The sequence below is a fragment of the Amblyomma americanum genome, chromosome 7 (genome assembly GCF_052857255.1).
Source record: "Amblyomma americanum isolate KBUSLIRL-KWMA chromosome 7, ASM5285725v1, whole genome shotgun sequence".
In the NCBI taxonomy this organism is placed as follows: domain Eukaryota; kingdom Metazoa; phylum Arthropoda; class Arachnida; order Ixodida; family Ixodidae; genus Amblyomma; species Amblyomma americanum.
The window spans coordinates 42,300,560-42,372,648 of record NC_135503.1 but is presented as its reverse complement, the minus strand read 5'-3'; the positions used below and the strand labels follow the sequence as shown (position 1 = coordinate 42,372,648).

General features: G+C 47.6%; 1 pseudogene across 1 annotated transcript; it reads left to right on the top strand.

Annotated features, from left to right (window-relative positions):
• Positions 1-24,486: 24,486 nt before the first annotated feature.
• On the top strand, positions 24,487-47,926 carry LOC144098962 (uncharacterized; annotated as a pseudogene). The gene is made up of 3 exons (XR_013307277.1): positions 24,487-24,650; positions 42,506-43,386; positions 47,470-47,926. The product of XR_013307277.1 is annotated as an uncharacterized LOC144098962 (transcript).
• Positions 47,927-72,089: the final 24,163 nt, after the last annotated feature.

Here is a 72,089-nt window from a genome sequence, read left to right as displayed (position 1 = left end):
TCTTCGCACAGTGACTGTCCATAGACTTCGTCTATAAATTCTGCAGACTCTGGATAGACAAATTTTAAGGCTAGACTTTAGGCAATACAAACCCTATACACAGTCTGCAGATTTATGGCCATACGCTTTTAGTAGACTTTTCTCTATAGACAGCCTATATAAAATAATAGATAAAACAAAATATCTATATGAAGGCAATAGAGTCTATAAGAAGTCTATAGACAGTCTATAGACCGTATTTATAAGGGTTCTTACTTGCCGCGCTGTAGCACAAAGTTTCGAATTAGCATCCAGGACGAGAGAGTTCAGCGCTGATTACGCCTCTGCCCACTCGGGGCGCGGTTGCTGCATGCCGCATTCCCTCTCTCTCGCTCGCCGGCAAAGATAAGCGAATCGGAGGGAATGCCGGGACGTCCGGTGCGCGCCACCCGGCCATCCCCTTTATTTTAGGAGGCCATCTTTCTTTCGCAAAGTGGATGCGGGTGAGCAGGCATACAGGAGGAGAGACTGCACGAGGGAGAGAGTGTGCACTTCCACATTGCAGGAGCGACAGGGTTAAAGTGTAGGCGACCGCGGAGGAGGCCACCACCCGAGAAGCTAGACCGCACGTGCCCCCCCCCCCCCCCCCCCCCGTGTCCTGTCCCGTCAGTCTTTAACAGCTTCCACGTGCCTCGACTTTCCCTCTCTCCACGGGAACGGCATGCGCATGCATAGGGTGGTAGAAGGGTGCGCTTGCAATTCGCGGCTCAGGGCAGGGCAATGCAAGAGAGAGAAAAAAAAATAGATGATAACCAAAAGCACCGCAGATGCAGCGGCGATCAAAGGGAGGATGTGGAAGAGGGAGGTAGGGGTTGATAGAGGGGCCACACCGACGGCACGCGACCAAAATCTTGTTTCAGACCGAAGCGTCGGCGGGCGCCTCCGTCTGGAGAGGAAGGGCAAAAGGATGCGGCAGTGTGGAAGCCCGAGCGGCCCATGCACCGCGGACGCCTCTACCCATCCGCGCCATGCCACGCGGTGCAGGGAGGTATGCCTGCATTGTGCAAACGGAGCGGCAGTGCTCAGCTGAGGTGAATGGAAAGTCATAGAAAACAAATACCATCAAAGTAAATTCTGTGAAGAAAACTAATAAATAAGGATTCCAACTGGTTGCTCTGCGACGAAACTATGAGAACTTGAAAATAGCTTGTCGTGCAGAATAGATTTATTTATTTTAGACATTAATTCCCAACGTCCGAAAATATGTTCCGCAGAGGAGCAAGTACGGTTATATTCGCGTAAAGAAATGTTAAAGGCGATATAGAATTACCTTACCATGTGAAGTTATATAAAAATAAAAGAAGTTAAATAACAATGTGGCATGCAATATAGGAGAAATAAAAAAAAAGATTTTTCACATGAGAGCCAAACAGGCCAATCAACGCCAGCTTGGCTCGCGTGTAAACGATAAACCGTTTAAAGTCGTGCATTTAACTATGCACAGTCAAAGTTATCGCTATCTCGCTCCGTTAATTTTCCGCGCTTATTCTCTTGTGCTTCCGAAAACAAGCTGCGCAGACAACTACCTACGCTATATAGGCGCGTTAAACAAACTGCTTGTGAACAGAATGTTGCAAGGCTTTGAAAGTTCGCCATGTTAAGCGCCGATAAGTGTGAAAATCGGCGCACATCGGCTCTGCATTTGCGATCCGCAGATGGTTCCTCCCGGATAGGCACCAAACCCGGAGGTCATGCCGGAGCAGACGTTTAATCACGATCCCCCCTCAACGAGCACTCCGAAGCAGTGGCCGAAGATATGCGCGTTGAAATTACAGAGAGGGGGATAAAACCCGATAGAGCATGGGCTTCGACTGAGCTATGCGCCGTGGGCAGCGCGCGTGGCTTCTTGGCGAGACCTCCCCCTGGCTGGGTCTTGACAAAGCGGTGCACGGCGATGCTTCATTGGTGCACTCGGCAATGCACGCTCACGCGCACCCTCTTGTGTGTGATTCATGGAGGTCACAGGTCACTGTTGCAGTTCCTGCACTGACCGTTTGTTCTTTCTAGGCCTTTTGCAAGGCGTCAAAGGGGACAAGATCAAGCACTTAAATGCTGCAGTATATCGTACTCATATCTGGCATGTGTAAGAATAATTTTTACAAGTCTGTGTAGGTTCTCCTCTTGTCCCTCATCTTTTTTAGGCTGGTAAAAATTATTCTTCGACATGTCATACCAAATGGCCCACCATTCAGACTTGCTTCATATCTGTCATGTAACAATGCTATGAGGCTTTCATCTGTGGGTGCTGTTATAATATTTGCCAAAGAAAAAAAATACGCAAATCAGGCAAGGGCGAAAAGTGACGATGACCGGGGCACACTTCATGGTCCTCTTATGTGACTTATCACCTGGGCCTTTTTTTTTTCTTTCAGACGTCCTCTATGCGGAAGCAAGACCACCTGTTTAACCTTAAAAATTACTTAGTAAAAATAAAAGTATAGTTTCCAGGTTTTCCAGAGAAAGAAATCAGACATCTTGTGCAGGTACTTCAGGGCAGTCGACGAATTACTGCAGCGTCTCCGTTTTCCCCTAGTGTTTACGCCTTTTGACGTTAAGTCATGCTTTCTTCCTTTCTTTCTCTCGTTCTTTCTTTCTTTCTTTCTTTCTTTCCTTCTTTCTTTCTTTCTTTATTTATTTGTTTGTTTATTTATTTGCCTCCTCTCCTTTCTATTTAACTTTTACGTTAGCGCAGTTCCACGCGGGGGTAATAAGCATAAACTGAAACATGAACATATATGAAGGACGCACTATCATAATTTCCACTGAATATAGCAGCCACGTTATTCGTAACACATGACGTGAATAGTCATCCCTGTATATAGTGGGTACACGGCAAGCAACCTTTCGATCGGCATTATAACCTAAGCACTAAGTCATAAATCGTGTTTCCGTATTACTGTTTTATGCCTTGTGTGCGTGCTTCTCTTTGGGCCGACTATACACAATATAGCTGATTGCATCGCGCGTTGGCAGTCGGGTAATTTCGCGGTTTGTGACTCAGAACGTTCCGCCACAGAAGACTGATCGAAACGGCGATGTCTCTACGGCATCCTGCACCTTACGTCCGAAGTACTGCAGGTTGTATACTAAGCCACAGCTTCGTAAGAATGATGTAGTTCCTGCAAGTCCTACAGTCTGCTCTAACTGCCTTTGCGAGGCTCCTTGTCCGCTGAGCAACAGTGAGTCGTGCGGGGTATGCCAGTTCCACGTATAAAATTATCCACAGTCTATATAGAAGCCTCAAAAAAGAAACACAGAGAGAGGAAGGGAGATGGAATTCAATTCCGAAGTTCTCTTTGAAAACACTGAGACGAGAGTGCACATAAGGTTGTTCCTCAATGACGCTGGTGCATGAATGGGACTCAGAGGAAACGGAAGACGTAAGTACAGTTGTAGTGTACTTATGTCTTACTAAGGAAAACATTAAGTGCAGTCATGTAATTACACAAACATAAGTGCAATCGTGTAATTATGTCTACAGCCAAAAACAATGGAGAATTAAATACTGACATAAATTCATCCGAATACATTAGGTCGCCAGAAACGGGAAACAATAAAAGATGTGTAAAAGTTGTGTACAGAAAACTGGGCGAGTTGGTGGTGATCCGTGTTCATGCAGCACAAAAAAAAGGACAAATGGCAGAGAGAAGCACGCACCAACGCTCTCTTTGCCTCTTGTCTGTGCGTTTTTTTTTTTGCCCTTCGTGAACATAAAAAATACCTCAAGTATTAAGGCGAGCTGTACAAATGAGAGTTAGCTAAAATGGGCTGAACTTAGTTTGTTGCGGCATACTATTAAAAAAAATTAATTGCCATAAACGTCATTATAAACATTTCATCGCTGGTTCGCACTTTAAAGAGGAAAAAATCATGTGTAGCTGAGATTATAGCTTTGTGAGGGTGGTGCTATTGCAAGAAGTTTATGAATTGATGAGGCTGAGGACTGGTAGTGAGATATTTCAGTAGGACAACAACTGAAAGGTTAGGAAGCTGTACGAAAAGTGGAGACATATTAGCATTGTATATTTGCCGAAAAACGCGTAAGGCTTAGTTATGAATGCGCTGTAATGCTGCAATATGCGACTCATAAGTCCCCATGACGCAATCAAATCGTTCAGATGATTGTGAATAAAAGCGTTATGCAGAGTATATATCTGTGAGAATGAGGAAATAAATGATCATGCCCAAAGCAGCCCTCCAATTCCGTATATAAGATGTGGTACTGAGTATGGGTTAAGATGAAGTTGCAATTTTAAACCGCTATGTAGCATTATACCAGGAAATATACATTTATCATCACGAACTGTGTGGAAGACAAGATATTGAGCGGAAGACAAGTATTTTAGAATTAGGTGCGCACTGTATATAGGTAAACACGCAGACAACTCTGCAGGCTATTCAGAGGGAGTTAATTAACCGCTGCAGAATAAAGCATTCCGTTTACTACAGCTACAATCCTTCCACCTTTTAGACTGATTTTTAGAGGGAGTCGATAGTATACAGTTTTTCATGTCCTGCCTTCGCTCCTGATGCTAGCCGTTAAGCGTGAAAGCTTTTTGAGGGGAATGATTTGGAAGATATTGCGAAGATCTGTGTGATGTGAAATGGGTGTATACACATGGCATCGGAAAAGAAAAACAAAGCGTGCCTGTATACGAAAGTTCGACAACGGTATAGCTTCGGGCTCAGCGAACACATTATGAACTTTAATACCACAGATTTTGTCAACAATAACCTTATTTGCTGCCATTACAGAACAGTTAATACGTGTGCAGTACGGCAAACATCGCGTCCCGAATTTGTGTTTCAAGGCCGGTTTTCGACGTAAACGGCCACAGACCTGCTGAAAATGGAAGACAAAAACTGAAAAATGCATTATTTCTCCTTCATGTTATTTAATGCAAATCGATAATATTCGCCCAATCAAGACATCGCCCAAGTGCTTGCGTGGTACGGTATGGTACGGTACGGTATGGTACGGTATGGTACGGTACGGTACGGTACAGTATGGTACGGTACGGTACGGTACGGTATGGTATGGTATGGTACGGTACGGCACGGTACGGTACGGTACGGTATGGTACGGTACGGTACGGTACGGTATGGTATGGTATGGTATGGTATTGTATGGTATGGTATGGTATGGTATGGTATGGTATGGTATGGTATGGTAGGTATGGTGTGGCACGGTATGGTATGGTATGGCATGGTAGGTATGGTATGGTATGGTATGGTATGGTATTGCCGGTTTAACGTCCCTAAGCGACACATGGACAATAAAAGACGCGGTATAGTGGAGGGCTTTGGAAATTTCGCCCCTGGAATTGTATAACGTACAACTGACGTCGCATTGTGTACGGGGCCTCTTGCATTTACCTTCCACCGAAGCACAGGCGCGCCGTGGCCGGGATTAAACCCTCTTACTCGGCTCATGCAGCTAAGTGTCCTGTCCATTTAGGCACGCAGCAAGTATAATTTTGTTCATAGTGTAACGGATCAATGACTGCTGTATAAGCTGGAGAGCAGTCGTCGAACACACACGCACGATTTATAATTTGTTGCACTTTTCTGGAATTGCCTATCCACATCGACAAGTTGTAACTTTTTAGTATAGAATGTTCAGTTTATGCTGTTCAGGCAGCCCGGAATTATTGGCTCATTGCTTTACTTACGTGTTTTCAATTTTTTTACCGGCAGCATTCACCACCGCAAGCAGTATTACGTACATTATGAGCAGGAAGATGTGTCGGTTGCCTTGCTCACTGACTTCAGCGGGGCTACTTGTTTGGTGTTTTGGGCATACTGTGTGCTCAACCTTGCGTAAGGCGATGCTGATGCGACGACCCTAGAATTTTTTTCGAAAGTCAGCTCTCTTGCCAGGAAATCATGTAGCAATCATTGTCTTGACATCTGTTAATATTTAGCAGCTGGTGTTTTCATGCTTGCATACAATGCACTACCTCATTTTCAAGGTTAGGCCATGCATGGAAATCTCGTTCAACTGCTTTTATTCATACTCACGTTAACGTTTGTCAGTTTCTGGCTGCTTTCATCTGCGGCTGCTGCCCTGGCAAGTACACAGTTGCTGCAGTCAGCAGCATTCGCCCATTGCTAAATAGCCATGTCTTTTCCGGATTTGTGCTTTTTGAGAGACATCCATCTCCTTAATTTAAGCAAATAAAATCATGTCTGTTCCAGGTGCTCACGGATGAGGCTACAACGGTTAACACTGCCATATCCGGTGGCATTTTTGTGTACCACAGAACAGTTCCGTATATACTGAATCTATTTTTGGTCTTAGGGAAGTAAGCTATCTTTGGGAACTGGTGAAGTTACCATCATCTTTGAAGTATGCCCTCATGCAGAAGATCAGATCTGCCCATCAAGAGCTAACATTTAACGTGAACATTTTATAAGGCGTATGCACTCCTCAGTAAAATATGCTAAGCATGGCTCTATGGTTTTCGAGAGTTTCATAAACGCACAATTAACCTAAGGTCTATTTTTCACTTTTCCCACCAGGACTGCACAAGATGTTTGTTTTATCGACAATAGCATACTTCTCAACTGAACTACATATACAAAATTCGGCTCAGCACTTTTGCTGGGAATGTGGTCTGCAGTTCTGTACGAAGTCGCTAATCCGTTCTACTTCACTCAACGCTCAGTACAATAACAGCACAATCCAATTTAACAGAACCTTAAAGGTTCTTTTTTTTTTTTTTGATGACACTGAAAATGGATGCTGCCTGACAAAATAATATCCAATGTGTATTTTTGTTCAGAGCCTGCACTTCTGTACATGGTATTTCCGGTTAGATTTTTAGTCTTTTATATATATTTATTTTGGACGAATGAATTGCCAAATTTTTCTGCGATTTAATCTGAGAGTCATGCGTGCTCAAAAGACACTTAAAGCTTATCTCGGCATTCCTGTCAGTATGAACAGTTTGTTTACCACTAGTTAACTTTAACATGACAGTACTTGGAGCAGTGCTTGGAGAAGGAATTGCTAGTCAGTAAAAAGTAGCAAGTTAAATGATTGCCGGAGGAGAGGAACGCACGTGTAGGCTTACTTCTAAGAACTAAATTGACAAGTTATCGCTGGGTTGGCGCACTGGGTTGAGCGAGAGGGCGGGGTATCAATTGAGTGGTCCGGGTGTTGATGACAGCGATGAAACGGCCGCTCAGTCGTCGCGGTATACCCATAACATGAGAATTTCTCGTGACGCCTGTGCAAGGCTTCGTGTCAGTGTCCAGCATGCAGTTGATAAACCTGCTTAACCGACCAGCTGCTGTAAGCGGGTGATGATAGTGAACAAATTAACAGTGCTTTAGCTAACTGGAGGCGAGGAGGTGGTGCTTCTCGGCCTGCCGGAGCGGGTAAGGTAGCGGAGCAATACTTCAAATCGCATGCAGCGCTGCTTAACCAACGATACCACCGTCCCATCAGGCCCCTGGCGTTCCTGATTAATTCACTTTCAGCTTTCACAGAGTCTAACTGGTACTCAACAGTCAGCTTTAGCTGTACTTTGTACGCCAAGAATACTCACCTTTTTCAGACAAAACCGAACTCAGAAATCAAAATTATATATATATATATATATATATATATATATATATATATATATATATATATATATATATATATATATATATATATATATATATATATATATATATATTATCGCTTTTTAGTCATGTCCTTGTCTTGCTACCAGTTTAAAGACAAAGTAGGCCTTCTCCTAAGTTTCTGTTTTAGGGTAACAAAGGAGTAAATATTTTTTTCGGTGAGTTGACAAATGGCATCAATAATGCTTTTAACTAAAAGAATTTATATTATAACAACTGGTAAGCTACATAGACATTGTATTGTATTGTATTGTACTGTATTGTATTGGGTTTTATGGCGTATAAGCAACTCAGGCTATCATGCGCCAAACACGTGGTATAATTTATTTCAAGAATTGGGTGTCCTCAGCGAAAGTCCTTGTCCGGACAAGGACTCCGAGGAGCCCAACAATCGAATGTTGACCTCAGCCTTCTTCTCAGGCCTGAGAAAATGGATGAGGTGTATCATAAAATGCGTCAAAGAACAGGGTAAGAATTTTTGGCAATTAATAGTTATATTATATTAGATTTTGTTTAAGATAGCCGCGTATTTCAGAAAACTAAAAACAAATGAAGTTCTTACAAGTGGATTATCTCCTAAATGTAAGTTGGGGTGGAAGGGAATGCTTTCACTATAATATACAGTAATATATTTTTTCCTTAGCCGTTCGAGTTGTGTACACGAGAATAAGATGTGATTTACTGAGAGCTCATCTCCACATTTCTCACATAAGGGTTTGTCTTGTTTTGTCAGTGGAAAGTTGTGTGTTAGGTGTGTGTCCGATGCGCAGGCGGCATAAAATTACTTCTAGAAAACGTTCCTGATGCCTGCATGATCTCCATTCTCCCAGAATAGGTTTTACTAAATGTAGTTTGTTATTTTCTTCACTATTCCATGTAGACTGCCATTTTTATTTAAGTTTATTTTCCACTAACTTTATGCAAACTGCATAGGGTATATTTGCAGTCCTGACTTCCTTATGGCGAGCTTGAGCAGCGCACGCGTTAGCTCTCTCGTTGCCACTAATTCCAAGATGGCTTGGTATCCAACAGCGCTTAATTTCATATCCTTGTGTTTCAGCAGTTATTATGTTATGTATTATATTTCCTATTAAAGGTTCTCTTATATTTCAGGCATTCAGTGCTGTGATTACACTCAGCGAGTCCGTGTAGATAATGCTGTTTTGAATTTCTTTTTGACTATTTTTGATACAGCCACCGAAATGGCATAACATTCGGATGAGAAAATTGACGCGCTCTGAGGCAACCTAACTACCTTTTCCCATTTATCTTGCACTACAGCACTTCCGACTTAAAGTGCTGTTTTAGAACCGTCTGTATAAATTGCTGTGTATTCTTGTACTTTTCGTCTAGCGCCAAAAATTCTTGCAATATGTGTTCGCGTGGAGTGTGCTTTTTATGAAATTGCGTCAGTGTGTTAGTCGCCTACAGCCGGAAAGGTGTACCAAGGTGGCAGTGGTTCGAGTCTCTGGGCAACACCAGGTAGTGTACCTAATTCCTGGCAAATTTCTTAAAAACGGAGGGTAAGGGGTCTCGTTGCATCTGGTTTGTTAGTAAAAAGCTGCTTAGACGGGCACTTCATAACTATGGAGTAGCAGAGATGTTTTGGTAGTGAACGGGTTTTTAGGACGTATGCACATGTGAGCATGGCTCTTCTATCTGCTATGGCTGGTTCGTTACGTTCTACATATAGAGTGTTTATAGGTGATGTCCTGTATGCCCCGCTTGCAAGGCGCACACCTGAGTTATGTACTGTATCTAATTGCTTCAGGTAGAGCGGTTGAGCTGAATTGTACGCTATGAACCCATAATCTAAGCACTAGCGAACTATGCATGCGGTAGATGTGTAAAAGGCAGGTCCTATCAGACCCCCAGTGTTTACGTGAAAGCACCTTTAAGATATTTAATGATCGAGAAGTTTTCTTCTTCAGGTTCTTTATGTGGGGCAAGAAGGTCAGTTTTTTTGTCAAAAGTTATCCCCAGAAATTTGTGGTCACTCTTTACCGGTAATTCGGTTTCGTTCAGGTGCAGTCTAGGATCTGTCTGTAGGCCGCGTTTGATGGAGAAAAGAATGACCACTGCTTTCTGTGGGGAGAACCGGAAACCATTTGGGTCAGCCCATGTTGAAAGTTTATTTATTGTTAACTGCACTTGTATTTCGCATGTTGATATGTTTGAGGCCATGCAAGCTATCTGAAGATCGTCGACACAGACTGAATTCATAATGGACCTTGGAATTATTTTACTAGTTTAATTCTTCCTTCCTTTCTTTTTTCCCTCCCTCCTTTGTCCCTTCCCTTACGACGCGGTTCAGGTGTCCAACCATATATGAGACAGATACTGCGCCATTTCCTTTCCCCGAAAACCAGTTCATATTATTATTATTATTATTATTATTATTATTATTATTATTATTATTATTATTATTATTATTATTATTATTATTATTATTATTATTATTATTATTATTATTATTATTATTAATTTTAACAACAAAGAGGGTCGTGCTTAAAACACTCCCTTGAGGCACTCCATTTTCCTGAACTAAAATTCTCGAGAGGGTTGAACTGAGGCGTACATGGAATTAACGGTTTGACAGGAAGTCTTTTAGGCAGTTCAACATCCTGCCACGAATGCCAAGTTCAGCCAATTGAGTCACCGTGAAGAATCCCGTACCTCCAGCTTATATCATACGCTTTCTCTAAATCGAAAAAAAAACAGCAAGACATTGTTGTTTGTGTACAAAAGCTTCACGGACAGTATTTTCAAGACGAACTAGGTGGTCTGTTGTGGATCATTCCTTTTTGAAACTGCACTGATGAACACCGAGAAGCTCACGGGCTTCTAGACCGAAGGCTAATCTAATATTCACGATATTTTCAAAAGATTTTGCAAGGCAGCTGGTGAGGACTATGGGCCTATAACTACTTGGAGAGGTTGGTGGTTTTTCAGGTTTTAAAAATGAAACGTTGATGGCCTTCTTCCAGTCTTCGGGTAGTTTACCTGATACCCAAACCTTATTAAAACACTTAAAACTGCCTCTGCGGCAGGCTCAGAGAGGTGGGAGAGCATTTGATAGTGTATTCCGTCAGGGCCGGGCGCAGCCTGTTTACCAGCAGACAAGACTGTGTTGATTTCTTGAACTGTAAAAAAAAAATTATATGGTTCATTTTTATATACACTTGTAGGGAGTCTTTGTTTCTCGGCTGTGTGTTTGAACTTTAGGAAAGATTCTGTGTAATGTGATCAGCTGGAAACTGCTGAAAAATATTCACCTAAACTGTCTGCCTGTTCTTCTATGTTTGTCTGTATACCAGGCGCTGTTAGAAGGGGAAGTGTGAATGGGGAGTATTTACCATTCAGCTTTCGTAGCTTCTCCCACATTTCTTTTGATGTGGTTGAGTTATTTATGGATGTCACGTAACTCTGCCATGAAGTCTTTTCGGCCCTACGGCGAATATATCGGGCTTCTGCTCCTGCCTTTTTAAAGTTTGAGATTTTTCTGCGTGGGGTACCTGCGAAAGTTTCTCATGCTTTGTTCTGTTTCTTTTTTGCTGCTCTACAGTCTTTTGTACACCAGGTTTTGTGGTTTAGTTTCACCACTCCAGAAGTTTGAGGTATAGCCAGGCGCGCAGCGGAAATAATGCAGTTTGTGACAATTCCGTTAAGTTCATCTATACTTAAGTTATGTGGATCTATTTTTTCTAGCCTGGCATTTTCGTGAAACAGCGCCGTCAGCCAAATGGAGATTCCAACGTCGTGGTTTTGTAGGAATGATTTGCGGAGATGTTAGGTTGATAAGAACGTGTAGATGATCGCTACCGTACGGGTTGTCCAATACATCCCATTTAAAAGCAGTAAAAAACAGAGGCAACGTATACAAGAGACAAATCTATGCAGCTCCATTTTCCTGAGCTTGGAGAGCAGTATGTGTGTTTGCTCTTGTTTAGCAGGAATATATTATTGCACAGAATAAAATCTTCTAAAATACCGCCTCTAGTGTCCGTTTGTTGGCTGCCCCACAAATTGGAGTGAGCATTAAAATCACCGACTAACAGACATGGCTCTGGTAACTGTTTTAAAAGGTCTTCTCAGTCATGGAGTGTTACTGTCAGGTGTGGTTGGAGATATACAGAACATATTGTAATTGTTTTAAAATGTACTACAGATACTGCCACGGCTTCAAAAGTAGTCTGGGCCTTGACTTCACGAGTGGCCACACCACTTTGAACTATGGCAGTACCTCCAGAGATCCTATTTGCTTGCTCTCCGTCGTGGCGAAAGACTTTATAATTACTTGAAATATTTTTTTATGTTTTGATCCCAAGTTTGTGTTTTGGAGACACAAAACAACCGGGGCATATAAAGCAAGAATATCTTTTACGTCACTGTGGTTTTTTAATATACCTCGACAGTTCCAATGAATTAGGAACGCCATATCTAATGCCTTTTGGGGATGTATTTAAATCCCTATGCTCCCGGTTTTGTGTTTTGGGGAAAGTTTCTTATTTTCAGGAGGAGTAATTCGTGGCTTTCCATTTTTCTCTAGGGAGTCTCGCGGCCGCAGTAGGGATGGCGAACCAGGAGTTAAATCCATCGCCACTCTCGTGTCGCCGGATTTCCGCGGGGACGCCGCGGATGTGTGATTTTTGAAGCGAAAAGCTTCACTACGCTAGTCAACACCGCGCTTCGCGCGAGCCGGCGTATGTCTGAGCACGAGTGACGTCACGCACGGCGCAGGTGGCCACTGCCGCTCGCTATGCGTCATCGTTTGACGTTCGCCGCAAGCGCGTGTTTATCGCGGAGTCCGACTACATAACCGCTTGCCGGAGAATAGGCGTGCGCATTCAACGTGGAAGGAGAAGAGAGTGATACTAGACCGATGCAGAAGTGCTACCACGGGAGTTGGCTGGAAAGGAGCGAAGAAATGAAAGGCTGAAAGCTCAACGAGCGTCCGAGACACCCGAACAACGAGAAGAACGTCTCGCTAAACGACGCAGCAAAGCATAACCGTAAGCTAAACCATAAGCACCACCGAACCTTTTCGCTTCGAGATATCCAGGCTTAACCTTAGCTAAGCCCGAGCCAATTTTTGGATGATCGGCGCGCTCTCGCTAATATCCACATCCTCCACGGTGGACGTGGAGGATGCTGCTCGGTCGCGATGGCCCGTGGCCTTCGCATTCGTCTTTTTTGTTGGCACCGCTGAACCAGGCTCTGCTCCAGCGGCAGAGTCTCTTGGACCAGCAGGTGCCTTCTTATCGGTGTGGGGCGACAGGTCCAGTTCAGCAGAGTTCTTCTGGGTGTCTGTCGCCTAGGATGCCGCTGCTGAAATTGGGGCCTGAGGGCCTTCGGTGAGGATCGCGTGGTCTTCTCGCTAAGTTTTCAGCCCTGTGGACTGTGGCACCGGCTTCTGGGGTGGGGGCTTGGATGTCGACACCAGGTACGTCGGATCGACCTGTGTGCCGACAGAAACCGAAGGCTGTGGGTGTCCCAGCGTTACCGCTTCGGAGTATGTCCCTTTCTGTTGGAAACAGAGAAGTTTTTTTGCCTCAAGGTAGGACAGGTTTTCTGTGGTCTTCAAAGTTAAAATTTGCTTTACTGTTTTCAAAACTGGGCACGACCTGGATTACGCGCCATGTGCGCCATTGAAGTTGATGCATTTTGGTGTGCGTTCGCATCTCTCCTCGGTATGTGTCTCTTCTCCGCATGTGACACAAGTTGGTTTACCACGGCAAACCAACATGCTGTGTCCAAAGCGCTTGCATATGAAACATCGTCTCCATGGGATTCGGTATGTATGGGCGGACTTTACAATGAAGGTATGCGGCGTGAATGGAATCGGGCAGAGTTGTGCTATTGAAAGTTAGGACTGTGTGTGTGGTCTCGATCTCAGCATTGTTTCTCCGGATGTTGATTCTTCGGGCTGTTCTTACTCCTTGTTCGGCTAGTTCTTCGATTTCCTCATCAGTACTTTGTAGCAGCTCATATTCTGATATTACGCCCTTTGATTGGTTCAGGGTGCGGTGCGGTGCGGAGTTACTAGTACACTCATTTCACCGAGATTTTCCAATGACAGCAGTTTGTTGCTTTGTTCTTTTGTATCGATTTCTACCAGGAGATCTCCGGTTCTCTGCTTTTTTTGCTTTGTAGTTTTTGCCTACTTAGACTTTTGGCTATGACAAATGCGGACAAGTTGGCTACAGGTTCGTCAGTATTATAGTGGATCATGAAAAACTTTGTCAATATTTCTGGCTTTTGTGGCATCAACTTCTTGACATCGGTGCGGCTCCTTTTCGGGGCCCGATCAGGTATTTTTGTAGATTTTTCCATACGGCATGTATAGACTAATGGTTCCTAATATTCTGTCACCTCTGATTCCCCCTTATACACAGAGGAAGGTCCCGGGACACCCCGCCTGGTAGACAGACGAGAAGCCCATCGGCCGAGGCTTGACCACGGCCTCGACCGCCACCGTTTATGGTTTCTTCCCTCCGCCACTAAACCTATCGCCACGGTACGGATGACAGCTTCGGTACGGGGGCTAAGGGTCCGTGGCGGCGCCAAGCACCAACACCTCATTACACAAGGTGCCCCTGCGGGCTGCATAGACGATAAATTAATTTCAGGTGTATATAATGAGAGCAAGCCCAGAAAAAGTGATCTTGTAGTGAACACTTGCTACCGGAATCGGAAATGTCAATGACTTTCACATCTTTGTTCTTTACAGGCATCTTTGAATGCAAGGCTGCATTCCTTATTACACGTTTACGTGGATACACATCACACAAATGTCAGCATGCTGAAGTCACCAGCACGGCCAACTGATTTTAGTTCCAAGACTGAAAACGGCGCGAAAAACGGATAACCTTTTTAGATATTGACCTGCAATAGTATCAATCTTATATCATGGTGTTCTTTTAGTTTTTATGCGTACTTCCTGTATTTATTGCGCTCTCGCACGAAATACACTCAGTTGTAAGTTCGGTGCTGTGTGTGTTGCTTCTATCTATCTTGTCCCGTTTTTCGCGCCGCTTTCAGTCTTGAATCATGAACCAAATGGCCCAACAATCCTCCCTTTTGATTTTAGTTGTTGGGCACTCGCATTCTACCCAGCCTTGACATAAAGTTGGACTGCTTACATGGATGGTTACAAGGAGGATTCCGTGTAATTTCCAAATACTTCCACAATTTGAGATACATTATCAGTTTTACAGATTGCCCGTTTTTTTTTTTTTTTTTTCAGGTTGCCCGCTCTATGAGACATGGAAAGTCGTCGGCAACAAATTACCGTCAGATTTGTACATAAACCGGACAGCATTTTTTGTAGTGTATCTGTAATTATAACGAAGCAACGGTTATATATAAAGAAACTTCCCTTACCTAAAATAGCTGCATGATTGCCTGTTACAACACCCGTCGAAGGAATCACTCTGGGCACCCAATGAGGAAGACTCCCTCCGCCGAGCATAGGTCGCTAAAACGATGAAAAAGCTCCGCGTAATATACGAGTGGATGCAGGTTCTGTTAGAAATCACGAAACGTCCATGGAGCTCAATAGCTTTAGTTGTCTTTAACCGTAGACAGCCTCGACGTTTTCCTTACCGCCTCTTCCCCCATTTTTTTTTCCTCGGGGATATGAACGGCATCGTCGTACGTCTGAACTTAAAAAACTCTCGCGTTCTCCTGCTAACGCGTGAGACTTTTTATCCCTGTAGGCATGAATCGTGTACCTTCACGTGCATGGACCGCAGCTGTTTTGGCAGTGTCTCTTTCAGTGTCTCTCCTTCAAGCGCTTTTCCCTTCTGGCACAACTTCGAAAACCATATGCTGTCAGCACCAAAGAAAACGCGAACAAGGTAACTCAAACTGGAACAGCGGAATGAGAATATTTTAGTTGATGGAGACAATAAGCGATGCCTCTGCAAGTGTCTTGTGCTGGCGTGTTGGGTCCGCGTGGCGTGTAATCAATGCGACCGCTAACAGCTCCAATATCTCTGCAGGGAAGTGTGGATGCGCCCGTGCTGTATTCCTTCTCCAAAAGCTAATACTTTTGTGATAATGCGCTCGAGTTTCAGCGACACAGTTTGCATTGCATTTCAGTTGTCGTTGATGGTACCATATAGAGGTATAGACCAGTGCATCATTGAATTGTAGAAGCTCTTCCCATCTAAGCGGGGCTCCGGAGGGGGAGGAGGGGTCGAGCTGCGTGCTCGCAGCTATCGCTGCCTCTACCTCGCACCGGAAGAGGCCGATAAGTCTGAGTACTCTCATTTATAACTTTACTTCCCTCTCTGCCTGGCAGCGGCACGCGACCCCTCGGCAGGGCGCACGCGTCCAACAAATAAGGGGCAGCGCTGCGCGCCACCCGATCGATGCCCGGTGTACACAAAACCGGGCCCGGCGGAAATAAGCTTCGGGGAGCCCGCGCAGAGATGGATTCGTATCCGGATGAACGGCCTGGATGGAAGAAGCGCAAAGAGGGAGTGCTGCCGGCCATGCAAACAGCCGCCGGGCGAGGCAGCACCAGCACACCTGTCCAGCGCGCAGGGGAGGAAGCGAGGCGGGCGCCGTCCGCTATCGGGCTCTTCATTAAACCGAGGAGGAGGAGGCAGACGGGGAGGGAGAGGCGGTGGTAGTGGGAGGGGCTCCGCGGCGGCGTCCGCCCACCCGACACCCCTCCTCCCCCACTCTTATGCTGGGGGAGAGACGGGCCAGCCTCGTGAAGACAGGACAGCCACGGCGGCGGCCATATTGAAGGGTGTTCCTACTTCATCGGGCCACACGCGCCGAAGCCCGGCAGCGCCTAGCGCCGCGGAGAGATGCGCGCCACCGTGGACTGACAGCCACGTTCCGTGCCATGAAAGACGGGAATGGTTGGGGTAGCTATGCACACCAGGGGTTCGTTGCAGTCAGGGACGACCTGTTCTAAGACTACCCGCTAGTTAGAGAGGTTCATGATTGACCTGAGATCACGATTCATGGTTAGAGGTTCAAGATATAACGCGCAGAAGCGCCTAAGCCAGCAGGTCCTCCGGCAGGTGTCGTCACCCTTGGCTACATGAGTGCTGCACGGTATTAATGTGACAAGAATGTCTCTTCGCTGCTGCACTTATCCTTGCCTTAGCAGAGTCGCGCTTGCCGCATCTCGTATGCACTCCTATATGGGGTGGCAATGGAGTTTCCGGATTAGACCCTACACCTCTAACCCTCCACGCACTCACATTCCTCTCTGTTACCTTCTCCCTGAGATAGAGGCGAGGGTGCAATCAGTGCCATACCTCAATTCGCTCCGCGTCAAAGCCGGCCCACCCACGCGTTTCTCGATTGCGCTTTTGACCTGAGAGTCGCCTGATTTGTATATCCTCCAAGGTAGCCGTCACGCTGGTACTGTGCTTCACTTGCCGTGCAAATAAAGTTGTCCTCTCTCTCTTATGGTGCCCAAGTAATGGATTTAGGTGCATATCACGTCAGTATGCGCTGTGCAAAGCGCAGAAATGGCACGCGAAGGCTCTTCTGCACCCATTATCCTTCTTGGCGTTGAAGAAAAAAAAAACAATTCGTGTCCTTTTCTGTGACGCCTATGAAACAGTCTGTGCATAATGACGGCAGGGCCGTTGACTTGTGTTTCTAGCTTTGCATCTATTACGACACCCATGTGAGACAGCACCAAGTTGGGCCGACCAATAGCAGTCTCCGGATGAAGTGGCATCAGTTCAAAGCGATGTTAGTGAAAGGGTATCAGACTGGTTAACGGTACTGTAAACGTATTACACAGCGTCTTTATTGAACCCGCAGAGAAAAAGGTCATGCCGGAGAAGCTCGTTAAATGGCTGGGGGTTATCGGCAGTCCTGGCCGCAGCCTGCAGGAAGAAACGCTATGCATATTCACCACAAAAAGCAAAGCTCTAAGTAAATGATCAAGTCCTGAAAAATTTGTTCGAGTCTTCGATTCTCTCTGCACATCTGTCACCAACACAGAAGCTAGCAGGTTAAAATATCTAGAAGAGAACCATTCTCCGGAAAAAGAAAGAGCGGCTTTGAATTCTCCCTTCGTGATGCATTGAATAGAGAGACTGCGAACTGCGCCATATGTCAGAGCAGGCGTTTATGCTAACGATGAGTGTTTGCTGGTACGTAATTGGGGTCAGTGAGACAACGCCTTTGCATTTGAAGCGCAAACACTTTCGCACAGTGAAACAAATACAGTGCAGAATTATTCACGCGGAGGAAAGCGCGTATAGCACGAAATACATACAACAAAAACTTGAACTTCAAGGCAAGGCTGAATGGTGGGTTTGTTGTTAATACATGATCAAAATGATGTACTATATGTACCAGGCCCCCCCCCCCCCCCCCCAAAAAAAAAAACGCACACACAACAGAAAATAGCGCAGGGCAGCCTCTGTCATGTTTTCTGTTGCTTGCTATACTCCCTGTTGTGCGTGCGACTTTTTTTTTTCAATCAATCAATCAATCAATACTTTATTCAACATCATCAGGATGTTGGGTGCGCCGGCAAAAAGCCAGTGATGAGGCTTGACGAGGCCGACGCACCCTACAGAGGCAGTTTGGTAGTGACACACATAAACAACAAAAGAAAGAAAGAAACCAAGTTGATACAGAGAAGATCATGGATTAACATTCGAACATTTAGGGCATGAGGTAGTACAGTTATCAATCAGTTGTTCGTCAACTCTGATTCATCATTTAATAAATGTGGGAGAGTGAAGCTATCAGTAACCTTATGTTCATCGCAAGCCGCAGACGGACCTCTGCCATGCGTAGAACTCCTAAGAACTCAAGGGGGGTTTTCTGGCGGGCTAGTTGGTGCTTCTCGTTCATGAGTAAACTGCGCTCTGTGTGTGTACGTGTTTTCTTGTCTTTGTTCCTGTTTCTTTCACGCAGTTTAATCATGAATGCCAAGAACTCTCGATTGCAGAACCTTTAAAACTTCTCCAGGCCCAGCTCTTTCTCTCACATATCGAGGTAACCGCAGTCTATCAACTACGGGTATTTATTGCGCGAAAAAAAAACTAAATCAAAATATCAGCAGGCTCACCGGGGATCAAGGAGAAGCGAATTAAAACGCGTCGAGGTTAAGCAAACGAGCAACGCCCGTTCAGACGGCGGGCATGCACACTGGGAAAGAGAGAAAGCAAGAGAGAGGGGAGAGAAGAAGAAAAAAGCTCACCTCACAGCACTGGAAGGGCTACTAGAGCACACGGCGAGCAACGCCTGCGTGTACCGTATACACCAGCGCTGACGAGCATACTTGCGTTCGTCCCTCTCGCAGCAAGCCCTACTTATCATACAACGTCGAGCCTTTCGTCGGCCGCGGGCAGCCGCTCGTATCGCTTATGAATCGCGAAGCAAGGAACGAACGCTTCGCTGTCCGCGCGCCAAGCACCCCTCGCCGCCGCCGCGTGCATACACTGTGCTCTGCTGGGGCGCTGGAGTCCGTGTCAAGGTCGCATCTCTGCAGTCGCGCCGGCGATCGCGCGGCTAAGCGCAGACAGGCGCGCCAAGCGACTGCTGAACGCGTCTGCCCTCCCACGCACCTGCCTGGCGGCGGCCGATAACGGCGCGAGCACGGCTGCATGAGGCCGCGCGGGTATCCGAGGGTTCGAGCAGCGCCGCGCATTTTGTGAGTGGTGCCTCGCAGCTGATGCATGTGCTGCGTTCATATATCCTCGTCATCGCTCTCATCATAGTCACTGGCCTGCTTGATTGCGTTCAATGTAGGAGAAGTCTCTCTCCAATCGATCTCCAATCAGCCCAGTCCTGAGTGCGTAGCGGCCACCTTATCGCAGCCAAGCTCCTACAATCTCATCTCCTCACCTGATTCTACGGCACCCACGGCTACATTTTCCTTGCCTTGGTTAGTCTACTTTGCTGTACAAGAAATCATCGATTACCTCTGTTCCCACTCTTCCCGCTTTGAGTTATTGATCAATTCGCTCTCGCCCTACCATGAGGTTGCCGTCCCAGTTAGCTCAGTTAGTAGAGCGACTGCTCCGGTGAAGCGTTGGCTTCGAGTTCGAACCCCGGACCAGGACGATTTTTTCTTCAACTACGATCGAAGTTCTTGAGAAAGCTGTATAGCTTTCCTTTGTAGCTATATATGGCTGCTCTTGGGTGGATGCCCATGAGTAATTGCTCCCTTATTACAAATCTACTCCACCTTGGGGGATTCCCCTAAACATTTGACCAACCTTTATGGATTTTATGTCTCACCCAGGTCCATTTACACGGTTTCATTTCCGTCATGTAGGATATCGTTCCCAGGAGTTAGTTCCTCCTTCGTCATATACTTGAGCAGAAAAGTAAATACCTCTTGCCACAGTAATTCAAGAGAGATTTTTCTCAAGCCTCGATAAATTACTTTCATTGCAGGCGCTCCAATTTTTTTTTTATGCACAGACCGGACATTTTGCCGATTTTTCAACGTGCAGATATTGGTCTCCCTTTGCAAATGCCCCAACCTTGCATGCGCCATCTCTGCAGTGCCCAAACCAATCCGGAGCAAATGAAAGCTACATGCTCATATGTTACATCTGAAAACGAACTAAGACGAAAGGCCCTCTCGTCAAGAAGAGTGAATCTGAGCAGCACCAGAGTTGTAGATTTATTTTTTTCCTGACGTCGTTGAAATCTGAATAGAATGCTTTGTCTGGTGACGTTGCTGATCAAACAGATGTGCAGAAATTCGAATGCTCGATTGATATTTTGTGCCGCGGGCAGGCGTCCAACTTGACTCTATGAAGTATCAAATTTGCTTGTGTTATATTGCGCTTCTTCCCTTTAACGATCTAGCGAGGGTTAATAACATCAGTTAAAAAATTGTTTCCTAATATATACATATACACTGAAACTACTACAACGCTGGACACCAGAAAAGACCATCATATCGCCCATTAACGCTTCCATAGGGCAGAGTGCGAGTATACTGGAAATCACATGCAACATGAGAATTGGCTGTTATGCGGAGAACTGAAATAACAACTGTCGTTTGGGAGCCTGAGCAAGCAAAGGCCTTTTTAAGTTACAATAATCTACTCTATTAATAAGGATTGATTAATTAGCTATTAAACTCAGGAAAAGTTGCGGTACCATAAACAAGGGCGTATTCTGAGCTATGTTTGTTCTTTCCTGCATATACGCAAGTAGGGCGCATTTCCAAAAGTCGATAGCAAGTGCGTCAATGGTGCCAATAAAGTGAAGAGGGATAGCGGAATCGTCATGTGCAGAACGCATGCGCGATCCCCATAGAGGACTTGGATCTCAAGCGCCTTTTTCATTTTTTTTTTCAGAACGCTGAAAACTCCTTCTTCAACACAAAAGGTGTTACTGAAATTATATGCGCATTTGTGAATCCCTTTGATACTCTCAATAATTTTTAGGTGAGTATTTTCTCGTATCTTCAAGGTTTAGGAGTTTCTTATTCTGGAGTAGATTATACCTCTAGCCGCTTAGGTGACCGCATAATGCTGCAGTGACAACATTGCAGTCCACACAGTATCGCATATTTTCCAGCGTCTGTTATTTACTTTAAATTATGCATATTGACACAAGTTATATATAGGTGAGATCACCTTCTCCTGTACAACACGCCTTGCATCTGTTTGTAGTCTTCAAGTGCGAAAGTTTGTCTCATTAGTGCTTCTAGCAGCGGTCGCTGAGGCATACATGGGACCCCAGACAATATGGGGCCCCACCCAGTTCCGATATATCCTAAATAAAAGTTTATTCGCCGAATAATCACAAAATTCCGCCAATAGACAGGACACGTCTGCCTCATCGTTTACTCAATTAACTCCTCTATGTACCGCACTGACAATGTAAGTCTTTGGGCCCATGAAATGATATAAAGGGCGTGCAGTACCTTTCCAACGTATTCGATCCACAACAAGCGCCGCAGCCATGCTCAACTCTCAAAGATGCCTTGCAACGCAACACAGGCAGCCGAGGAGTGGTCTGGTCTTTTCAGCAATGCAATGCACTGCAGTAGACAGCATGGCAAACATGTAAACAAGTTTCATTTTTCAAGCAAATTGCTAATAGGGTCGCATAACTGCTGTCACCGTAAGGCTGCTCATTAATTAAATATGGATCGCTAGGCCAAGTCGCTTGGTTTACTATATCGAATACATAGCTCTGACCTCACATCGCGTGGTGCAGGTAACACTGAGCACAACAGTATAAGTGCGAGCGAAAGGTCACTGCCTGTATGTCCGACCTTCCAGCCTGCGCAGGCCTACCGGTCATATATATATAGATATATTCGTATCTGAGGACACCTCCATAAGCATCCTAGATGCGGTTGCGCCATGCACCCATCCCGCGGGCAAGCCGGTACACAGCCACCACAAGGAGGAGGTAAACCCTCCACGACCATACGCGTCCGGCCACTTAGGCGGAGGCGCCGTCTCCCTGCTCATAAAAAAGGACCACCGCTGAGACGCAGCAGCAACAGCGGCAGGCGCCACGGTGCTTTCGAGAGATGGGGCTTCCTTCGTCCGAGTTCTTTATGCGCCTTCAGGGAAGCAGAGCGCGCACATACGCCTCCTCGCGGCCTCTGAAAAGACAGGAAAAACGCGGGGCAAAAACTCAAAAGCCGTGGAACCAAAATAAAATGGGAGGCAAAGGGAGGGAGTGAGGTGAGTGTACAGCAGGAGCACCACCACCACCGCCGCGGTGTGTATATCTGTACGCGATCACTTTACGACGAAGACGCTGAGGCAAGGGCGCGTGCGAGCCAGCGATCCCTCCAGCGAACTGCTGCTGTCCGCGTGGAGCGCATCGGGGGAGGTCTCTCGGCAGGCGCAGGCTCGCCGAAACGTGGCACCGCGAATGCTAATTCAGCCCCACACGACGTACGCGCGCGCGCGAGAAAGTTCGCGAAAGGCACAGGCAACAACTTCCAGGGCAGACGAGCTTGTGTTATCGAGAGGAAGACCCGCGACCCTGGCAGGGCCCCGCCTAGACGGAGGGGCCGGGGACGACCGGCAATGGCATTAAATCTCGGTGTGAAAAGACCGACGCCTTCCTAGCTCACCCCTTTCTTCTCAAGTGCCCCCCCTCTTCGTCTAGTCGTGTCTGCGTTATAGTGTTCCCGGCCTTCGTTCGCTGTTTACATCCAGGGACCGCGGGCGGCCGCAGCTTTTAGTGCCTCGAGGAGGGTCCAACCTTGGCAGCAGCGGCACTAAATGTCGAAGAGGCACGCGGCGACGAACAGATAACGAAAACCAGTTCCTTTTCCCGTCCATAAAGTATATTTTTCGGCGTTTTGGAAAACGTATAACAAAGTGCTCTTCGTTCAATGACAACGGCAAACGGAAAATTGTGGTCGGTCAATGAACGGAAAGCTATTCGCCTTGCTTTTATCTTTTTTGTATGTCTCTTTGAATTCAACATTGACGCCTCTTTCTGCCAAGAAACTAATTAATTTAATTTCTGGAGCACATACCAGTAGCTACGGCGGACCGTGGAAACGATCTCAGAGCGTATGCTATCGTGACTCCTCGAAATATTGCATCGTGACTCATAATGCCATTCAGTTATTCAAAATATTTACGTTCTTCGCAAAACCTTTCCAAAAGTTCACGCTGGGTCACTGGAGTGAAAACAAAATAATTTCTAATTTACTTTAATAACTGGAAGGATCATGCCCCACAGGGAACAAAGAACAGAAAATAGACACATGCGAACCAAACACCTAAAGGTCAGGTGGAAAACAAGCGATTAAGGGGTGTTAAATCTTAAATCACAGGGTGGGCATACTTCGTCGTCTGCGTTTGTTTGCGACCATCACAAGCTAACTCATCAAGTTTTCGCTTCCAGTCTTTTCGCGGCTTTGTGACCTCAGCTTAACCAACCAGGAGGCCATTTGACTCAGTTCTTTAATTAGTCCTCATTTCCCTTCTTGCACGGGAGAAAATCCTCTTGAAGAAAAAAAAAACACCCTCAGAGATAACGACATTATTCCAATTTGCCATCCCTAACTCTTCCAGCCTACGCGCAGGCACCTGTAAGGTCCACTGCACTTCGACGTTCAAGCGCGCGCCTCGGCGCAACAAGCGCTACACAACCAAGAAAAAGAACGGCACAAACATGGCTGCCGCTGCCGTTCTTTCCGCTGGCGGCCCCTGGTGGCAGAAACCGGAACCGAAACGCACGCGTACGCGGCGGCTTCTCTTCCCAAGCGGGGTGAAGGGGCGACGAACAAAACAGCAGCACAAAGAGAAGAGAGAAACAAGAGCAGCGGGCGAGGCAGCAGCAGAAGCACCAGCCGAGAGGAGCCGCCTCCACGAGGCGCAGCCACGTGCCGCTTGGGCCAATGAGCGGCGAGCGGAGGGGGGAACAGCCGGCACCCGTCCCGCATCCGGGAGCGGCCCGTTCCGAGGCTTCTCGCTCTCCGCAACGGCAGCTAGTCGGGAGCTGGCTCCTCACCGCGTCGGAAGTCGTCTGCCGAGCTGCCGCGCTGCCTGCCGCCGCCGTTCGTAGTGCTGCTGCCGCTCCGGCGTGCCCTTCGTGTTCGGTTGCAGCCCCGACGCTGTTGCTGCCGCTGGATGCGAACGTGATCAGCCCTCCTCACCCCCTCCCCCCCACCCACCACCTCTCCTCTGGCAGCGCTGTGCGGGTGGATCAACCGCGGCTCCCCTTTGTGTCCTCTTCGTCGTCCTTCATCTCGCCGCCGGACAGTCAGCCCTCCACTTGGGACAGTGGTTGTTGACTGTGGCGACGCATCTGCCGGCTGTGGCACACCTGCCCTCGTCGTCGCCACTTCGGTGTTCTCGCCGTCGATGAGAGACAGTCTTTCTGACGACGTGGCACCGTGCCGGCCTCTCTCAGCTCGTCGTCTTCGGCGTCCGCAACCATCTCAGCGCTGCTCCCGCCGCCGCCGCCCGGTAGCCGCTAGCCCGGAGACCTCCCCCTGCCACCAGCTATGCTGCTACCGCCTTCGCTCATCACGGAAGGTACGCTCACTCTACTTGCTGCTATATTTCCGCGATGATCTTGCGTCCTGCAGGCGTATGCTTTAGTTCTATGAATGGACCGGTAGGTGTTGTACTCATATGCTGACTCGGAACCACGTCATATGTTTAAGGCATGCAAATTACTTTCGCGGACTAGTCTCTGTGTCGTTGCTGTTTGAAAATGGTTGGGCTTGACAACTACAAAATGCACAGGCCAGAAGAAAGGGTTAACATGTACAGGACTGTACAACTGAGGCGCGAGAGCACGCAGTTTATGAGACGTGGTCTCGTTGTGCATACATTGGCGCATTCAACTTATTGGGCTTCGTTCTTTTCGCGGTAACTTGAGCATCACATCGCACTGCCTTAAGTCGCTAATATCACGAAACTGTCGATAGCGTGCAGTCTTGTGAAGCAGTGGATCGAGCTTGAGATCAGGTTTCTATCGACTGCCAACTGTTCGCGGAGTTTCGAATATGTTGATGAGGTTCTCGGCTGTACGCGGATAAGCTGAACGCGCCCACATGTGACGACTTTTGCCTTATGGGTGCAGTCTAAGGCAGCTTAACTTTGCGCAGCTGTAGCTCACGCTTACCGATTACAACAACTAGAGATGACGAAGTGACCACAAATGTAAAAAGTTAGTACGGCCATATTCAGTTGTAAGTAGCCTCTGCATATCTGTGAACTATGTTTATGATATCCGAAGCCTATCTTCTAGAACACAAGGTGTCTGGCTGAGTGCAAATAGTACTGTTTGCGACTGGGCTTTCTTTAGGCGTCGTAGTTTGGTGTCGCTGGCGTTTCCTTACGTTGCTGCCAGACGCAAGGCGGCATGCAGTCGTTCCCGATATCAGTACCGAGGGATAAGAGTGTTCTTGACTTGGCGGAAATTTGTTCTGCCTACGCATTTCTCGCAGCGACGTCATGACTCCTAATGATCTTATCACTACATCCGCTTAACGTTTCGTCAGCAACGCAGAGCTTGTTTCATTCCTGTGTGCACCGTTATTTCTTTATCACTGAGTCGCACTATTTCTGGAGCTCTTCTAATCACCGTCAAAACGCACTGAGTGCTTTCCTAAAGGTCACAAGTTCGTCCAAGCATCACACATTGTTACGTGCTTTAATGGAAAGAAAACGAAGATCTCCATAACGTTGATAAACGCTGATGATTTTCTTTGGCCTCAGTGCTGCATGAGTTGACACAAAAAGCCATAAAGCGAATAGCATGCAGAAATCGCGTGTACAGCGTACACTGAGCCACCCTCAAGAAAAATGAAGGCGCGGGGGTGACGAAATAATTTAAAAACTTTGAACTATATTGTGTCAACGTTCCATGCAGTGTTCCGATCTTTATTTCCTCTTTTCGTCGCACGAAAAATTATGAGATTGGGACTGCATGGGACACTGGGCAGGAGCGAAGGCAGCTTCAGAATTTTCGATGTTATCAAACAGAGTAGACTGCTTTTCTATTCTCCGTCACATGTACAACTTGGTGAGGTTGGTCTGTTTAATCGAAATAAAACTGAATTACCCTGCACACAGTAAATTTTTTTTTCGTTGGTAGAAAGTAAATTGGCAGCTATTACACTGCGTCCGAGGGCTACAGCCACGGCTGTCGATGCCTTTTTGTGCGAGAATATTGTACATGCAGATTTGCGTGTATATTTCTCTGCCAACTTCAGCTCTCCATGCATGATATAGGTTTTTAGTTTGAATCCCACAGGGGCACGCAGTTTTGAGTTGTGTAGTGAGTCCCTTCAGTTGTGGCAATCGACAGCATAACGGTATACCTACGGGTTGGGACACTTTAGTGCTTCCTCGTGTCTCTCGATGGGCCACACCCACACAGTGCTGCTAACGTTAAAGCGTAATGGCAGCCCACATGCTACAGAGCGGAATCGCTTCATCGTCCAGCTCCGTGTTTCAGGTTTTCCAATGACTTGTTTACAACATTCTCCTTAGTTGTGCACACTTAGATATGTACCTTCATCGAACGATCAACTGTTATCTTTTATATTTGCGAAGTTCGTGGTGACAGTGCAATTTTAGTAGCATATCACCACGAAACAGATCGCGTGATCTAGAGAATACTGATCGGTAATAAGGTGCACGGGAATATGGTGCACGGGAGTGCACACTATATTTGTATGTGGCACAGCGCCTTGCTTTACAATGCTATAGAAGTTTTAAGAGGAGACGTATTCGTTGCTCAAAAGTGATGACTACAACCAGCTTAATTAACACACTTACTATAACCACTTTAATTATCATGCGTAGAAATATATTCCCCAGCAGCGGAAATTATTTTCTTAGCTGCGCACCGTCTTCTACAGCCAGTGCAGTTTAATCCGGCGTACTCAATCCAAGTTCAGTCAAGACATTGCCTTCCCAGCTGTGGAGTAAGGGAGTAATTACTCAATAACAGCCACCCAAGCGTAGCGCAATGCGGTTACAAAGCAATGTTATACAACATCCACTGAAACTTCGCAGTTGAAGAAAGATTCTTTCTGGTACGGGGATCGAACCCGAGTCCACCGCCTGTAAACAGGGCAATCGCTCAACTGAGCTAATAATCAGGGCGGTTAGCAGATGCATGACAGGACAAGGCTGAATTGATCAACAACTCGAAGTGGGAACGGTTTTAGTCCAATGCCTCCTCATTAGACTCACACCGTCTAACAGCGAGACTATAATATAACGTTGCAATTCCCAGCTTTATGGTTTATGGGGGTTTGACGTCCCAAAGCGACTCAGGCCATGAGGGACGCCGTAGTGAAGGACTCCGGAAATTTCGACCACCTGGGGTTCTCGTGCACTGACGTCGCACAGTACACGGGCGTCTAAAATTTCGCCTCCATCGAAGTTCGACCGCCGCGGCCGGGATCGAACCCGCGTCTTTCGGATCAGCAGCCGAGCACCAGAACCAGTGAGTCACCGCGGTGTCAATTGCCAGCTTTTTTTCTTCCATGGAAAATTTCTCCCGTTCATGCGTTAAGGGTGCTGTTTTCTGAGCTGGTTGAAAAGAATGTAAGGAAAAGAAGTTTGGATAGAACACGGTCTTCGATAAGAGGCAATCCTCCATGAGCTCCCCAAGTTAAAGCTTTTAGCATTTGTCGAACCGTTTTATATAACTTTCTACAAAAACAAAATTCGGTTTTTTGTTACGCTTGAACGCCCCAAGCTAGATATTTTGCTTGAAATTAAATTCCCCTTGAAAATGTGTACTTGTAACTGTTGTCGTAGTTGTAGCTGTTCACAGATATCCGTCCTCAACCAGTGCATCACGATATATAATGCGAGCTATATATTTCTCTTTTATATTTATTAACGTACAAATTGTTCTCTTCATATATGGTAACGAAGCTCTCGCAGAAAAAAAACCTTTTTCGCTCCTCTCAACTCTTTGCTTGTGCATTCCGTGCTTCCTGCAGCCAACGCTCATACTGTGCCTCGCACTGTGCTTCACGCAGAGGCGCCCCCTACAAACCAACACCACACATAAGCCGTCCGTCTACCGCCCACGATACCTAAACACACACACACACAGACCTCCTGTATGATGACCCGGGGTCCGTTATACAACCATAGGTCGCTGAAAAAAAGTTTCCACAGTCTTTATAACAAGGACGAAGCTCCCTCAAGGCGCCGCCATGCTTACGTATAAACATAAAGCGCTCGTTGCCAGGCGCCTCGCGCACGAGCTCGCAAAAACGCGTAGCGCACATAACTGCCTCGACGGACGGCAGCGCGCAGCAAAAAGGGGCCCCCCGAGTCAGCCCGTATGTGCGCGTACCGGCAGCTCATCTTATCGGGCGAAGCGGCCGGCTTGCTCGCGCGCGCGTGGGGCCTCGCGCGGTTTTATGATGGGCCGCCCTTTTGAAGAGAACTTATTTACGATACTGGCCCTGTTTGTTCAAGGCCCACAAGGCGGGCTCCTTGTCTCTCTCGAAGACGACGACTTCCGACCTCCCCTCCTTCCTCCTTCCACGCCACATTTCTATCTGGCCGTCTCTGCGCGAGCTCTATTAGTGCGGCGGCGAATATGTGGATATATAGAGACGTTTGGGCGGTCGCCTTCAGAGAGCCGTCGTATCGTTATCCGCAGACAGGCTCATCACCCTCCGGAGGACGCCGCTGACGCATCGGCGGGCAATAAACTTTATTTCCTTTTTCCTTTCCTCCCATGTCCTTTAAGCGGCCAGTATAGATTCTTGGCGATCGAACTGGCGCCTGCGAGAGATAGTGCCCGAACTGTGCGCAGGCGAGGTCCCATTTGGAAACGATTTACAGTGCTGAGCTCTCTCTCTCTCTCTCTGCATGCTGTGCGTATACCGGAGGTCGGAATGCGTTTGGGTTTTCGGTCGGGTCGAGACGGAAGGGTGGGATCCCCTTGGAAGTTTAGCTGGTTCTGCACGAGCGTCCAAGGTACGTAAACTTCTGTTCACTTAGCGCTATTAGAATCGTTCTGCGAGAGACGAGCCATTTTTTAGCATTTCGAGAGGAGTTAAAGCAGCACTGTAGTCTGCATGTTACAGGACGTTGAGATATAACAGCGCTGGCGCCATGACAGCACATTTAGATTAGCTCGTAAAAGCGCGGTTTTCATATCCGCCACATTACTTTAGCTGCCGAGTAGAAACTATAGATGCAGGTGCCTTAGCTCGTGCGTTTGTGATAAGTACTGTCGTAAAGAGTGGAAGTTGCAATGCGTCATCAAGAACAGCGAGCCCAATATAGATATGAATAAGGAACGTCTCTAATGAAAAAAAAGAAGAAAAAAAAAGGAGCGGTGAAACGTGTCGCTGTATACGTATCGTGCCTCATAAAGTCCAGAAGCAAGCGTTGAGCACAAAGCCAGTTGAGATGGACCGTCCAGGAGATCGCGTTAACTCCTCGCTTTACCATTCAAGTAAAAGACTTACAACTATAAGCGACATCGCAGTATATACATCTTTAAGACATTTACGATATAATTGTATTGTGCACGTTTTCTTCAGGGTATCTACTATATGGCAGTGCGATCCGCAGGGCGTGTCACACAACACAACAAGGCGTTGAATTCTCGAATCACAGTGTGCAGCAATAGTATCCGCACTACGATAATTTTACATTTAACCTCATAAAATAATTCGCTACGCAGTTCCTTCTTTTCTGATCGAGATTACCACTCGTGTTGTTGTGTACAATAACTTGCTGCTTCGCCCGGCACTGCGAAGCACCGAATCCAGTGTACTCAAACATGCGCGCTACTAATGACACACTGCGGAGTATTTAACTACCACATGTAGTATACTCCGGCCACATGTCTCGCTTCTGAACCCTATATTGGACAGTCACAGCACCCCTGAAGTACAAAACAGCTTAAAAGGTAACGAAGAGTGTTCTTCGCACCGTGCGGATATTAGAGACGTTTAGAATAACCTCACCCTATTCTAAAATTCCCTACTAACAGCTTCAGGGTTCTCGCCATACTCATCCCCACAACACGCCTGAAAAGGAAACTATGTGGCCTGAAAACTTTTCGCCGATGCTGTACGCAGCATAGCACCAAGCGTATCCTCTTCCGAGAGCTGCACCAGAACCCGCATACAGGAGCAGTGGCCCACACGCACCCCTTGACGCACATCGCGCACAGCTGCAGGCCGTATTAGTGTCGTGTCCAGCACGCACCACAGCTGCATGCAGCTCTGCCTGCATCGTCACAGCCCCCAGCTGAGTGCATTGTGTGTGCTTATCCCTGGCGTAAACGTGGCGCTCATTAAGCCGCCCATTCCTTGGCAGTGCACGCACGCATGCATGCACGGACAGAGTCAATACGAAACCTCGAAGGGCGTTGCAGGCGTTTTTATACGTGAGCCCTTCTTGTGCAGTCCGGCGGGCGACGGCTTTTGCTAACACACGCGCGCTTGCCGCAGCGTCCGCGGCACGGTTGCGCGCGTTGGGTGTCTCCCCATTGCGTGCGTGCATGCATGCGGCGACGCAGTCAGAAAACAATGGCCGACCAACCGGACCGGGCCCCCCTGTCTCGAGGGCCGGGCCGCACGCACGGGGCGTTTCCGCGGAACAGAAAAGCGTTTATGGCGAGAGTCCCGGTGGCGCGTAGAAAGCCGCAGTGGCGGAGGAATGAGGGACAGAAGCCGCGCGTATATTCGCTGCGAGTTTCGTTGGCAATACGCGCGACTGCGGACGGCACAGCGCATATATGCGCGCAGCCTCCGCCCGTACGTACCCCAAGCTTGGCTGGTTTATAAGCACGGGCGTAGTCCCTACGTTTGCGGTATTCTCAACTACCGCGCGCTTTCCTGGTTGTTATAGCGGGAGTGACTGTACTCTCTATGGTGACTGCACAGCGGTGGTTGAGCTTTTAACGACAAAGATGACGTCTTTCTTCATGTCTGACGTAGGGCCCGGTTGCAAAAGTTTTTTTTTTTCCTCTCTGTAAGGCACGCCACTGTATACTAGACCTAGAAAAACGCACGTTGTCCAATAATCGACGCCAGTTATACTGTTTACGATCGCGCTTGCCCGCACATCATTGGATAATTCTGCATCCAGAGCGGATGGAACTTGCGATCGGGTTGCATTAAATTTCTTTCGTTCTTGCAAGCTGGCGCTGCAAATCCCCATGCGCTTTTCTTCCCGTGTGCTTGCTTATAGTGAGTCACGTGACATGCGGAAGCGAATTTCGAATCTGCGCACTGATTACGCATTTTACGCAAGGCTGCATGCAGTGCATTGCATATCTGGTTGAACACTGACCTCGCAATCACCGAAAGGCATTGAGTGTAAGGTACATCGAAAACAACGCGTTCCTTTTTGTGTAGACAATACCATCGAAGCAAAGGTCAGCGGGCACAAAAACATTCCTTACTCCGTCTGTATATAGCGACAACAACCGACACCGTGGAAGAATTCCGCTTCACCACTCGGCTGTATACACACCCGCTCACACCCGGATCGCGCGCTGCCGGGTGGAGGAGATGATGCGTCATCCCCGTGATGCAGCGAGAGAAACAAAAAAATAAGATAAAAAGATGGCAGACCAAAAACAACGGCCGCCGCACTCGTTGGGCAGGGCTCATTCAACGGGCGCGCGCGGAGAAGAAGGAGCCCGGGGAGGAATCCAACACGCAAGACGCCCAGGCGAGACGAGCATCCGGGTGCGCGCGAGGTGCTTCGGTAATGTTCAGGTGGCCGCGGCAGCATCCGCACACAGCCGGCCGGTCTCTCCCCCAGCGCCGCCTCATAGCAACCGCACACACACACACGCACGTAAGGCAACGAGCAAGCACGAACAGGCAGCTAGAGAGCCTCGGCCGAGCCCAAGTGCATTTGGCGCAGATAAATTCGCCTCCTTGAGCTTGCGCGCGCTGCCGTGCCTCATGGCTGCACGCGCACCCGTCGGTGCGCGTGTATGTGCGTACTCGCGTACACTATACATAGGCGTACACTGTACAAGTCGCCCACCCCCCTCCCCCCTGTGTTCGTTACAATCTCCCTCGGACCCACCGCCAATGAACTGCGAATCTACGCCCTCGCCTTCCGCTGCTGTGGCTCGTCTCTCCTCTTGGCGGACGTCTTCTGGTGCTACCTCAACACTGCACACACACACACGGGAGGATATGTGCGTGTTTGCAGCGGCATGCGCTTGGTTCGTTCCTGGACGCGCCGCGTCTCTCGTTTTCTTTCTGATGTATGCCCGCCGCGTTATATGCGCGTGCTTCGTTTTAATCCCCCGCCTCCTCGCCATCTGCCGGCGACGAACGTATGGGGAGGGAAGAGAGGGACTTGATTCCGGTTGGCCCCCGTGGCTGCTGCTGCTGCTGCTGCTTCTGAAGCGTGTGCGCGCTGCTAGTTCCCATATAGGATCCGCTGTGTGCGATGATCAGAGGAGGGAGCTATGCGGGTAAACGTGAAGAAAGCACAGGCACCATGCAGACATTGTGGACGGGCGTGTGCGTTGAGACGGATATACAGTCGAACCTCGTTATAACGAAACGGCTTATAACGAAATGATGGATATAACGAAGGAATGACGATTCCTCATTGGAAGCTGGGGCAAAACGGGCTATAACGAAACTACGGCTGTAACGAAATAATCGCCAGGCCCTTTCAGCTTCGTTGTAACGAGGTTCATTTGCAACTCGTTATAACGAAACGGTTTATAACAAAATGATGGATATAACGAAGGAACGATGATTCCTGTTGGAAGCTCTGTCAACGCGGGCTATAACGAAGCTACGACTACAACTAAGTAATTGTTGGGCCCCTTCAACTTCGTTGTAACGAGGTTGAACACGCAAAGCTTGTTATAAACATGAATATGCAGCATGTGTGGAGTACCACTGCGCTGTGATAATTGTATTACAAGCTTCTCCGTGGTTTCGCAACGCGTGGCGTACGTTACAGTTGGTAATCAGCTTCCGGAGCGAAATGCGTTTGGAAGGGGATTACAGCCGTGAAGTAAAAAAAAAAGGTTTCTGCGGCTTTTTTTTTTTTAAGCATGCTGACGTTTGCCCGGGGGCGAAAGACGCGTTGAGAACCGAGAAAATTGTGATTTAAAAATCTTCCCGCCTGTCGATACAAATTCATGACGTCATTACCAAAAAATGACAGGTTGCCACCGTTTTGGAGTGCGTTTTGGAGTGATTGGAGGTGTATCTTATATCCTCTTGACAGCCGCGACAAAGAAGTGGTGTCGACGCACGCAGTTTAATCGCGAAATCGATCAGCGATGTCGGCACCTGTATTTCTTTTTTTTTTTTCTCTTCTAGCTCATAAAAGCTCCGTTCTCAGAGAGAATGGTATTATTGTGACTATAAGGCGATGCCCTATCGATAAGTCCAAATTCCAATTTGACCTTCTCAATGCCCCCTTTAAGAGAATATACAAGTGGCAGTGCCCAAGTATTCTTCCCTTGCAAGACTTGGCTGTCCAGGCTCGCATCGCATTGCAGGGTGACTCAGTGTTCAGTGTTTCGGTTCATGACGCGCTGCCGACATCCTCGAAATGTAGAAGGTTGTATACCGTCGCGTTGTGTTTTCTTGTACGGGGTCACACTTTCACAACAAAGCTAAAGACAATTAATTCGATTGAACTTGTGTTATTACTAGAATCGATTCTATATCTCTTTCTAGCCGTGTTGATGTTTGTTCGGCAGCGAAAAACTCATTTACTGCTGAAAACATTGCATTTAAATATTATGCCGCCTCTAGATTCAAACTCACGACGTCTACACACGAAAAGGACTCCGTTATCCTCATTTCGAAGTGCATGGTAGTGTGGCCCAGACTCCGGGATTCGCGACAAAAAGAATTTGTCGACGCATTACAGTTTACATTCGAAATTGGCCGGTGATAGCAACCCTTGTATTTAGTTTTTGGCTTTTTCTAGCTTGCGAAACCTCCGTTTTCAATGAAAGTATAGGGTATTTGTAGTTAGCATGCGGTAATCTATCAATAGAGACCAACTTCAATTTCTCCTCAGCGTCCCTTCAATGCTCATCGGCCATAACAGCGCAATTCGCCACCATAAATTTTCTCCAGCCCTATGGGAAAAGTCGAAACAGTTCCCCTAAAATACTTTTGCACACTGAGGCGTCATCTCTTGGACCAGAAGGATTACCGGTATTTCTAAGGTTTCTGCAAACAAAATTCCTGCGCCACTTGAGTGCAGAAAGGCGCGGTATTGTGCACAGTCAAAGCATTGAGTCATTCATGAATTATGCCTGTGGCCCGAAAACCACATTTGTGCCTGACAGCGTATATATAAGTTCCTATCTCTCTTACCACTATGAAAGCTTGTTAATAGAAATAGAGCCTTGCGGCGAGATTTATTGAGTGCTCAAAGCAGTGGATCTGTCGCTGTGTATCCACTCCGTCAACTGGAAAGTGTTGCTTTGAAGATACACTGGATATAAGTTTTATAAACCGTTGAATTTGAATAAAGTAGCAAGTTATACACTGGTCGCACGCTGCTCTTCTGACTGCCTTTTCACCCTGGCGAGGTGATACGACTGCAATACTGTGGCTTATGAGCCGCTGTTCAATATCGTAATATGTCCGGGTGCGTGTGTCTTTGTGAAATTAACGACCGGGTATACATGAGCCACCGTAAGACTCCCGTTATGCAGCGATGAGACAGTGTCAGTTTAGCGATCACTTGAACCAGTCCTGTTAGCAACTGGCCGCCATATATATACATAAAGAACGGAATAGTGAGCGATAAATTATGCAAAGGCACTGCACAGAGCGGGACGAGGGTTCTGGGTAGACAGCTTCAGCGGCACGATACGCTCCCAGCCACGCGTCGGAAAATCAAATGGTGTCGCCTGAGCACCGAGGACATTCGACCAAGCGTATGCATAGTTTGCACGCCTTTGTGCCTATGATTTCATCCACCCCGTGTACCCCGCCCAGCGCACAGTTCTGGGCACATATCTATCCCGGTACGGCCCCCCGATGAAATGCTTCACATTTCTCCGTGAACTGTAGATCGCTGCGTGCCGCTTTATCAAGGGCTTCGATAGCTCGCTTAAGGCGCGTGCGCAAAGGCTAGTAAAGAGCGCGGTCCTTTGGGATAAAAAAAAACGAATAGAAAAAAAAAGTCGGCGGTGCAACCTGGCGTGGCTGCAGCGGCAGCTCGGTCTACCGCCGGCCTCTCCGGAGGCGTGTTCGCGGACCAGACCAACCCCCACCCAGCGGCGGCGGCGGGCGACCCACGCGGCGTGATCGTTGCCGCCGCAGCAAGCTCGTGGCGGTGGTCGCTGTAGGAGCTGGTGCAGCCGCTTGATAAGTAGTAGCACTATGCAACCCATTCCTCCCGCCACCACCCTTCTTGGCTCAGGCCGCAGCCAAAGCGTCCATCGAAGCGAGCATGCACTGATGAGGCACGTGCCTACCTCATGCGAGGGGACGGCGGCAAGTGTAGGTATTTGCCATCGCGTTCGAGATGATTGAACGCCCCGAATGAGCGTTGCTATAAATGCCAGGACGGAGCGAGCCGCCCATTATACCCACAATTATAGTTTTGGACGAGAGGGGTGTTCGGGAATGCATAGGAGAAGGAAGTGGGTGGAAAAAAATACCTATAGTCCGCGGACTGAGGTGTCGATCGGGTTGCGTTCGGTTTATTTAACTGCACAACAGGATGTGTAGAGCCGGCAGCGAAAGTTTACGGGATGCGGGTTTGCGAGAAAAAAAAAAGTGCTGATTTCGGAGTAGTCGCACGAGACATTCGCCTGAAATGCCTGCATTTATGATGGAATGTGCATGCTTCATCCGATGGTAGTATACAAACATCAATACCGGTCAACTAGGTCGCAAAGCAGCGCTACAGTATACTTTTTTTTTTCGTCGAAAGCACACATCCCGTAAACTTTTGCTGATGACAGTTCTACACTGAGTGACCCAACATTCTTCTGTGCCATTTGCCATGTGTTTCTTTTTTTCTTGAACATCCAGCTTGGCCATCGGCAAGCGAAAAAGTCCTGAAGCGGTTGCTCAATAAATATTAAGAAAGTGGGGAGCGCATATCCAACACCCTCTAAATACTTTCTTCAGGCCTCTCCAGGCCCTCCTTTCCACACGCGCTACGTCACGCCAAGTGTCCGGTCAGGCTGCTCACCAAGCGCGGCTCCGCTCCGCTCGGTTGTCTCCCTCGATGTGCTCGCGCTTGCCCGGGCAAGCACAGACACGAACGCAGTCTTGCAGTGAGCGTCTAGCTGCTGCTTGAGTCTTTCAGCCTGGCGTTGGGTGCATTTCCGTTCGCTCCTCGCACGGCTGTGTCTGTTTCGTGTGGCCGTTTCTTGTGTGGCGTGCGTACCTGTGCTAGCGCACGAATGGGAAACTGATTGCCTGCCGTGTAGCGAGTGCAACTTCGTGAAACATGGGCCGGTGCTGTGTTCCCGGGTGCCGCGGGAACTACCAGAATGGTCCCAAAGTACGTGTTTATTGCTTCCCAAGAGACGAAGTACGAAGAAAAGCCTGGTTGCGAGCCATTCCACGGAAGGATTTCACACCTACAGAGCATTCGAGGGTAAGACTCTGAAATATTGCTTAATAGGCGCTGGTAATTATCTTAGTTGTGAGCTGTCGCTCCCGGAAAGGCATGCTGTCTTTGTAGGCAATGATATCACTTCTTACACTTATGTATGAATTGTCCAGGAAGCATTTAGTTCTGTGGATGTGCATAAGGCTTGTGTAAAAGCTGTGTAAATATGTAAAAGCTGTTCACTATTCAGACTCTTTTTACTTAGTGTTTTAGGCAATGGAGAGTCATGGCGAATGGCCTTGCTTCATTTTCTCGTGCAGGTGTGTGAACTGCACTTCCACGCAGGCGACTTCATTACGACGTTGTCACACCAAGATGAACTGACAGGGAAAATAATAGAGGTGAAGCGTGACAGGCTACAGTTGAAGATTGATGCTGCGCCTTCTGTTTTTCCAAACTGCCCAAAATACTTGTCCTCAACGCCTGGACGGAGTGAATCGCCAGAGACGAAAAAAGCAAGAAGGGAAAACGCTGCTTTGCAGGAGGCTATGAGTAAGTCACTTCAGTCTAATGAGCTTGAACAGAAAAGAAACAAAGTTTCATCTTACGAGGAGTTCAAATCTAAGTTGCCTGGAATCTGCAACACGAAATTCTGGACCGTTTCTGTCGATGAGCAGTGCGTTAGGTTCCTTCTCATCGAGAATGATCCTTCACCTAATGTGAAATGCGCCTTGGTAGTTCTCCCTGATCTGTCACTTTCTGTTTTCTTGAATGGAGTGAAGCTTCTGTCGCTTCCTTCAGGCAGGATTCTGCCAGCTCAAGTATGCGACACCTCCAGCCTGTCCTTGCTGCTAGAAGAACTCGAGATAGGCTTGCATAATATACCTGAGGTGACGAAAGAGTCGAAACATACTAAAGTATTGCAGTTTGTCGGTTCACTGCTTGCAGACCTCATTGAGGACAGTGATACGACGAAAGAACAGTCTTCTTTGCTGAAATTTCTGGTTGAGCAGATAGAGCTTCTCCTCGCGAAACAGCATGTGTATAGCGCAGAGCTGCTGGTATTCGCCAGTATTTTGAATTCAATTTCTCCTCACGCATATCACTTCACAAGAGCTGCATCAAGAATCATTCTGCCCCATCCTTCCACACTGCGCCGTGTTTGCTCAAATTACAAAGCTGACCCTCTTGTGGAGCAAAATCAACCGCACTGTCTCTCCTACATCCGAGAACGAGTCAAATCAATGAAAGACCACGAGAAGACAGTGACCCTGATGATCGATGAGATCCACATAAAACCATACTTCGACTACAAAGGGGGCACAATAGTAGGATCGTCGGTTCATTCAACGGAACCAGCAACAACAGCCCATGTGTTCATGGTACAATCACTCCTTTCTGCAAACAAGGACGTCATTCACATATTACCTGTGAGCAAACTGAGCGCAGAAATTTTGCACGAGCATGCTAAGAACATAATCATTAATGTTGAGAAAATGGGGCTCAAAATTATCGCTGTGATAACGGACAACAATGCTCTGAACCGCAAGATGATGTCGTTATTTGCTACAAGTCCTCAGGTGAGCATTGTCTATCCCCATCCAGCCGATAACGCTCGCCCTCTTTTCTACGTGGTCGATCCTGTGCATCTCTTGAAGTGCATTAGGAACAATTGGATTAACCAGAAAAACCCTGGAACATGCCTCTATTTCCCTGAAATGGACTTGAGTGGAGCAATGCCCGAAGGGCCTCCTCGTATGAAAGCTGCTTCTTTCGCAGCTGTGCGGCAGCTTTATTCTTCAGAGAAGACGTCGCTTGTGAAGGCTGCTTACAGACTGAACGCAAAAGCCGTGAATCCAACCTCAATGGAGCGGCAAAATGTAAAGCTCGCTCTCGACGTCATTAATCAGTTTGTTTCAAATGCCCTCAGGACACATGGTTCCGCGTTCAAGATTCCTCAAGCTGAGTCGACTGCTCTTTTCATTGACGTTATCCTCACATGGTGGCAAATAGTCAATGTTAAGACCCCTTGCAAAGGCCAGAGGCTAAGGGACAGCATGCAAGACCCTGTAAGGTCTGTTGATGACACACAGTTAGCTTTCCTGAGCGGCGTTGTGGACTGGTTGGACGCTTGGGCAAGAATAAACATCACCAGTGGCTCGCTGACGAAAGAGACTCACAGTGCTTTGCGACTGACATGCTATTCTCTGGTAGAACTCTCGCGCTACTGCTTAGAAGAACTTCACTTCAAGTACGTACTGCTGGGCAAATTTCAGACGGATGCGCTAGAAGACCGGTTCGGCCGTTACCGCCAGCTGGCAGGATCACAGTACCACATTTCCGTGCGTCAGCTCTACGAATGTGAGAAGAAGCTTCGTCTTCAAAAACTTTTGACATTTCCACGCGAGGAAACAGAGTTTGAAGACGTAAGTGAGGATCTTGTCCCATGCAACTTTTCTGTGGCTGTCAGCGACGACGATATTACACACGCCCACTCTGACATGGATGCTATTGTCTACATTGCAGGATACGCTGCTCATGCTGCTTTAAAGAAGCTTTCATGTTCTGCTTGCTTCAGCACATTGGTGATTGAAAATCGAGAGATCGAAGCGGAAAATACTGCCATGATAGCTAACCTGTCGAGAGGAGGGCTGAAGTTTCCCCAGCCATGCACAGTTCACATGGTACTGATGACTAAACTAGTTGCAGAGAAGTTGTCTTTTGGAGCAACCGCGGAAGATTTTCTCTCCTGTAGAAATCAACGTGGTGTCGTGATTTCACAGACGATTTCCCTCCTGGACGAACACGACATTGAGACATGTGAAAATGGCCACACTGCACAAACTCTCCTGCGCTTGGTAGTACGCGTTGCAACCAACGTTGTTCTAAACAACTTTTGCAAACTAAGAAATGATGCCATACAAGACAATGCGCAGCAGAAGGCCGCAGCCCGGAAAGCAGCAACGCTTAAGAAGAAGTAAGTTTTATTCCCAAGCAATAAAAATGCTTTGCGCACACTTCATTGCTGGTGTCTCGTCGTTTTTTATTGTAAGGGTCAGATTAGCTGTACAAATACTCAACAGCGCAACATTATTGTGAGTGTCATTATTGCTGTGTGTGAAAGCTTTAAGCAAAACACAATACAGAATAAAACTAACACAATGCGCAGTAGACGGTGTTTTTTTTTCAATGTTCACGAACTTCTACTTTAACAACTAGATATACGCATGTGCGGTCTGTGCGGATGGATTTTACCGCACGGCAGACATCATGTACGTGATAGAACCTAATAATTAGATGATTAATTGAAATTAACTAATCAATTTTTTATTATAATGACCAATAATGCGAAATTGGCGGCCGTATGCTAAATTGTTTATTATAAAAAACTGTATTAGCAGCTCGAACTTTCTTGACAATAAGGTGTTCTGCAATAAAAAAAATATATAAAGCAGATAAAATGATAGCCTAAGGCGCGCACAAACTAGCGAATTTCTTTTCTGCAGCAACGACAAAAATGAAAATGAAGGAATCACTTATAAGGCAGCTACGTACGGCAGTACCCGAATAGTGCAGACGGGCGCGGCGCGCTGAAATCGCGGAGCGCGGGGCCTGCACGGTCCCTTGGCGTGACGTCACGCGGCCGGTGGAGAGGCCTTAGCATTGAGAGGGTGTTGGCATATCGCGAACTTCTTCAATCTCTACCAGGGGCTGTACAACAGAGCAGTAGCCGACAAGTCACAGCTTACCTGAGCAGCTTCAGTTCAGAATTGCTGTTATTGTCATTGTCATTGAAGTTTACCCTATTCTGCGATGAATACAGTCACGCAAGCGGGCACACGATGCTTGGCAATATGAGAATAGGTAAATGTGTCGATTTTTTTGCACTGTTTTTGTTGCTGAAGTTGCGCTTTTCAACAGTTCTGTTTCTATTGTTTTAAAAAAAGAAATCTGTTGAGTAAACAAACTGTTAGCAGTATAGTACGTGAAAAATGTTTTTGACAAATGTCTGCTGAGGCAACCATGGCAAATTACAGATTTTGATAAAGAGTTCCAGCTTTTAAATATGCATTTCTTTTACTTTGGTGCACGCACACAAATGCTCTAAGTGTCTAATAACGCTTAAGCACTGAGCCGATTGCAGAATCAGAAAATAATCATATGCTTATCCACAAGCTATACTGTTGGTTTTTATATCTGCATTTTTTTTTAATACAATAGCTACTAGGTCGGTAAGCCGCTCGTGCGCTGATAAAACGAGCACTTTTATACCAGGATCTGTGCACGAGTGCATAACCAATTAAGACCAGCCCTGGCATCGCGTCTCTTAATTCAAACGCGCTAAAGAAAAATAAAAAAGCGAACCAGTATTAAATAGGGACAAGCTACGCGGGTGCGGTTGATACCTAAACGTTCGCCTCGTCTGGCTACACGACACAATCCGTTACGCGAAACGTCAAGAACTCAGGCTCGCGCGCTTACACATGCTCCGTCCGGTTGCGGGTGCGCGCAATCAATCACTCCAATTAGAGCGGCCGGATCAGGAAAGAACGAGCGTTGCGTGCCGCAAAAGGTATCGCCCACAGCCCGGCCGGCTCGCTCAAAAAGCGGATCCGAAATCTCTTTGGTGAGCGCATGGGCGCGGCGCGCGCTCTCCCGATGCCCGAATGAGCAGCGTACGAGCAGAAACGATACACGGCAGGGCGATCGAGAGACAAACAATAATAAAGAGAATAAACGCAAAGGCGCGTCGGTGGTGGCCGTGAAGTAATCTCGGAAGGAAGCCCATTCCGTTGTGAGCGCGGGTCCGCGTTGCTGCCTGTGTAGCCGCGCGAGATAATTGCCAGGGCGCCGAGATAGCGGTCTAATAATGCGTCGCGCGCGCTGAACGAACTCGCCTCCGAGATTGAACCTGTCGACGATCCGTATGCTCGGTGTGTTGTACATGGAGCGAGACATACTCGCCTGGGCTGCTGTGTATAGGCCGCCTGGCGGTGGTATTAGTAGCGGTGGTGGAAGCAAAGGGGAAGGCGCTGAGAGACCCGTGACGGCAGCGTTCACGCGCTTGCAGCGTTTAGGTTTTGTAGCGGCGTAATATGGACATGCACGTCAATGCGTGTGGCGTGGTCGCCGGCGCGCTCATGCTGCTGGCCAAGGTCGCTTCTGAGTACGCCTCGCGGCAATACACTAAGCACACACACACCCTGTCGTCACGAACTGTCACGCTTTCGACAGCTGTTTGTACAAAGGCGACGCGGCCGCGGAGCCACTTGCATTCTCATTAATCGAACTTGATCTATAGGCGCGCACCGCTGTTGCCACTGTGACTGTACTGTGCATGTCCGGCATATGCAACGGTGCTGTAAACGTATGTGGGGCGCTTAATTCCGCAGGAGTCAATATCTGTGTTGTTTGATCGGTTTGCTGCGAAGTGTAACTATGTATTATCTCGACTTGGTGGATATGTGGATGTTTTTTTTTTTCCCTAGAAGTGTCAATTCTGGCTGAGTAGTGCTGTATAAAAAGCATCGTGTCCCGCTCTGTGCTTCCTGGGCTCAACCTAATGCATTTCATTCTTATATAGAGATTTCCGTATCGTGTATTTGGTTCACCGAAACGAAATTAAGCGCCAACATAGCAATACCAGTGCGCTGTATTGTTCGCAAATGAAGTGAGCATTTATGAAAAGACGTTCGAAAATTCCGTTGTTCCTGGCCGCATTTTTTCTGTCTGCTACGCACTACACTGCTTTTGTGGCAAGAAACAGCTATCTGCCCTTTCTTCTGTCCTCGCTCTCTCTCTTCGCGTTCCACTTCCCGTGTAAATAAAAATCTCTTCTTCCTCCATATCTCCCGCAGCCCACGACCGCTGCCTGCCGACTCCGCCGCTGACCCCCGAGTCGCACCTGTGCGGCAGCGGTCACTGCACTCCCGGCCATGCCTCCCTGCAGTTCCACCTCTCTGTGCCTGAGCCCCGGCTCGGCCAAGGTGTATTGCGTGGCGCCGCCGTCACCGCCGCACCACCAACTCGGCAGCCAGCCCGTGTCGCCCGTGGTGGTTCCCCGTGCCGCTGCTACCCGTGCCGAACCCAGCTGCCTTCTCCGCCTTCGTCCACCACCACCACCACGCCTTCGCGCCGCCGCTCTCTGCACAGCCGCTTCCACCGGCCCACATGGCCACCGTGCCTGCTCCGAGCTCGAGCCAGCGCACCGCCCCCAGAGTACCCGAGGTCGCGCCAGCGGCTCCGGCGAGACCCCGGAAGAAGTTTGACTTCAGCAGGCTCGCGGAGTCCGCGACGGCCCCTGACGAAGAGACACCCGCCCACGTGGAAGAAGAGCCCGCAGTTCCTTCGGCAAGCTCCCTGCCGTACAGGTCGTTCGTACTCGAACAGATGTACCGCCATCACCAGCAACAACAGCAGTTGTCCTCCGGCCGAGGTCGGCGGCAGCCTTCACAGGCTCGAGAAGCGGTTCTCTGCGGCGTCATCGTCCCAGCCTGCCACCGCCGCGGTGCCTCCGTCGTCTGCGCTGATGGCCAGCTCGGCGGCGGGGCTCAGGCCTGTCCGGTACAGGGCGCCTTCGCGGCCCAAGAAGGAGTTCATCTGCAGGTTCTGCCAGCGCCGCTTCACCAAGTCGTACAACCTGCTCATCCACGAGCGGACGCACACCGACGAACGGCCCCTACACGTGCGACATCTGCCACAAGGCTTTCCGCAGGCAGGACCACCTCAGGGACCACAGGTGGGTCTCCAAACCATTCGCTTGTACACTTGCTTGGTTGGTGCACGTTAGGCCGCAGTGTTAAGATGCACGGTGCATCAGGAAAAGGGCCTCGAACATGGACTGCATGGCCGTGTACTTCTGCGAAGTGGTCTTATAGTATTTGCATAAGGCAGAGAAAAGAATAGAATTGAATCTTGAAGACTTTAAGTACCGTAATGTGCGTGCCTGCTGTCTGCCTACGAGCAAGTGATTTTCTAGCGTCCTTGTTCCGTGTTGCTCGCCACCTTCGGTGTCTGGTACGAAAAAAGAGTGATTGGCGCGACAAGAATGGTATAGAAGAGGCGTATACATGGAACAATGCCCTGACTTCCGTAAATCAGCAATCTCAAGTGTTTTAATCCAGCTTTCATTCTCAGCATCTCTATGTCTGACTAGTTACATTCTGCTCAAAATTCTTCCGCCTCGCTTCTCAACACACTCGTTTTCCTTTCGGCCACGATTCTTTTTTTTTTTTTTCCCGAACCATGTTCCAACTGCGCGAACTTTCACACGAGCGCGGGCGGGAGAGCGCAAAGGTCAAGACACGTCGTTTAACTTGACACGACCTCCGGAAGGGCAGAGTTTGGCGCCGGAGGGCAACTGCTGCTGCGGGTGGCGGCGGGGAAGATGGGCGTCCTGCGACACCACTTCAAACGACCCCGCCGACGTCGCGCCTCTTTTTGTGTGGAAAGAAAAAAACCCTTTTCCTCCAATTTGTGCACCCTTCCGCGCGATTTCGGGAGAAAGGCGTCGAGCTGACGAAAGGGTTGAGGCGTCGCGGTGCTGTCAACAAAGGCTCCTCCGTTTCTTCTTTTTTTTTCTTCTTCCGTACGCGGACGCTGGGGCAACGGGATGGGCAGAAAACAAAAAAAAAGAATTGGAAAGAGCGTGAACTGGGGGGGGGGGGGGGGACGCAAACCAAAGGGCGACGGTGGAAAAAAAGAAAGGGGGACTGTCTTGTTAGGGAGTCGTAAAAGTCGCGGTATCTGCGTCGCGCCGAGGCCCCTTCCGTAATTGCTAAAAAAACGACGAGGCTGGAGTAAAAGGAAACAGAACTTCACGCAAATTGCCATCTTTTTTTGTCGGTTTTCCAGTGTGTTGCTTTTCTTTCCTTTTTTTCCCCCTTCCTAGTACGAGGCGCTCTGAAAGCTAAATGGGGACGAGTTGTGCAAAGAGCCCTAGGGCGGTGACGCTTAGGGAAAAGAGAGCGTCAACACAAACTGTAGTCCCGCAGAGGAACTAAAAAAGCAAGATGAGAGAAAAGAAGCTAGAGGACGCTGTTTTGCCACGTACCCTCCGGCGTCGACATGTTTTTTTTTTCTTTGTGCGTGTGCAGCCGCCTATTCTCTCAGCGTGGGAAAACGGAAAGCAGCATCTTTACTCTTTCGGCCAAATTCTTTTAACCCGTTCCCATTAACCCTTTAGTCCAGGAAAGCGTGTTGCAAGAGAGAGGCTGTTGTGGTTTTTTTTTTTCTCGGTTTCTCTTTCATTTCCTAGGCTTTTCTCCATCCATTTATCTATGCCGCGAGGTTTTTTTAAAATCAGTCCTAAAAAAGTAAACGTTTTTGGTTGCTATTCGTGGCAGTTTCCTCGCTGCGTGCACTTTTTTTTTTTCATTACTCTCCTGTCGAGTTTTCGGCGGAGAAGTCGGAGCTTAAACGGGGGGCCTTTTCTTGAGTTCAAGGGAAACGCCGACAAGGATATGCCCACTCAAAAGCCGCCCTTAAGACCTGTACTACCTTTGCTTTCTGCCCATTAGGTGGCAAGATAAGAAGCCAAACTTGAGCTATGCGGGAGACCCCTATCGCCAGTGGAAGTCCCAACACTGTTTTGCAGTTTTCTAGGAAGGTTCGATTCCATAATACAACATGCTTACTGTATTTATTATGCCGTAGTGTGTGTTTTGTCTAGGATTATTTCGACTGCATTCCAATATTTTGATTGAAGTCCTGCACATTACGCAACACCGGCCGGCAACCTTTTATGCTTACTAAAACAATGAATATGGGCTGCAATCTTACACAGTCTACTCTTCGGGAGACCTTTTTTTTTTTTAGTTCTTTTTCTTAGTCCCAGCATAGTATTAGTATTAGTATATGAGCTCGGATTTTCGCATTCTGGGATCGCAAGACTTTGTAAGTATAACTGTTCAACTGCTCAACGTGCAAAGTCCTTTAGCTCCAGAGGTTTAAGAGAAACATTGAAGAAGGAGCGAATTTCCCGCAATGAGATAATTAGAAATTGCACCCACGTTAGCGTATGCACGTGTCTACCGCAGAAGGCGGTATGCCTTATTTTTGTCGCCGTACGGCTTTGGTCAGGCGGACGCCGGTGCGTAATTCCCTTGCTATTTTTTTTTTTTGTACCATTAAGGCAAGTTTCGTTGTTCTGTGACTGTCGGTTATAGTGAGTACACCTGCTTGTTGAGGGCAGTCGTCACAAGCGAACGCTAACCGCTCGGAAAGTTCACTTAAATATCCATGTCACTACCCCTGCGCATGAAAAAAAGTATAACCATAAAGAAACAAATAAACAACCTCGAAACCACGTGGTTTCAGTCTACACGAGCAAAAAAAGAAAACAAGCATGCCTGAGGTACCTCCAGATTTGTGGCCTGTGTGACCGTGGAAGTCTCACGACGTGCTCCTGTGCGGAATCTTTACGACAGCCATTAGCGTTAAGGCCACTGTGGCACACGCACATAAAGAGACGAAAAAAGAAAGCGGTCGTGTATGTCAGCACAGCTGGTAGAGCTTTCCCTCTAAGCGCCTTAAGCACATGCATGCGGAAGCGATTAGGCTAATTGCTGACTCCAGCTGCGTGCTCCTTGCTAACAACGCCGACGGCCAACGTGTCGCCAGGGCCTGGTTCTTCGTGAGATAGTCGGGCAAAAGGCGACACCAGCCTGGTAGAAGCCCAATTAGAGATACAGCAAAAACAACAACGAAACAAGATGGCCTCGGACCCCCAACAGCCCCAGGCTTGAGTTGTTGACCACAGATGCAGACTGTGCTCTTTCGTTTCGGTAATTTTCCTCGGCTTCTGTACAGCCAACACCTGTTGGAGGTACTGTGCTTCCATGGGTCCCGCGGAGGTGTCACACATGGCTTGGAGGTTACCCGGTTAACGCTTGGCACTTCAAATGTTGGTGTTGCTTAGTGTTTAACATGTCGATTCAATGAGCGGGAAAACTTTTGCGGTATTTACGGGGAATGCGACATTTACGGCAGCACAAAATCACAACGGAGACAAAGCATACCACAAAATGGCGACTATGTATGCCATAGTTGCCTTTGTCAATAGACGTGGCTGTTGCCTCGTATGTCCGTGATTTTTCACTTGCCCCTTCCTCAAGCGGCATCTGGTGGCGGTACATCGCGTCTCGACTTTGCTTAATTTCATCCCGACATTAATCGCCCGTTGCATGCAGTTCTATATCGATGCTTCCTGTTATAGACTTCAGCCCTTCAGCGAACTGGTCGCATTCATAGTCACGTTTCAAACGCGGCGTGTTGTGAACCGTATCCCGGTCATGGTCTTCTTCTTTCCTATGATTATTTGGCTCTTCAGTGTCTACTAGCTTTCGTCATTTAGAACTGCAAAAATATAAAAGCCATGCTCATGTGAGAAAGGCCGGAGCAAGAAGCTTGCCATGGCGTTTCTAATGTGTGTTATCTATTGCTACACTCTAAACAGGAATAAGCGTATGTGGGAGTAAACAGAGACTAAGCGGTCCTTTAGCGCGCACCCTTTTATAAAAGGGAGTGTGTTTGAGGACATCTTACTCCCTTTTTACTCCTTTTTGTTTAGGGGGTAACTACAAAAACTTAACCTTAATCTTGTCCCGGTGAAACTCCCCACGTTTCCTTCTTTGCCCATGTCCCGTTTGTGTTTCTTCCGGATATACTGCTCAAACATAGATGGACCGTGTTTGTTTCCCTGCCTGTTTGCTCTGCTTAGTTATATATGTGCACAGGTAGTCGATATGCACACATGCACAGATTGTCGAAGTGAAAAGCGAGCTGGGGCCTCATCCTCTTTTCCCCCCCTTCCTCTGCGCAGGTACATCCACTCGAAGGAGAAGCCATTCAAGTGCGGCGAGTGCGGCAAGGGCTTCTGCCAGTCGCGCACCCTGGCCGTGCACCGCATCCTGCACCTGGACGACTCGCCGCACAAGTGCCCCACCTGCGGACGCAGCTTCAACCAGCGCTCCAACCTGAAGACGCACCTGCTCACGCACACCGACATCAAGCCCTACCACTGCCCCGCATGCGGCAAGGTGTTCCGCCGCAACTGCGACCTGCGCCGGCACGCGCTCACGCACGGCATCCGCACGCCGGATACCGACTCCGAGGACAACGACTCGCTGTGAACTGACTGCGCTGTGCCATCACCACCACTACGAGGCTGATGTTGCGGGTGTGTTATATAAGAAGATACGACAAAAGAAGGAAAAATGCTGCGACTATCCGATGTCCGGCTTGTGTGCGTATGTTATACAATTAGATCTGAAAGGACTTTGCTCCACCACATCTATGTGTGAGCGGCTTCTCGAAAAGGCGACCTAAACCCGGAGTCAGACTGTGTGCATGCATTGTGCCGGCAAAAGGTCTCCCTGGCAATGAAGTATAGCGCCAACGCAAGGTTCCTATTTCGCCCGATAAGTGGCGCTTCAACAATAGCGTCCGTTGCTCAACCGTGTACTCCTAACGCCCTCTCATGAGTGAACAATGAACTAATGAGCAACAATGCTTAGCCAGGCACTGGGAAGGCGGATGCTCAGTCGGGACTTCGCAGCGGTTGACGTTCCTCATAAACGCTACTCCTACGTCACGGTTGCGCGTTTGCAGCCTGGAGAGCAGTTTTATGTATATGCGAGTCTTACGTGACGTCTCTGTGCGTGATCCGAAGCCAACGAACAATCGAACTACTTTTAACAATCGCCAAAAATAAGAGGCAACAAAGAACATCCCACCGCATCCAATGCTTCTACAAACAAGAACTCTGCTACCGAAGTGTCTGTACAGTGTCTCAAGGAGCCCATCATCAAAACTCCGTGTCAGCAGACAGAGTGAAAATTGCCCAAACAAGCTATAGACCGAGTTGAAATGAGCTTCGCTCGCAAATGACTTTTATTCTTTGTCACTGAACAGGAACTGTGGTGCTAGTTGGAACTTTCCTCAAAAATGAGACTGACGTGGTGTTTTTTTTGTTGTTTTGTTGTTTCCCGCTCATCGCCGCTCAGTGGACTGACTCGTCGCACAGCTGATCGCCAAAGAGAAATGAGAACTGAAACGCCGGTTCCCAACGTTTTAGTGCGCGTAGTACATGCAGTTTTAGCCAGCTGCTCATTGATTGTAATTATTCTGTTGTGTAAATAGGCCCTTCGCAATGCGTGCCTCCATTGATCTCCTTGTAGAAAAAGAATGTGTTCGTACTTTCTTCTTTTTTTATCCTTTTATGAGAAGTGAAGTTGTCTATTTGTATTAAAAAAAACGAGAATTTGTTTCATAAATTTGACTTCTGTTTTCTTTTCTTTCATATTCTGAAGATCCTTATACGATCTGGCATCTTGCATGTGAGCGAACCAGTTGCGGTGAAGTCGTTACAGATTATGTGTATTACGTTACAATTCGTCGAGACATTTTGCGCCTGCCAGTGACAATACAGCCCATATTAAGAAAGAAACATAGCATTGGCTATAAAGAAGAAAAAGGATTTTTTGCACACAAAGCATATGAATAATGACAATCAAGTACGTTTACGCAAGCACACTGGAACAGCTTCCTGTTTGCAAACAATCGCTATTTAAGAGTATTTTGTGTCATCGCGAGTTGGAGAGTCGGTATATATGCTTTTCATTTAGTGCAGCTGAATCTTAGCTACTATTATGGTGTTAAAACGTACATATTGCGATGATTGCAATCCAAAGACGAAAGGAAAAAAGGAACTGCTTTAAAAAAAAAAATCATCTCGAAAGTTGTCTCCAACGCACTCGACGGCTACAGAGGCAGAAACGCTACACTCATGAGTCACCCAAGCAGTGGTTTCGTTAAGGAAGGCGTTAAGGATGCGCCAACCAGGCTAAACACATGTTTTCACACGTCTACTCTGTTTAACTACGTTAAAACCCTACTCTTTTTTTCTCTTCAAGTGACGCATTGTCATCAGGTGTTCGCGTGCGTACATTATGTACTCTTTGACGCTTCAAAAAAGTAAAAAAATAATGAGAATGCTTTATTAAATGTTAACGAATTATAAGATAATAAAAATTATTTTTCTACAGCTAAATGCTTAAGTGGTAAACGACACATGACATTAGTGGCCGAGAAAAAGTTTTCTACACGTACGAAATGGAGTCATGCGCGTACAACTGTGTCCTAGTTAGTGGTGGTGATGAAAATCCTTTATCGCCAATGCTCCTTCCTAGTCTGGGGCTGTTTTGTCGAAGAAACACTAAATATTTAAAAATGAGGATCTATGAATCTCCGTACTTGTTTATAACGCGTGATGCTCCTCAGAGCACAGCGAAAGCCTGGTGTACTACTCAATTTCCGCCCTAGCCCGCGCGACAACAGGACAGCTGGAGGTGGAATGCCGAGGTCCGGTTTCGGCATCCATATACGGAAGGCAAACTATGTGCATATTGCGGAAAATGTGAGGCGAGAAAAAATTTAAAGAAGAAATAATTTGTGTCCTGCTGATAACGAGTCGATCTTGAGTTCGTTTTATGACACAGACCCACACAAAAGAGAAAATGATTTGTTGATATCAAGTTCATGCCAAGTTTTCGTTATCTGGAAATACTATCCATGTCATTTTGGCCATTGCACCTTTGCGTTTTATAGAATAGTTCTCACGCAGTGTCACGGGGGAAACCAAAGAGATACACTCGTTAATCCCTATTTAATGCGATTACGGTTATTGCAGTTTCTTGCAACAAAAATGATATTGTTATTCTTTCCGTCACAGTGTATCGAAGGAATAGAAAAACAAGTAACGTAATTTTCGGACCATATGCTGCACCCTGCTTACAGTCCACAGTTGTCGTTGAAAAACAAAATTTTTCCCTTGACTGTTCGCGCCCGGTACATATATATACCAGGTGTTTCAGGTAAGCGTAATTTTCAAAAATAGTCTTTTTTAGGTAAAAATATAGCTTTTGCGGCAGGCGGACACCGGAAAGCCGGTGAATTGTCTGTAGTAATAAGCCGGTTAACTAGTTTCTGACAATCAACTCTTCAACTTTCACCCGGGTTCGAACCCGACCGCGGCGGCTGCGTTTTTATGGAGGAAAAACGCTAAGGCGCCCGTGTGCTGTGCGATGTCAGTGCACGTTAAAGATCCCCAGGTGGTCGAAATTATTCCGGAGCCCTCCACTACGGCACCTCTTCTTCCTTTCTACTTTCACTCCCTCCTTTATCCCTTCCCTTACGGCGCGGTTCAGGTGTCCAACGATATATGAGACAGATACTGCGCCATTTCCTTTCCCCCCAAAACCAATTATAATTATATATATATATATATATTTCACAGCTAGGCAACTGGTTGCAATTAAAGATTTGTAGCCGGTCGTTAGTAATAGCCATATTAGTTTATAGAATTTCGAAAACGCGATTATCCTCCGAGCTCTGGCTGGAAAAAATTTGGCTACATCGTGCCAAAATACACGCGCTTTCGAAAAGCATGCAGGCAAAGCAACCTTTCCAGTGCACATAACTAGTCAAAAAAGCCCAATTTTGCCGAGCCACAGCGCCAAGGCCAATCGCGTTTTCTATACTCATCGTTTTATAGTGCCTCCCATACAGACAAAGTCCAAGAGCCTAACTTTGATTTGCAGTGCGCATGACATGTTGATGAAATTTAGCTTGAAAAGCGGCAAAAGTTAAGTTTTCAAATAAAGTTCTTCCGTCTGTCTGCTTGGCTCGCGACGAAGTCGCGTCATTATATAACGGCACCTTGCTAGGTTCCTCCCTCGACGACGTTTTTTTTTTTTCTTCCCTGAACATTGTCTGCAACTTTGCAGGCCACCGGCTAGGTTATCTGTTCTGAGCATTAAGTGTCCGGTCCAAGTCCGTTTACTTATCGCCTTTTTAGCTATAACCTCGGAGAGCTTATCGCCATACGCGCTAAAAGGCACGGAGATGTGCAACATGAAAGCCACTGCAGATATAAAAGCAAATGCCGTGCTTTTAGTACCTTTTAAGCATTGTGGTCGTTCTGTCTTTGATAAAAAGCGGACAAATTGCTTCAGCGACGAGCATAAGGTCCCACTTGACATACCATGCATGCGCTGTATGCTTTCGTGTTGTGACACGAACTGAGCATGCATGCTTTCCTTGCTGCTTAGTGAGTACCAAGTGTTTCAGCCAAGGTTTTCAGAAATTGTTAAAGATAGAGTTATTGAGAAAAAAAGAAAGCCTCTACAGGAAAAAAAAAAAAAACTCTCTGATAAGGCGGATGTCAGCAATTGTAAAACACGTACTTAGATAAGTTGCAAATTAACTAAAATTCGTAAGTACGGTTTCAATTATCGAAAGTTTTCCGGTTATTACCATTGACAAGTTTGTAGCCGCGGAGGAGACGATGCCGTACCGGTTTTTGAAGTGAAGAAAGAGTTATTTTCTAAAGCCCTGCAGCTTGAGAAAATTTCGTGTTTTTTTTTTTCCGCACCAAACCGAAGCTCAGCGCATGATGAGCGCCGGAAGTCTATAGCGCAAACGCAACGTCCGCTGGTGACGTGTATGCAATGACTGCGGCGGCGAATTCGAAATTGATGTGCTATTTTCCCTGGTTAGCAAGCCTCGACACTGAGCTTATAAACCGCGGTCGGCGTTATAAACCAACTAGCCCGCTAGAATGTTCTTCTTCGTTATATTTTAGTTCTTCTCTCAAGGCTAGTCAGCGCCTGCTACACGGCCACCGATTTTGAGAGCCCTGATAAGTTGTGGCCTTGTGCTCTGCCTGGGCAGTTACAACCGGAAGTATTTTTTCTTTCTTTCGCATCATGCTGTAGCTTTGTTAAAGGAATAAAGCCACGCTTCTGTGACAGCGTGGCAGATTTTTTTTTAGCGGTGCCGGATTCTTGAGATGCGTTGCTTAATTTCTGTTAATCGTTTATATCTTTTATATTATATCGGCTTGACAGTTAAAATAAACGAGAATGACTCCGAGGCTGAAAACGTTTTGGCATTGTAGCGCGATGTTGATTCCTACCAGATGCTTCGAATCTGTTGCCGTGTGCGGAAGCAGACGCTTTTCATTTGTTGAAAGAAGTGGTAGTCCTCCCATGATTAGAAAAAATTGACCACGGGTGTTTAGCAGTTCCGAGTCGCAGAACAAACATGAAAGAACAAAATTTGTATGCTTCAATGTTTCAATTGGCTGCAGCGCGACTAGGGCACTCCCCCACGAAAGGCACATAATTTGGGACGACAACCGACAAATTTTACATAATCTGCTCAAATTTCGTTCCCGGCCTACATTGCGATGCAGAGAAGAAGGTGGTCTTTCGTGGCGTTAACATGCAGCAGATAAAAACATCTGTCTGGGAACGTTCGAATGACTTCAGATTTTAGAGATTGGTCGGTTCCATCTTGAAAACCGAATTTTTAACATATCCTCGGAAGAAAAAAATTCGAGGGTATTAAACCGGACGACCTAGGAGGCCAGGCTGTGGTTCCACCACGCCCAATCCATTGGTTGGGATACAACTTGGCCATGAATTGCCGAGCCGATGAAGAAAAATGCGGCTGAAATCCGTCATGGTGGAAACATTTTTAGTCACACAACCAGTGGCAACTCTGAGCCAAATTCAGAGATGACGCCCCTTAGAACGCAGTCTGTGTACTTCTTTCCAGGTAGGTTTCCGTTAATGAAGTAAGCACCAACAATACGGCCGTTATATATGTCACATCAAATATTTGCTGAGCATCTTACCTGGTGCATATGCTCACGTAGCCTGTGTGGGCTCTGGTCGCACCAATAATGGGCGTTGTGCAAATTGGCAGTCGAATCCCTGCAAAATTGGGCCTCGTCAGTGCAAAGTGTACTCTGTGGAGAAATTCTGGGTCTTCGTCGTATTCAATCAGGCACCAGTTGCAAAAATCAAGCCGTCTCTGAAAGTCATTTGGTCTCAGTTCCAGGTGATACACACATAATATATGTGGTAGCAACGTCTTGAAAGTGACCTGCAAACTGAAGCCGGGCTCGCTCGATATGCGCAGGCAATTTCCCTGACGCTGCAGCTTCCGGCCTGACGGAGATGGACGCCAGGTCATCGATGTCAAAATCACCGGTATAGCACTGGCTGGTCGCTTTCTTTTCTAAACACGGAATGACGCAGTGGTACTAAATCGATCAAATATCGATATAAATGTGGGCCGAGTCGCCACACGACGGCCAGGATGTTTGGCAGCATATATAGACTTGAAGCCAGCTCCGCGTCCATTTGCGCGCTCACATAAGCGATGACAATGTCCACCTACTCGTCAACACAATGCTGGAGTTGCCCTGGCGCGACCGTTCTCCAATGTTCACGCTGCGACGTTGAAGTTTTGGTCCTTAAATGGCCGAGGTGACACTTCCGCATATTTACTAATTAGAGACTCTCACACTGCAATGGCAATGTCGCCCGCGCACCACAAAAACAAGCACCTCTAAGGCAAACGTCAACACTTTTTATGAAACTGGCTTATTTAGCCATACAGCCACTGCCGCGCAAGCTCTCCTTGCTTCGCGGACGTAACTTCTCTTTGTACGACGTTCTTCCAAACATGCAGCGATTATACATGAACAGTATACTAAACGTGGTGAAATGAACGGATGATGACGTCTCGCAACTAGCCCGTCTGATGGTCACATCAAAAGTGGCGGAGACAAAGATAAAGGAAGAAACTGTGGATAGCGGCTATCAGGGCACTCAGAATCGACGGCCGCATAGTTGACGATGACTAGACTTTCCTGCGCCGAGCGACGAAGCAAAAGGTAACGCCGCCCACAGTTTAAGCTGAACGTCGAGGCTCCGGTCGGGGAAATTACCACAGACATTTCGAATTGGGTGCCGCTGTCTTTGCAGCACGTCACCAGCGGATGTCTATTTTGCACTATAGATTTCCTGTGCTCCTCATGCGCTGCATGTCTCTTTTGTGTGGAAAAGAAAACACGATATTTTATCGCGCTGCAGGGCTGTAGAAAATGACTTTTTCTTCGCTTTAAAAACTGATACCGCATCGTCTTCCCCGTGGCTACAAACTCCTCCCTGGAGATAACAACATCATTAATTTATAAGTTAATTATTAAATCCTAATATATTAGCACGTTTTTTACAATTACTGACGTCGGCCGCTGTTGAGAGTTTCCTGCTACAGAGGCTTCCTTTTGTATTAAAAATTTTGTTTTAAAGGATTTTCGAAAGTGTTGGCTGAAACACCCAGGTGTGAGCGCCGTCGTCATCATCATCATCATCAGCCTTACTACGCCCACTGCAGGGCAAAGGCCTCTCCCATGTCTCTTAGATTAACCCTGTCCTTTGCCAGCTGCGCCCAAGGTATCCCAGCAAACATCTTAATCTCATTCGCCCACCTAACTTTCTGCCGTCCCCTGCTACGCTTACTTTCTCTTGGAACCCACTCCGTTACCCTTAATAAACCAGCGGTTATCCGGCCTTCGCATTACATGCCTTGCCAAAGCCCATTTTTTCCCCTTGATTTCGACTAGGATGTCATTAGCCCACATTTGTTCCCTCACTCAATGTGAGAATGATTTATGAAAATCACCGCTTGTTATGCCGGCCAGCAGACTTGCGCCAGAGTGGAGGGTGCTAGAATATCTGGATCAGGATAAGCCGTCATCAGTTTTGAACCCAATAATATTAAAAGCAAAAAGCGTGTATAGTGAGATTGCACTATTTCAGAAGCTATAAAAGTAACTGGACAGGATATCATACGGCTCAACGCAAAAAAAAAAAGCTTCAAAATAAATTGAGGACAGCGCAGAACGCTATGGAAAGAAAACTGTAGCTATAGGGTTAATCTTTATTGATAGAAGGGGACAAGCGGAATTTTGAACCAAACTGCAATTAGTGATATTACCCACCAGAAATCAAAAGGAAAAAAAATTGACTTCGGTGGACATGCATAGCGGCAAGAAAAAAAAAATATCCAGTGGTCCATTAGGGTAACAAAATGGATTACAAAGGAAGTACTAGTGGTAAGTGGTTTATTACAATAATAGTAAAAAGGAAGGAAAATATTTTTGCTAGCCCCGGCATCTGCCATCGATACTGAAGCAGCTGAGCTGGGGCAGCGGAAATAAAGGATAGCAGGCAGAATGGAGAAATGAAATCAGAGAGGTGAGGGGACAGTTAGGGGTTGAGTTACTATACACAAAACTCTATTTACGCATTAATATCCAAGGGAATAAAAACTGGGCAAGTGGCGGCAGATAGTTATATGGAGAAATTATATTAGGAAGCAATGGTGGGTAAAGATGGCAGTGCCTGTATCGAAGGGCAGCTATAACTGGCGAGCACTGAGAGAGGCGATTGTGTATCAGTGTACAGATTCCGGCACGCGGTTGCTTTCGCCTTAGCAATTTTGCCCCGCCTGTGGTGAAAGCTGGAACTTCAAACGCACAATTATTTGAAGTCACGAGGAAGAATCAGGCGGAACAGAGTCTGTAACCTATATCTGCAGAGCGTATCGCGCACAGATAGAAGCAACATGATTCCCTGGTTCGAACCCGACTGCGGCGGCTGCGTTTCAATGGAAGCGAAACGCTAAGGCGCCCGTGTGCTGTGCGATGTCAGTGCACGTTAAAGATCCCCAGGTGGTCGAAATTATTCCGGAGCCCTCCACTGCGGCACCTCCTTCTTCCTTTCTTCTTTCACTCCCTCCTTTATCCCTTCCCTTACGCATGGTTCAGGTGTCCGCCGAGATGTCAGACAGATACTGCGCCATTTCCTTTCCCCAAAAACCAATTTTCATTTTCAAGCAATATGAAAATAAGGAAAGACGCGAGAAGATGGTGATGCGGTCAGATCGCGCACTTGTGGCTGGTCTAAAAGCTAGACTCCCTACAGCAACGACTTTAAAAGTATTGTCTCCAGTTTTAAAACCGGTGAACGCATCAAAACAGTACCTTGATGTGCATAACTGTAACTCCACGTTCTAAGCACGCCAGCCAGGCATGACATGTCTACAGTACAGTCAACGCGTACTCGTATTGTTCAGGAAAAAAACAAACAAACGTTCGTTATATGCGGAGTACGGTCTATGCGAAACCAAGACCGGCATTATAGAGGTTCATGCGCGAAACAAAGGGAGAGGCAAAGAAATAAAACAATCTACTCCAACACAACTTTAGGAAGCTCCGCTGTGAAAGCTTACTTGACATTTGTGGCGTGTTACAATACGCCACAAATGTTCGCTGTAAAAGGTGCTCTGGAACAAATTTAATTCCGAATTTAGTCTGCTGTAGCCGATATATCTGTTATAACCGGGTCTGTTAGAACCGAAGCACGTTGGATTTAATATGTATGCCTGCAGGCCAAACAAAATTAGTCTATATCCGGATATCCGTTTTATCTGGATTCGTTGCAATAAGCTATAGCTGTATTTAGAACAGCCGCAGGTGCCAGATCGGCCCCCATTGCCACTGATTCGCGTGTTCCGTTTCATGTCGCTTCTACCTGGGCCATCTATCACTTCAGGAAGTCAGTAATCAACTTCAATATCTATAATGCTCGGAAAAAGGTTCGGTTTTATCTCTAATTAAGTGCCTTAACACCGCAACTTCACTTATAGCATAGTCCTTCAATGGACTATAGCTATAGCTTGAGTGCTGCTAGAACGACCATATCAGGCTACATGTTAATGCGCTTAATGAGGATGTGTTATTGTCCTCATTTTCTTTATGGGCAGAACATTTTCGTTGCTTCATACTCTTCGAATCTCCTTAAAGTGGTCAAAATAAGCGTCACAACTACATACGTTTCGTCATGGAGACAATTAAATGGCTAGGAAAAAATAAGAAAACAGTTGAAGCCGATATATGCATCCACTAGAAGTAATGAAAAAAACATAAACGTTAAGATGGCCTCGAGCGGACATATTTGCTATTTAAGCCACTGTGCTAATTCTGCATGCACGGTGTATCTTTCAAGGCACACCCTAAGCCCGAAGAACACTCCACAAAGCAAACATACTCTTGTTCGCAAAGTCTTGAGGGCGAAAACCATAATCTGCCGTTGATGCATACACACCAGAGTGCTAACGCTCTGAGGCTGCACAGTTTACGGAGCCTGCAAACGGTTAAGTTCAGGACTGAGACCATCAAGCTTCAGCGATAGAGGAGCAGTCTTGTTCCGGGTCTAAAAAAAGAAAAGCCGGAATGGAAGAAAGGGTGGACCGTGTGCGGGATCGCCGGCGTCATTACGCAATTCATTACACACTGATTCTAATTGATCTAATGGTTAGGCACGGGGAGGGAAGAAGCGGGAGCAGGGGAGGTATAGAGCCGCGCGCGCATGTGGTTCGCTGTAGCCGCGCGTACGCACGCGATGATTTGCCTCGCGTGATGCGCGCGTATGATTAGCGGCTGCGGCGTCCGTATCCTCGTCGTCGTGGGTGAGGTCTTCTCCGGCGCGCCGCGGAGAAGTTTCCGGCTCGATCCATTAGGGGGCGCTACTTCGTCTTAATCTGGGGGACGCGGTGGTCCCCGGGCGCGTAATTACCACCCTGTCTCGGTGACGCACCCAGCGGTAAAAAAGGAGCGCGCGATGCTCAGCTCAGCCCGCGCTTTTTTTTTTTTTCCTTCCTTGCTTTCCTGTAGTGAGGCAGCATAGGCCCGGCTCTGAAGCGCAGGAGGATCGAGCTAGTGTATACGCCGCTGTGTGGCGTTGCGGGCGCGAGACGCCGACCGCGGGGCGGACTTGGAGGAGCGACCGCGGTGCTGCTGCAGTTGCGGCGTACGGGTGTGCGTCGGCTTTCTGGCTCGCCATAACTCACACGCCACCGCCGCTGCCGGCGAGTGGCTGCGTGTGCTTTGTGGTGCGTGTGTTTTACTCACGCGCTCTCACCCTCGATGCGTTTTGTGCACCTCTCTCTCTCTCTCTCTGTCTGAAAGCGTGTAGAAACGCACGGAGGCAGCCTGCAGCTTTATGGTTAACTCACGCAACAGCGCCGCGGCGCCACGCAGGATGCTCTTCGATTTGCATATAGATGCCTGAGCAGCATCAACCGCGGGATGACTGCTCGAGAGAGCAAATTTACGGCCACCACTACCGAGCCAGCGCGTCATGGGCATATTATGTGCGTGAATACGTGAAACGGCGATTTTCGCGGGCAATGCCGACGATCCATCGAGGGAGTTTTTGGTGGTTCTGGTCGAGGTTGTTTCTTGAAGCTTTCACAGCGTGACTATAGGCCTGCGCATGCGCATTGGATTCCAGGAGTAATCACCATGTTAATCCTTAGGGCACCTATATAAAGAGAGAGATAGATAGGAAAAGATCGCAAGCTTTAAATGGATAGTTCTTTCTGGTTTGCATATTTTCCGCACTTTCTCTGCAGTTGCGAGTGATAATCATGTGGCTGTACTTTCTAGGGCGGCAGAATTAAGCGGCGAGCGGTGCCCGGCTGGGGCTGTCCTGTTCTGTTTTGTAATGAGGTCCTTCACGTAGGCGAAAGTCGCTGTCTCTAGAAAGGTATTATTAGTCCATATAGTCGATGCTCGCGAGGTAATCTCGACCGGCACCCCCGTTATCTTGCATATATGTATATACAAAAAAAGAGAAGTTGCTCAAAGCGAGGAAAGCATATGGGAGTGTTACTATTTATTTTTATTTATGGTGTTTGTCAACGGAAAATTTGGAGACCAATCATTCTTTACCTGAAAGTTAATCGATTAGAAACTAATACATTTCTAGTCAAATAACTTTCACTTAAAGAGTGGTTACACTAGCATTTTCCCATTGATCAACGCCATAAAAAACCGGAGGGGACACTTAATCTCCGCCTTAAGGGTATGACGCGATAGCGTTAATGGGCTAATGCCCATATATGCGGAGCTGGTCCTTATCTACTTTATATTCATAGACCGCGGGGAGTCTTCATGTCACTCCAGGCGCAGTGGTGCAGCCGTTAAGCGATGCGCCACTGCCCTGTCATGGCGTGCTGTCACTGGTGGGGCCTGCGAGACCCAGGCTGCTCTTCCCGGGCAACCTCTCGCGACCAGTCCTTAATTTAAGTGCCACCTGCCACTCCCTCGCAAAAATGGTCTGTAGGCAGTCTACAGACTTCTTGTAGACTCTATTACTTTCCTATATACACTTCTTTTTGTCTATTCATAGTCTGTAGACTGTCTATAGACAAAAGTCTACTAAGAGTGTGCGGCCGTAAATCCATGGATTGTCTATAGAGTCTATAGACTTTATTATAGACAGAAGTCTATCGACAGTCTACAGACTGTCTAATGATTTTTTTGTAAGGGCTGTGTGCAGCTTTCTCAAGTTGTGAAGACGTAGCAAGTCCACGTAACCTATTGGTGGCCCACTTATAAGTTACTTCTTTGGGGATTTTTCGCTCACGACGTCGCCGCTGATGACGACACCGTGTTTCCCGCTCCACGGGGACCCTTAAAGGGGCTCTGGAAGCGGCTCTCAACAAAGGCGTGGTATGCCTGGGGTGTGAAAGGACGTCGCATCACTAATATCCTCCAGCAAACATTTTCACACGAAGCGTTAAAGAGCCCCTCGTTCAGCATAAAGAATCCGGCGGCGTCGCCGTCGGCGTGTGCGAAAAGTCCGCAGAGAAGCAATGTAGCATCGTGGGCAGCTTTAGGTCACGCATCGTACGGTGCTCACAAGGCTTACTTCTGTAGAGCAAAGGAGAGGAAGCCCGTGATTGACGAGCAGAGATGTTAGTCGGCCCTTTTCAAGCCGTCGACATTTTACTTGCTGTGGGGAGGAAAGGGTAAAGAACAGATATAGCCCATTGAAAAAAAGGGGAATTTAACGAAAAACGAAAGATGCACTGAAAACGCTATTCATTAAACGCTCAACCTCCTCGTATCATGACAACGCGACCAAACTACTTTCGCCAATAGCGATGATCCAAGCAGAAAAAGGAAATTAAATGTGGACTGACGAATACCCATCGCTTCCGAGTACACAAGGCAAAGGGAAGAGAGGAGCTCGCTGTAGTTACGAAGGAAGCCAACAGTCACCGAAGCCAAGGAGCGCAAGGGAATGTTTCCATCATTTTTGTTTAATTTGTGTTGTTGTTTAATTTGTGTTGTTTAGTTTGTGTTGTGTTGGCAAATTAATAGCGTAATTTTCATAGAAAGCAGAAGAAAAAAATAACCACATGTCGCCGGTGCGCTCCAAACCCACGACCTCCAAATTTCGCGTCCGATCCTCTACGAACTGAGCAATGATGGCGGCTGTTCGATTTGCGTATATTTACGTGTGCGTGCAACTTAACCTTGAAAGTGTTCACCAAGGCCACCCTCGTTCACAGCGATGGCTGTTGTACGTCCTGTACTACCGCGTCGGTTCGGATCCTACCGGTGGTATGTGTTCGTTTTTGCTTCTGCTTTCTAATGAATTATATTTCAGGGATTAAACAGTTACACTATCAAATTACCATTGATCAGCACCACAGACTGAAATAAGAATGACAGAGACATTCCCTTGTCCTCCTTGGTTTCGGTGACCGTCGGCTTGCTTCGTATAGTGCTTCCGAGGATATATGCTTTGTCTATGGTATCAAGAAACGAGAGGCTCTAAAGCCCGAGCTCAGTACAGACGCTCAGTGTCAGTCTGGAGGCTGACTGCAAACATAGGAACCAACCTGCTGCCACCCGCACTATGAAGCTTCAGCCGCGGACCGTTCAGTGTGCGCGCAGTGACAAACTGCCATGTCGTCGTGACAGACGGGCACTGTCGGCGGCAGCCAAAGTTAGATGCAAGAGGGACGCGTACGGGCTCTCGCATACAGCTTCCCTCCTCATACGCCGGTAAAAAGAAAAAAAAAGAAAATGCAAAAAAACGAGGCAGCTAACTCTATACAGAGAAGCCTCGCTATAACGCGAGGACGCGCGCGTAAAAGAAAGAGAAAAAGCGAGAGTGAAAAAGAGCGAAGGCGGGAGAAAGTGGAATTGCTGTTCGCGGGGTGTGAATTCGCCGACATTACCCGCCTCTTCCTCCTCCCCTCCTTTCTTCTTCCTTCGTCTTTTTGTTCTATGCGAAAACCAGCTCCGCTGGCACACATTGCGCTGGAATGCTGACGCGCAGCAGCCTATATGTCTCGCGCAACGGAGAGAGAGAGAGAGAGAGATCATGGCGCGCACACTTCATGTGTCGAGGGAACAGGTGTTTCGCGAAAGTGGCGGAGTACCCCGCCCTGCTCAGATCGGAGGCCGGAAGGTTTGAAGGCGAGTTGGTAGGAAGGGGGGGGGATAAAGCCTCACTTGCAGCTCACTTTTGGGGCGGGGGCCACACACGCGCGCCAGCGCCCTCTAGTACAATCCTTCGCTCCCCCCTTCTCCCTGTCCACGTAAGCCGTATACACGCCAGCAGCGAGCGGTGCAGGGGAGGAAAAGAAATGGTTCCTGTCGTTCTGGCGCTGGCGAGCATAGGTAGATATACAACGCCCGTATAACACCGGCGCTGCACGCGGCGAATTGTGCAAGTGGCGGGCTTACACACGGCTCCGATCCGTGCATGCGTGAGTGAGTGAGGAGGTCGGGACGTGATGTATCGTCCCGAGGCGAAAGTTCGGTCGGTGACTGTCTGTATGCCTGCCTGCCTGCCTGCCCTTTCGCGTTTCGCGCTCTCTTTCGGAGCGTTGTTCTTTTAACCGCTGTACCGCTCGGCGGATTTGTAAAAGAGAGATTGATATGAGCAGCGAACACTCGGGATTTTTCAGAGGGGAGCGACGATCAGGGATTACAGAGGCCGCGCGTGATTACGTAACTCCGCCAAACGCAGTCCATAGATCTTTTCTTCTGGGCAGTGTGCTCGCTACGCGAAGTCGTGTAGTTCTATAGAATCTTTTCTGCGCGCATAGGTAATGGATGCGAGAAATTCGAGAAAATTTTATTTGTGGCCTTCACTGAGGCCACAAAGTGCGGGATTTCGCTAAGCCTTCGGTGTTTATTTTTTTTCCTGTTTTATCTTATCCGTACGCTAAGCCGTCGCCCCGTTCCTTGTTGACAACACCCATTTATATTCCTTTTGCGAGGACATTATTATTAACATCCAAGCTAGGGCATTTCATGTGAGGATCGACGACGCCGTCACCTGATGTTTCCTGCATTTGTAGCTCATTTTTAAACAAGTGGACTGCTTTCGGCTCATAAAAGCAAGGAAATAAAAGAGAAGCGGCTGCCTTAAAATGCGGTTACCCCGCTTGTTCCTGTTAGATATATAGCACGTCAAATTCTCTTTGGCCTTCTTCCTTCACGGTGCGGTTGAGGTGTCCATCGAGAGCTCAGACAGTTACCTCGCCTTGCATTTCCTGATAACCAGCCACCTTTCCTAAAAATGCTCCAGTAGTTAAAAACCACTGTATTTGAAGCCGGATTGCCTCACTAGGCAGGTATCCTGTTCAAGCACTTTTGTAAATGTTACTTCAATAACTGCCTAACATGCCCGATAACATTTTACTGATTCCTTCTTTTTGGATCAATCTGTGCTGAATAAAACAGCCAGATGCGATTAGAGGACATTTTTCTCGCACTTGAAACTCATTGGTATAGACTGCGTGAAATGCTGAGCTCCCTTTCGTGCCGGGGCTAAATACTCACGAGAAAAGTCAATGTCGCCCCCCCCCCCTTCCCCCCCCCCCCCCCAAAGTATATAGGAAGCAAAGCATTCGAGCACGTGCCACAAAACTGCTTTTGGCATGGCGCCATCTGCCGAAATGAAATGGCACTGGTGCTTCAAACAGCGAAGAAGAAATAAATGCGTCTAAGACGGAGGGAAGTAGGACTCATACGCAGCTAGCTCAGGCTGCACTGAAGCGCCCCAGGAAGAACTTCAGAATGAGACGCGCTCAACGCAGCACACACATGTTGTTCGACTCGAACGGAGAGGGCTTAGAAGCACGTACAGTCACGTGCGTCTTTCTCGAGAACACTGACGGCGAATGAAGTGCCATACGCTGCTTGCTCAAGTGGCGCCAGGTTGGCTTCACAGAGGAAGAGCCCCTACTGCCCGTCTGTCCAGTCTGCACCTCGGCGAAGGCTTGAACAGCAGTGGTGTATAAGCGGGAGTGTACTCCTCCACAGTTATGTGCAGTGTGGACAGCATTGGGCTTTCGTCTGATTTAACGGAGACAATTACCTTTAGCAGAGAGAATAAAGATCTTGCGCAAGATATGTTGCTGGGCGAATTTGTTGGTAACCATTCTCAGAAAGACAGCACTGTCGGACTAAAGACAAGGACAAGTGGACACAACCGAATAATGACCATCGGTTGACTGGCGATACGATATAACATATGAGTGATCTAGAATGTCTTGAGCAGTGCACTATTGATTTCAGGTGGCACTTAATTTTACGTCCTGGATACTTTTTAGTTGGCTCTAGGTTTCTATTTACTATCGAAACTCTAGATTCCATTCTTGATCCTGAAGATTCACTGATGACAAGAAGTTCGTGTGCTCTTGCCTTGCGAAAGTCCACTGCTCAAAGCCGCGGTTTATGTGGGATAGTTTATGCGATCTTCTTACACTGTTTACCATTAAAGTCTCGTGCTACTGTTACTTATGTGATTGTAGATATCTGTTTCCGTTGTGTATCTCAAATCGAATCTTATCTTGGAGCAGTATATCGAGGAATCACCTGAACATGGCTAGTTTTTTGGTCCATTCGGTGATTACACTTTGCAAGGTGAATAGCAGTCACAGGCGCCACGCGTAATGCTTTGCATCGACATCACAGTGGCCGCCATGTTAGTGAACCAAGAACACGCCAAAAACCTCTTCGTTTCTTCGCAGCTTATCGCCACCTAACCTGCCGAAGCTTGGTGGAATTTGGAAGCTATGCGCGGTGGGCAACCTCACGGCTCCCCTGACCTCCACAGCACGGAAAGGTGAAATCACATAACGGAAGGGTCTAATCGCACGTGGTCATATGCGGTCTCGCGGAGCGGTAACTGGCCTCGGGTTTCCATTGCCTGAGGTTAGGCATAGTGCAGCTTTTCACAACCCGAGCTTGACAATACTACGGTTTGCATAGCCTGAGTATGGTCATACCACAGATTTGCACACTTGGGCGTACCCGAGATCTGAACAGCCTTGTCGCGACCATACCAGACGTAACCTGATCTTGGGCACTACAATTTTGAACACACTGAGAATGCTCACGCTACGGCTTTGCTCAGCCCAAGCACGGTGCTACCACAGCTTTGCACTGCCCGAGTTCGGGTGCGCTCACGGTCCAGTGCACGGAACAAGGGCAAGACGCACTGCGAGCCACGCCGTCTCGACTCGAGTGCGAGAGGCGCCGCCGCTCCTTGTTCGTCGACGGCGGAGAGCAAGTCGGTGCATTACCGAAACTCGCGCCCCTGAGTGAAGTGCCGGGCCAACCCAACACCCTCTCAATGCTAAGGCCTCTCCACCGGCCGCGTGACGTCACGCCAAGGGACCGTGCAGGCCCCGCGCTCCGCGATTTCAGCGCGCCGCGCCCGTCTGCACTATTCGGGTACTGCCGTACGTAGCTGCCTTATAAGTGATTCCTTCATTTTCATTTTTGTCGTTGCTGCAGAAAAGAAATTCGCTAGTTTGTGCGCGCCTTAGGCTATCATTTTATCTGCTTTATATATTTTTTTTATTGCAGAACACCTTATTGTCAAGAAAGTTCGAGCTGCTAATACAGTTTTTTATAATAAACAATTTAGCATACGGCCGCCAATTTCGCATTATTGGTCATTATAATAAAAAATTGATTAGTTAATTTCAATTAATCATCTAATTATTAGGTTCTATCACGTACATGATGTCTGCCGTGCGGTAAAATCCATCCGCACAGACCGCACATGCGTATATCTAGTTGTTAAAGTAGAAGTTCGTGAACATTGAAAAAAAAAACACCGTCTACTGCGCATTGTGTTAGTTTTATTCTGTATTGTGTTTTGCTTAAAGCTTTCACACACAGCAATAATGACACTCACAATAATGTTGCGCTGTTGAGTATTTGTACAGCTAATCTGACCCTTACAATAAAAAACGACGAGACACCAGCAATGAAGTGTGCGCAAAGCATTTTTATTGCTTGGGAATAAAACTTACTTCTTCTTAAGCGTTGCTGCTTTCCGGGCTGCGGCCTTCTGCTGCGCATTGTCTTGTATGGCATCATTTCTTAGTTTGCAAAAGTTGTTTAGAACAACGTTGGTTGCAACGCGTACTACCAAGCGCAGGAGAGTTTGTGCAGTGTGGCCATTTTCACATGTCTCAATGTCGTGTTCGTCCAGGAGGGAAATCGTCTGTGAAATCACGACACCACGTTGATTTCTACAGGAGAGAAAATCTTCCGCGGTTGCTCCAAAAGACAACTTCTCTGCAACTAGTTTAGTCATCAGTACCATGTGAACTGTGCATGGCTGGGGAAACTTCAGCCCTCCTCTCGACAGGTTAGCTATCATGGCAGTATTTTCCGCTTCGATCTCTCGATTTTCAATCACCAATGTGCTGAAGCAAGCAGAACATGAAAGCTTCTTTAAAGCAGCATGAGCAGCGTATCCTGCAATGTAGACAATAGCATCCATGTCAGAGTGGGCGTGTGTAATATCGTCGTCGCTGACAGCCACAGAAAAGTTGCATGGGACAAGATCCTCACTTACGTCTTCAAACTCTGTTTCCTCGCGTGGAAATGTCAAAAGTTTTTGAAGACGAAGCTTCTTCTCACATTCGTAGAGCTGACGCACGGAAATGTGGTACTGTGATCCTGCCAGCTGGCGGTAACGGCCGAACCGGTCTTCTAGCGCATCCGTCTGAAATTTGCCCAGCAGTACGTACTTGAAGTGAAGTTCTTCTAAGCAGTAGCGCGAGAGTTCTACCAGAGAATAGCATGTCAGTCGCAAAGCACTGTGAGTCTCTTTCGTCAGCGAGCCACTGGTGATGTTTATTCTTGCCCAAGCGTCCAACCAGTCCACAACGCCGCTCAGGAAAGCTAACTGTGTGTCATCAACAGACCTTACAGGGTCTTGCATGCTGTCCCTTAGCCTCTGGCCTTTGCAAGGGGTCTTAACATTGACTATTTGCCACCATGTGAGGATAACGTCAATGAAAAGAGCAGTCGACTCAGCTTGAGGAATCTTGAACGCGGAACCATGTGTCCTGAGGGCATTTGAAACAAACTGATTAATGACGTCGAGAGCGAGCTTTACATTTTGCCGCTCCATTGAGGTTGGATTCACGGCTTTTGCGTTCAGTCTGTAAGCAGCCTTCACAAGCGACGTCTTCTCTGAAGAATAAAGCTGCCGCACAGCTGCGAAAGAAGCAGCTTTCATACGAGGAGGCCCTTCGGGCATTGCTCCACTCAAGTCCATTTCAGGGAAATAGAGGCATGTTCCAGGGTTTTTCTGGTTAATCCAATTGTTCCTAATGCACTTCAAGAGATGCACAGGATCGACCACGTAGAAAAGAGGGCGAGCGTTATCGGCTGGATGGGGATAGACAATGCTCACCTGAGGACTTGTAGCAAATAACGACATCATCTTGCGGTTCAGAGCATTGTTGTCCGTTATCACAGCGATAATTTTGAGCCCCATTTTCTCAACATTAATGATTATGTTCTTAGCACGCTCGTGCAAAATTTCTGCGCTCAGTTTGCTCACAGGTAATATGTGAATGACGTCCTTGTTTGCAGAAAGGAGTGATTGTACCATGAACACATGGGCTGTTGTTGCTGGTTCCGTTGAATGAACCGACGATCCTACTATTGTGCCCCCTTTGTAGTCGAAGTATGGTTTTATGTGGATCTCATCGATCATCAGGGTCACTGTCTTCTCGTGGTCTTTCATTGATTTGACTCGTTCTCGGATGTAGGAGAGACAGTGCGGTTGATTTTGCTCCACAAGAGGGTCAGCTTTGTAATTTGAGCAAACACGGCGCAGTGTGGAAGGATGGGGCAGAATGATTCTTGATGCAGCTCTTGTGAAGTGATATGCGTGAGGAGAAATTGAATTCAAAATACTGGCGAATACCAGCAGCTCTGCGCTATACACATGCTGTTTCGCGAGGAGAAGCTCTATCTGCTCAACCAGAAATTTCAGCAAAGAAGACTGTTCTTTCGTCGTATCACTGTCCTCAATGAGGTCTGCAAGCAGTGAACCGACAAACTGCAATACTTTAGTATGTTTCGACTCTTTCGTCACCTCAGGTATATTATTCAAGCCTATCTCGAGTTCTTCTAGCAGCAAGGACAGGCTGGAGGTGTCGCATACTTGAGCTGGCAGAATCCTGCCTGAAGGAAGCGACAGAAGCTTCACTCCATTCAAGAAAACAGAAAGTGACAGATCAGGGAGAACTACCAAGGCGCATTTCACATTAGGTGAAGGATCATTCTCGATGAGAAGGAACCTAACGCACTGCTCATCGACAGAAACGGTCCAGAATTTCGTGTTGCAGATTCCAGGCAACTTAGATTTGAACTCCTCGTAAGATGAAACTTTGTTTCTTTTCTGTTCAAGCTCATTAGACTGAAGTGACTTCCTCATAGCCTCCTGCAAAGCAGCGTTTTCCCTTCTTGCTTTTTTCGTCTCTGGCGATTCACTCCGTCCAGGCGTTGAGGACAAGTATTTTGGGCAGTTTGGAAAAACAGAAGGCGCAGCATCAATCTTCAACTGTAGCCTGTCACGCTTCACCTCTATTATTTTCCCTGTCAGTTCATCTTGGTGTGACAACGTCGTAATGAAGTCGCCTGCGTGGAAGTGCAGTTCACACACCTGCACGAGAAAATGAAGCAAGGCCATTCGCCATGACTCTCCATTGCCTAAAACACTAAGTAAAAAGAGTCTGAATAGTGAACAGCTTTTACATATTTACACAGCTTTTACACAAGCCTTATGCACATCCACAGAACTAAATGCTTCCTGGACAATTCATACATAAGTGTAAGAAGTGATATCATTGCCTACAAAGACAGCATGCCTTTCCGGGAGCGACAGCTCACAACTAAGATAATTACCAGCGCCTATTAAGCAATATTTCAGAGTCTTACCCTCGAATGCTCTGTAGGTGTGAAATCCTTCCGTGGAATGGCTCGCAACCAGGCTTTTCTTCGTACTTCGTCTCTTGGGAAGCAATAAACACGTACTTTGGGACCATTCTGGTAGTTCCCGCGGCACCCGGGAACACAGCACCGGCCCATGTTTCACGAAGTTGCACTCGCTACACGGCAGGCAATCAGTTTCCCATTCGTGCGCTAGCACAGGTACGCACGCCACACAAGAAACGGCCACACGAAACAGACACAGCCGTGCGAGGAGCGAACGGAAATGCACCCAACGCCAGGCTGAAAGACTCAAGCAGCAGCTAGACGCTCACTGCAAGACTGCGTTCGTGTCTGTGCTTGCCCGGGCAAGCGCGAGCACATCGAGGGAGACAACCGAGCGGAGCGGAGCCGCGCTTGGTGAGCAGCCTGACCGGACACTTGGCGTGACGTAGCGCGTGTGGAAAGGAGGGCCTGGAGAGGCCTGAAGAAAGTATTTAGAGGGTGTTGGCCAACCCCGCTGTTTGCTCGTTAACATCCGGCGTAACAGCTTGTCGGGTGCGCCGCCTCGGCCTCCGTTGGGGGCAGCAGCCCCCGCGCTGAGTGCTGGCTGCCGCAACGCCGAGTTCGTCCGCGCACGTGAAGCGAGCGTCGGGTGCGTCCCCCACGTGTAAGCAAACTGCGTGCGTTCGACAGACTGCGTTCGTTTACGCGCAGTTTTCACTGCGATTTCGCTATTTAGTTCCCATGTCGTTTTTTTTTTTCACGTTTGTTTGCTATGGCTTTCGAGGTGAAGGTGTTTTCTCGCTTGAGTCTCGTTGCTCAACGAGAAAACTCATATCTATGTGCCCGGCACCGGGTTGGTTTTGCCAGTGCGGACCAGTCAATTTATGTCCAGGCAATGGGGTACTTGGTTAGGTTGGTAGATTGGTGATATGGAACTGAATGCGACTACTCCAGCGAACGAAACTCTACTTTTTTGATTAGCAAACAAATCATCGGCCTTTACACGCACAAAACAATGAAACTCAAGGGCCTTTCAAAGAAGGAAGTTTTCGCAGGAATTTTTTTTTGTGTATTACGTGGCTAATTTTTCACGCAAAATTGTCTAGACCGTGTTTAGAGGGAAAAGATAGATCTAGTGGAATGTTATTGCTCTTGAGTATAAAAAACAAAGAGATGAAGGGACTCGCAAATGTAAAAATAGGGGTGTCCAAAACCAACGCGTTGTTATTTACGGTCGTTTTCACTCACAAGACGGCGCCGTGCCGAGTGCCATACAAAAAAAAAAGGTACAAATTTAAGGGCAACCAGTACATGCCAGAAGGCGAGTATTACTACACAAACTTATTCAATTCATGACTGCAGTGAGCACATGTATACCTAGACACACGACACAACACAGGCGCTATATCGCCGCTGACAAATAGCCAGTCGCATGCATGCACAGATTAAGTCTTTGGAACTCTGAAAAACACGCAACAGAATCGGAGCACTTGTCCCCGGCGACGCAAAACCGGTATAATCTACGACAGGTCGGAGGCATGCGGAAAAAAAAAAAGAATTGGAAACCAGAAGGAACCACTACTGGCTCCACTAGCATTAGGAATCCCAGCATACGCACGCGAGAAATGAACGACACTGGCGGGCAATAACTTAAGCGAGCGCTCGAGCGCGCTTCTCCAAGTGTCGCAGTTTCGGCAGCCGCATTCGGCTCCTCTCCTTCCGAGAAGACGACGTTCGCTTCCACAAGGCGAGGCTTGCACACCTCACCCATATACACTATGGGGCCGTAAGAAGCACAACACGAAGCGCGCAGCCCGAAACAAGCAAAAAAGTGATGCGCTAGCAATGCTCCGGAGAACAGAAGCGAGTGTTATGTCAAGGGCGCATGGCGTGGTTCATAGCGCCCCGAGAACAGCAGCGGCCACGGTGGCAGAGACGATGACCGAGCATGCAGAGCTGTGTACGGAGAAAGAAAGAAAGAAAGAAAGAAAGAAAGAAAGAAAGAAAGAAAGAAAGAAAGAAAGAAAGAAAGAAACCGAACCAGCTGGGCAAATGGAAAGTATATATACTATTAGGCTAGCGTGAACAGCGAGGAACATGACACCGCACATATCCGCTCCTCTTCATTCCTCGGGGGAGCGTGGTGAGGCCCATGCTCTAAGAGACTCTTCTCCAGTTCTCCAGACAGGGCGTCACCGTGGGGCATTCGCGCCGTGGCCTGGTGGTAGCAGCATGCACGCCAGCAAGCAAGCGAGCCCGTGCCGTTAGCTCCGTGGACTTCTTGGAAATGGAAGCGTCTTCACTCCTCGCCCTCCCCCGGCCCCACCGAAGTCCCGAGTGTTTACAGACGCGCGCAGCAGACCGCAGCGGGCGCTTTAAAACGGTGCACGAGGCACGCTCTCGCTCGTTGCTGCAACAGAGCGATGAAGTTGGCAGGGGGAACGGGGGAGGGGAGATGAGACGCCGCCACGCTTGCGAGCAAAAATGCGCTTGTAACTGTAGACGGGGCGATCTTCGGAACATGCGGCAACGTGGCAGGCGATGTGTCGTTTAGTGCGGGGTGGCGGAGAACCGTCCTCCCTTTAGTAGTTCGTGACGCTGCTTTGAAATCTGCGTGTAATTACGAGCGGTATATATGCCACTGAGTCCATTTCTTTACTTGATTAGAGCCATGTTCCTTTCGTAAAGAGAAAGAACATGCCTATGTATGTTCTGGAATTTCTGTGCAAACTACACAAATGGCTATAGCCACTACGATGGGCTCAGTCGCACTCATAAACATGAAATATAGAAAGCAGCCTATATTTAGCTGGGAAGCGGTGTTCCTCGCTTTGAGGCTGCAGTGAGGTGGCATACAATACTTAAATATTTGTCAGCTGCACTTCGGAAACTATATTTTCAGGAATTCCTTTGAAATTAAATATTTCAGTAGCATCAGTTTCGCAAGAGACGTTTCGCGAAAAACCACGGCGGCGCTGACGCCGCATGTTCGGCGGTGGAAACTCAGGCTTGAATTGGAGCTATAGTAACGCGTGCTTAGCTCTTAAAGAAAAGTAATCGCTAAGCTGTTCGTTTACTCAATATGTGATCGCCATGTGTGAACCTGTCGCTGTAAAGGTATTTTGGGCGAAACGAATATTGCGAAACTGACGCTACTGAAATATTACCATTAGATGTCTATTTTACGATCTCCACCAAAATGATGTATTTTTTGAACTGTTATTACTAACCCTATTTTGCCCTCCTGCAACAATCCCAAATGGGATTAGCCGTATGTATAAATAAAAAAATAAATAAATACGAAAGAAGCCAACAGTCACCGAAACCAAGGAGCACAAGGGAAATTTTATTTAATTTTAAGTCCTGGTCAATGGTAAATTAACAGCGTAACCATTTTATTGCTGAAAGATAATTGATTAGAATGCAAAAGAAAAATGTGTGTCCAAAGTGTGTATGTA